At 36.3% G+C, this 72,089-nt stretch overlaps 1 protein-coding gene and 1 long non-coding RNA gene across 3 annotated transcripts; both read left to right on the forward strand.

Moving 5' to 3' along the window:
• Positions 1 to 13,795: 13,795 nt before the first annotated feature.
• LOC133520576 (aldehyde dehydrogenase 1A1-like) lies at positions 13,796 to 53,155 on the forward strand. Of its 2 annotated transcripts, none has more exons than XM_061855082.1 (11): positions 13,796 to 14,026; positions 23,948 to 24,052; positions 34,485 to 34,752; positions 35,417 to 35,533; positions 37,041 to 37,228; positions 39,150 to 39,252; positions 43,033 to 43,217; positions 43,907 to 44,071; positions 44,239 to 44,396; positions 47,109 to 47,183; positions 51,043 to 53,155. In XM_061855082.1, exons 1-11 carry the CDS (start codon positions 14,000 to 14,002, stop codon positions 51,110 to 51,112), a joined length of 1,461 nt encoding a protein of 486 aa, XP_061711066.1. In that variant the 5' UTR covers positions 13,796 to 13,999; the 3' UTR covers positions 51,113 to 53,155. The 2 variants fall into 2 exon arrangements, with proteins under 2 accessions (XP_061711066.1, XP_061711065.1); XM_061855081.1 differs by having other exon boundaries at positions 13,983 to 14,026; positions 23,948 to 24,167.
• On the forward strand, positions 26,537 to 27,750 carry LOC133520582 (uncharacterized). Its single transcript, XR_009799775.1, has 2 exons — positions 26,537 to 27,241; positions 27,377 to 27,750. It is a non-coding gene; the product is annotated as an uncharacterized LOC133520582 (long non-coding RNA).
• Positions 53,156 to 72,089: the final 18,934 nt, after the last annotated feature.

Genomic DNA, 72,089 nt, shown 5'->3' on the forward strand with positions numbered 1-72,089 from the left:
CAGTGAAGGTCTTAAGTTATCCTCGTTGAGAGATCGGGACAGTGGCTTCGTCACCCTTGTTAGTTTTCCAGCCGGGGGCGGGGTGGCGACGACCTCGTTGTACGCGTCCGGTGGAACGTTGAAACCATTCACTGACTTGGGTCCCTGCCGGACAACAGCATCATCAGCAGACATAAATCGCTCAAAGAGACTTTCAGGAACTAAAATAATAAATGATGCATAGTTTTCATGGCGTATCTTTAGTTTATCAACCTTGAAGTTGGCAACATGGCTTATCTCCTTCATATGATTTAAAATCTGTTCAGATGTAGTTTCGGGCTTGAAGAAACACGCGTGTATTCGCCTGTTGGGTTCTATGGTCTGGAGATTATGATTTTGGCCGATACCTTTAACCACAGGCCGCAATGGCAACGATTGACGTCTGTCAAATTCCCGCCTAGCACTATTGCCGTTAGGGTTATCAGCAGAATCTCCGCACTGCCCTTTCTGTAGTAAAGTTTTATGTAATAAGTTTTATGAGCTAGAGGCTTAGCCGAGGCCACAGGGGGAGAAACTACTACCAACTGTGATGACTTGAACGCACTGGTTCGCTGCTTCTTGTAGGAGACTTGTTTCCATGTGTCCTTGTTTTCTGTCGCTTCACAGCACTCGACAGGCGTCGACGTCGGTACCGGCGGCACATCAGGTACCACGTCATTAACGGTTCTCCTGTCGTCCCTGCTATTGCTCGCCTGTGCCCCCCTGTTCGTCGTTCCTGAGTCAACCCGCATCCTGAGAGCTCCCGTGCCAGACGTCGCCCCCTTAGGCGTGCTGGTAATCGCCGAAGAAGCACTGTCCAGAACAGGAGTCAAGAGGTGGATCTCATGTAGGAAAGGATTACGCTGCAGATTTCACAACTGGTGCCTATCACAAGCCTCCAGTTAACTTTCGAGAAGAGCCACCTTCAACTTCAATTCAGTAATTTCCCTCTTAAAAGGCTGCAACAGACGGTCCTGCTGTGTAAGCGCGATTCCATTGTGCGCGATCCGCGATGAGCTTGTTAACAATCCTGTTTATAGCGTCATCTATTTGGACATGCAACTCCTCCTGTATTACTGTACGAATAGAATTAATTGACAGGTCATCATGCCTCTCGCTCATCGGCATTATCCCAACATACCTCACCCAGATTGTTATTGCGATACGTTTTTCAATAAGGCGGCCCAAGTTTAGCCCCATCGTACGACTATTTAGATTGTAGGTTACTTACAAAATTTCACGATCACGACACACCATGATCACACCCAACTTACTGCCACGGATAGGTACGACGACGACCGAAGCAAGGACATCATTCTTTTTTGCAGTCTTTATCTAAATGGTAATTAATAGATACATATATGTTATACACATAAAAATGAAAAACAATATTATGTGATAATACCAAAAACAACTTGCGTCGTCGGGCAGCGCAGGATAAATTCCGTCCGGCTCGCGGGCGATGTCAACGGAACGGCGCGCAATGAGCGAGCGCTCGCGTCTCGTGTCTGTGTGTGCGCACTCACACTTAGATAGCCCCCACTCCCGCCCACCGCAGCACGACAGAAACATAGCTTCAAAAATTTGAGATTTGAAAAGTTGCTCAGCTAGGAATTGCTCTTAACAAAATCACGAATACTTTCTATTCCCGTACATCCTAGATCTATAAGTTTAGTTACCAAGCCTCTCCTATATTATTTGACCTTTCCATTATTGTTCATTCCTTTACTTAACCTGCGGATACATTATTAGTTATCTCTATATTACTAAATAAAGGCAGGAAAGCGAATCTTCCCCGACAGGTTTCCCGAAATCGTATTAATAGACGGAGAGCTAGCCTCGGTAAAACGCTGGTGGCCTAGCGGTAAGAGCGTGCGACTTGCAATCCGGAGCTCGAGGGTTCAAACCTCGGCTTGTACCAATAAGTTTTTCGGAACTTATTTACGAAATATCATTTGATATTTACCAGTCGCTTTTCGGCGAAGAAAAACATCCTGAAGACACCGGACTTATCCCAACAAGGCCTAGTTTTACCCTCTGGGTTGGAAGGTCAGATGGCAGTCGCTTTCGTAAAAACTAGTGCCTACGCCAAATCTTGCGATTAGTTGTCAAGCAGACCCTGGGGTCCCATGAGCCGTGGCAATATGCCGGGATAACGCTAGGAAGAAGAGCTAGCCTCGGAAAAAGGAAACAATTTGTAAAGCAATACAACCCTTCTAGATGATCGGCTGCCAGGTGTCTCAGCAGTAGTCAGCCAGCAAGACGGAATTATAACTAAACGAACGCTACAAATCTATTGACAACTCATACTTATTTATGGTTTGTGTAAATTCCGGTGAAACACAATAAGAACTTACCTATTCAATCCCTCTTAAGCAAAGCCCGGATGACGGGAGCAAAAATGCACTTTTCCTAGTGCTTAGTTAAATATCGATTATTCTATCGACATCTATACGATTAATTTATGAATCAGAAATTTATTGATCAAACTCATTATCTTACATGCCTGGTTGTTTTGTTACACAATGTCACATCAGGCTTATTATATATTATTTCAGTCCACTACATACATACAATATTATCATACTCACGGGAATAATCGTAATAGTAAAATAAGAGTGACAGTTCTAAATAAATACTTTTCTCATAACTTACAAACCTCTTTGATATCCTATTTGCTTATCGCAATTATAAACAACCGCTATCTGACATTGACGCACGTAGTGGCGCACTAGCTAATAGAGGAGTTTCATTGTTTTATAAACTGTTTAACTTTTAACCACTCACATGCTTCATATTTTTCAGTGACTTCTATTATTATAATAAAATAAGGGTGACAGCTGGTAACTACAGTTACCAAAAGCAAATGTGTGGCACACGAACTGCAAAACTAGTCACGATCCACAGTAATGAGGAACAGACAAAGAAGAGAGGCATTTTTCAGGGGTTAGCTCTTAGACCATAAGAACAAATAAGGTGAATAAGATGCCATACTGCTGATACTCATAACAAGGGATAATTAAGTTAAGGCTCATCTGCTGGTCACGGTGGCTCAGATTACAGGATGCTTTAGTGGGTTACATTTACATGGCGATTGCAACAGCAGCAAGCGAACGACATTTTTGTTTTAATTAATTACATCAGTGTGGTAACCGCCTGTTTGCGCCATGTAGAAGAATAATAATAAATAATTAGGAACCGTTTACTGACACACAAAAAATATCGTACGAGTTACAAATAGGTTTTTGTCAAAAAAAAATTTTTGGTAGAAGCTTTTATCGCTGACTGTACTTTTCTTTCCACACGCAACTAATACTCATCGAGACAATTCTAAAAACCCCAAACACACTTATGTTGCGTTTTTAGGGTTCCGTAGTCAACTAGGAACATTACATACTAACATGGCAAGTTAAATAAAAGCTTGTAATAGTACATAAAAATATTCCCCATTCACTGAACCACTTTTATAGGTAATGCAGGTTATACTCGTAGATTATTTCGTAAATAGAAGTATTAATAAAATAATACGTGCAAGATTTTATTATACTAGAAGAACACTAAAAAGTAATAGTTTCTAGTTTTAACTAATCTTTTACAGTTTTCCAATTTTCATATATTAAATAATTCAGAAATCCGCAATAAAAGAAAAGAAAACACACCTAAGACGTAATAGATTATAGTATTAATATCTGTACTTGCACCATCCCACTAAACCGGGGTTAGCCGGTTAAACCGTTAACCGTGCGTCAAATTGTACTGGTAACCATGTTAACTTAAGGTTTAACCGGTTAACCCCGGGTTAGTGGGATGGTGCAAGTGGCGCTAAACGACACGGCTATTAGTTACAACTGGTAAAATAAAGTAACTATTTACTGTATTGTTTTCTTTTATTGAAATGTGCAGTAAAAAGTAGTTTTGTATGAGATAATACTTTAAATTACTATATAATATTGTTAAAACAATCAATTTATATATTTTTTTTAAATGCTCTAAATACATCACAAGCCTATTCTAGATAATTATAATGATTATATTCGGTCTCAATACTCCCAATTTGGTATTTTAATAATAGTACTTAGGCTCAAAGGTTAGAAGGGACATTTTATATCGCAATGGCGGAGGCAGGTCCTTCCAAATCTTAGACGCCGAAAATCTTAGCTGCAAAAATGGTGTTTTGTGTTGCGGGGCAGTAATATTGTTACAAAAACTTTCTACGTCTTTCTACGAGGGTGCGGACTGTTTAGGGTCGGCAACGCGCAAGTAACACCTCTGGAGTTGCAGGCGTCTATATGCTACGGTGATCATCAGGCGGGCCGTATAGTTGTTTGCCACTGACGTAATATAAAAAATGGGTGTAAAGAGATTCTGGTTTTTGACTAGAAACCACATTTTTAACCATAATAGCTATATGCAAGGTTCCACGTGCAGATATTTTAACAATTTTCCTCTCGTTGAGAAGTAGTGTGATGTGGGCTCGCTTTGACACCGAGAAACAGAATCTAGTACAAGCATTCTGGACTCTTCGGATTGTTTGCACGGTTTTAGCTAGCAGACTTGGACCATACACGGTATCGCAGTAATTAAATTGTGATAACAGTTTTCGGCTCCGCTTACGCGGTTAACGCGATGGCTTCTAGGCGATACCCGTCCCAAAATCTCGAGTGTATAAGCAATCTTTTGAAAGGCTAGGCGCCTTTGACCAACTCTTAAGCGCTCTTAAGTATACTACATGATCATCCATATAAAAGGACAAAACGTTTTTCCACTTCTCTAAATATTTTCCATTCTCCATGATTTTTTAGTATGTTATTGACACAATGAAAAATTAGGTGTATAGGTTTTCCTTTTTAGTAGGTGCTTGCACCTACTATACGATTCCCTTGCTGTGTAGGGCAGGTGTAGAGTTTTTCCTTTATGTTATGACATATTTTTCAGTGTATAATTTATCCATATATATTAGTCTGACTTCTTGAAAAACACAAATTAAACTATAAATGATAAAGGTATTTATTATACTACGTCGGTGGCAAACAAGCATATGGCCCGCCTGATGGTAAGCAGTATCCGTAGCCTATGTACGCCTGCAACTAATTTGCATTTAATTTGATTTGTTCCCTAGTTGTGCAATGGGCAGTATCTTAGTTGCGATGTGAGCCTAACTTCTCACTATTATTTGTCATGCGTGAGCATTTACCTTAGATAACTTAGCTACAGTCTTCTTCTTCAACCTAGCGTTTTCCCGGCCTAGCGCCAGGGTCCGCTCTCCTACTTAATCTTCTCCACTTTGCCCGATCTTCGGCATCCTCAGATGTGAGATTGCTCTCCACCATGTCCGCTCTCACGACCTCCAGCCAGCGCTTCTTAGGCCTACCGCGGCCGCGTGAACTAGGGCCTTGGACAGTGAGGTTGAGGCATCTATTTCCGACGTAGTCTACTGGTCTGCGGCTTATATGGCCATACCATCGGAGGCGACTTTCCTGCAGCTTATCCGCTACGTCACGAATTCCAAGGCTGCCACGCTCAGATCATAGAAAGTACTAGATGGCTGACGGAGGCGTGGCGCGTGTCGCCGCGACATGGCCACATCGTGGCCATACCGTCCCGCCGTAAGACAGTAGCAACTTAGCTGTCATTGAACAATGTGCGCGTCAATTTTATTGAAATGCCGAATTATAGCGCTATTTTGTGTCGAAATAGGAGTGCATCCAAAAACTATAAGGATCATGGAGTTACATAGTACATTTTTTTTCACGTATTAGTCAATAAAACCACACATTTTAACAAATAAATCCAGTGACATATGATTTTTCTGAGTCAGACCATGTTGTCATACAAACGCGTGGCAATTTGTCTATGCATTCTACATTGACGCTTTGGCATGGAAAACTATTTGTAGTGTCCTTAGCAACGGCGCAATGCATTAAACCGCTAACGATATTCACAGGGACATTATTGTTTCTTGGTACGACCGCCAACCGCTCCCTTCATTGACGCCGCGAAGTAGAGTGGTACTCGTGCATATAATTGATCTTTGAGCGTTATCGATAAAAATGTTTGGATATAGTGTATACACACATTAAAAATAATTACTTTCATACGAAAGTAATTATTTTTCAAGTAAAATTTTACAATTATTTTATATGCACCTAATGTTTAGTTTAATACTTATTACTTTGGATTAAAAATCGAAAAGGTAAGCCAAAAAATAAACTAATTTAATTAAGTACAATTGTACAAATGTACAAATGTTTTATTTCAGAAATAAAATAATAACAGTATTACATTTATGCTGGCCCCCACACTAGGCATAGCCTGTCCTGTGATGGATAATACGGTTTACAAGTTAAAAAAAACAATACTACAATTGAAAATAATAATATACAATTATTTAGAGTAAACAATTGAAAAAAAAAACGGTGGTGAATGGAATTTACAGAGGTACAGTTTACAGTGAGTCAAAAAAGAAATATGTTCATGATTGCAATTTTTTTCAGTTTCCCTAAAAATCCCAGTATTAAAGAAAAATGGATAGATGCTACAGGAAGAGGGCCCTAACTAGTTTATGAGCGAGAAGAGTGTTATTTGTTCGGATCATTTTCAAGAAAAATATTTCCAGTTACAGTTACAGTTACAGATAGAATATAAATATGTTTAAAATAATAGTATATTGTATACTTAGTCGATCCAAAAGTTCTATCAGAAAGATTTTTACTGATAATTATGATTACTGTTTCCTTATTATTCGTACATATGATATAAAAGCTTATTTAATGGTGCATTATACTTACTATATATCATGCTGGAATTGCTTTCAATTGGTGACGAAATATGCTATAATAAACTGAAACTTTTTTTTTAATGAAGCGCTCGCGTCTATCGACAATCCCAAAGTAAACAATTTAAACAAACATTACATCAAATAATAACTGAAATTTAAACCAATTTGATTAGTTAAGCATAAACAAGCTTTCGCATTTTTTTTTTTTAATTAAAAGCTTTGTATTACATTTTATCAGTAAAAACCTTTGTGAGAGAACTTATGGCTCAACTAATATACCTTACACGTACCTTAAAATTCTTAGCTCGTAAATAAGGTCAAAAACTTAAAGGAATATAAATTAAGTCTATGGCAATTATTACTTAAAACAAATATGTCAAAACTCTAAGGTCATTTTCAGAACATGTAAAATATCGATAGCTCTATCGAATTGTCCTCACTCTAGTGCCGCCGCTCTAGGCTCCTACACCGCGCGGTTTAGCCAATCACAGCGCGTGAGTTGGTTGTCTGGCCACGCCTTTAATGATGTGGTGGGGGACAGTTGGAGACAGCGAGACTCGTTGAAATTATGCTTCGTTATAAATCTCCTTACTTCTTATATCTATGCTGCCACGAATGTGTTCGTTACGTATGCGATCTAATCGCGTAACGCCACACATCCATCGCAACATCTTCATTTCGGTGACGTGAAGCTGCTGGACATGTCTTCCAAGGACAGGCCAGGTCTCGCTACCATATAGTAGGACTGGTCGGATGATGCTCTTGTACACAAGGCCCTTTAGCTTCACCGGTATCCTAGGGTCGCAGATGACACCGGTTACTTCTCGCCATTTTGCCCAAGCAGCACTTATTCGGACTTGGACGTCGTGATCGATTTCACCAGATTCGTGCAGCACGGAACCAAGGTATTTGAATTTATTCGTTTTCACGACAAATTCGTCTCCTACCTTTATGGGGTCGGGGTCCGTGCCGCCACATGCCATGTACTCGGTCTTCGCAACATTTAGTTTCAGACCGCCATTCTCTAGCGCACCCTTCCATTTATTCACTTTATGCTCCAGTTTCTGTTTGTCCTCATCTGTCAGTGCAATGTCATCAGCGTACATCATCAGCCACGGAGATGGTTCATGGACTTTTGCCGAAACAATGTCTAGCACTACGCTGAACAGAAAAGGACTCAGGGCTGAGCCTTGGTGAACGCCAACTGTGATAGGGAATGGGTGAGTATCGCCAACGGCGGTCCTTACTATGGATTCCGAATTGTGGTACATGTCTCGGATAATATCAATATAGGTTTGTGGCACATTCTTCTCCTTCAAAGCCCACCAGATTACCTGGCGCGGTACGCAGTCGAAGGCCTTCTGCAGATCCAGAAAAGCCATATGCAAGGGCTTTTTCTTTTCTCTGTAGGCCTCGACTAGCATTCTTAGGGCAAAGATGGGATCTATAGTGCCACAGCCAGGACGAAACCCATACTGACACTCCGAGACCGTGCACTCTTGCCGGAGCCTTGAGTCGATTACGCGCTCGAAGAGTTTCATGGTGTGACACATGACCTTAATACCTCGGTAGCTTCCACAGTCCTGTACACTACCTTTGCCTTTATAAATTGGCGTTATAATGCTCAATCTCCATGAATTGGGCATCTTGCGGCTGGTGAGTATGCGATTAAAAAGGTCAGTAAGTATGATCACACCATGAGGACCCATCGATTTCCACGCTTCAATCGGTATGTCGTCAGGACCCACGGCCTTCCGATTTTTCATGTTGCGAAGACAATTTTGCACCTCATCTGGTGTAATAGGGGCAACAAGTCCAAGATTAGGGGGCAGTTCCGGAGGAGAGACATTTGCGTGTTGCGTGTTCAGCAACTCGTTAAAGTAGCTACGCCACCTCTCCTTTACTCGGAATACGTCGCAAACCAAAGTGCCGTTGGAGTCAGTAATACACAGACATTTGGTTATGTCTTGTGTTGACTTCTCCCGGGCCTTTGCCAAGCAAAAGATGGATTTTTGGCCCTCTTTGGTCTCCAATGCGTCATACAATGGTGACAATTGGTCTTGCCGGGCTTTGGCAACGGCTCGTTTTGCGGCACATTTGGCTGCTTTGTACGATTCACGGTCTTCAGGGGATTCGGTCTCTTGCCACTTTTTAAAAAGTGTCTTCTTCTCCCGAACTGCCTCCTGCACTGAGTCATTCCACCACCACGTCTCCTTGTCGATGACTCGGCCTCCCTTGGAAGTGCCGAGCACCCGTTTACCCAGTGCGCTGACTGCTGACTGAATCTTAGAGCACTGACTATCGGCGGACTCTTCCTCGCTTGGGCGTAAATCTAAAGTTAGAGCGGCCTCGTGGAAGTCATCCCCTTTTGGTCCATTCAGCAGCCACCACTTAGTCCTGGGCCTACGTCGCTCGGGTACTTTCTTCTTCGGTATTACCAGCATGTCCATGACAAGGATGCGGTGTTGCGATGTGAGGCTTTCGCCAGGAATAACTTTGCAGTTAGACACTTTGCCGATTTGGCTCCTTCTTATGAGCAGGTAGTCTATCTGGGTGGAGTGTGACCCACTCTTGTAGGTTATGAGGTGCTCAGGTTTCTTTTGAAAGAAAGTGTTCACTACTGCTAGATCTGATACAAGACAGGTCCTAAGAATTGAATCTCCCTCTGCGTTTGCACGATCATAGCCGTAGCCCCCGTGGACACGTTCAAACCCCCGTGAGTCCTCACCCACATGCCCGTTCAAGTCTCCACCCACGATTATGCTCTCTGAGGTTGGATAACTTAGCTACAGTATATTTGATAATTAATTTCATAGATCTATTTCAGGTGAAACCACAAAACAATGCTAATTAAACCTATTATTACCAGCACCGGTCGTTCAAAGGGTTTATGACTGACGATTATCAACATGGACGCAAGTAATTAGAGCTATTGTGCACCGCCAGCCGTAATGTAGCGACAGTACAGCTTCACTCATAAATATATACTTATTGTTAATATACTCAAACTGAAATAATTTATTTGTAAACATAACCAGGTAACAATGTTGGTTAAAAAAAGTATTAAGTAGTCGAAGGTGCAGCTCATAAAAGCGGCGTTGCCTGAACAAAAGATTTTTTTTTGGCAGGAGTACTCCATAATGTGAGTAGGACCCATGGATGGATTTAAGAAGTGGGGTACCAAGATTTTTGATGTAAACTTTTAGGGGGAGCCCCCTCTCAACTTTATCTTGGTATATCATTTAAACTACTAGACCAAGTTTGGTATCGTTTTCATATAAATCGGGGACGCCGAATTCATTTATGGTATCATATTGACACCATTCTGAAGCAAACAGTTATTAAATATATATAATACAAATATATATCATTTTTACAGCGGCTTAAGCCTGAAGAGGAATAAACAAAAAATATTAGTAAAAAAGTATTATAAATATTATTAGTTAAAATTTGGTAAGTATGGAGATAGTTTGAACCTTGGGAAAGAAGATAGGAAAGTTATTATCAAAAAAATCATTAATTTGCATCAATTACCGCTGAACCGATTTAGATGAAATTTGGTATAGAGATAGTCTGAGTCCCGGGAAAAAACATAGGATGGTTTTTATCCCAAAAATTATCCCTTAAAATTGAAAAGGGAGGTGAAAGAAGATCTTTGATTTAGTTGAAAATGATAAGAAACTTGACTTAGAACCTAAACTTAAACAATTATTAACCTCAGACGTCGCTGACGCTGAAAAAAAAACACTCTACTCCACCTTCGTCAGAAATCTGGGCGGTTCCACTTCTATAAATACATCTTAAGAACACAAAGATTAATTCTGCCAGAAGAAAAATATCTTTTGTTCACATAACACCGTATTTGACCTTTGTATGCTTTCTGCAAGCAATTCTAAAACAAATCACTATTTATTCGAAAAGCAAATAATATGTGATGCAGGAAAATGTAGAAATGTCTCTCAGTCAAACGCGATCTTACGTTACACAATCCATTGTTCAAGAAAGCAGAAAATATATACACGTAAATATGTCAACGTACAGTGAGCTACGAAATGGCATGGAGAAATTATGAATTAATTTATTGATAAAGTTGCTGTGCACAAAAGTGTAAAAGCGGCTGATGGTACATGTATTTGGCAATCACAGACCATTGGGTATAATTTATTTGGTTTTCTACTACACAATAAAAAACATAGTACTTAACTTATTACAGAAATGCCCAAACTGAATAAAGGTACCATTATGTTCCTTGCATTTATTTTATCGAATACAACATTGTGTGGCAACTATAACACCGTCAAAATAGCATTTATCTTGTTTTACCGCACTATAAGAGGGCTATAGATTTAATAGTCCCAAAGTAGTAAGGCATGTAGTATTTATCTTTTTACCAATAATTGCCAATAAGAACACTTTAAATTATAGAGATGAATACATGATTGTTCCAAGTGTATTTCCTTTATTTCTCTTTCAACTTAGCTTGTTTTGCAATATGGGTATTTTAATAAAATATAAAAATAACATACACAGTACTAATAAACATATTTCATCAAGATCATTATCTTGATAATGAGATGTAATTGAACGCCTTCAGATGAATCAAATACTAAAATATTTTGTTTCTCTTTAATAAAAACAAAAATGTAGTAACTCATACAGTTGATCTTTATTCTCGTAACTTCGTACGATTTTGTGTTTTTAAGAAACCCGTTTCACATAGGTACATTTGTATTGGGTTAACATAACGTCGATCACATCGCACAGTGAATCTAGTAGAACAAAGTAAGTGGACAAAAATCTTAATAATTATATCCCAGAACTGACAATAACAAATCATTAATTATATAAATTTAATTCATTATATCATCCCAAAACTATTATGATGATTTGGCCGTGCTTTAAATACTACAACTAAACTCAAGTCAACTCGACTCTAGACTGTAAAACTATGCATTGTAAGCTCCTTAGGTTTATATTCAGCAAGGAACAAATTTTTCACACCAGCTCATAAAGGCTTTCTTGATACTGGAAAAACGGATGTGAAAGTTGCATTTTATCCACAAGAGTGGCAAAGTAATTAGATGCATATTTTGAGTTGTAACCTCATTTTGGCTAGTGGAATTAATGTTTAATGTTAGATTTAATTTGTTTCTTCGCATTGCTATGGTAAGAAAAGTTGTTTCACTCGGTGGGAAATTTTGTTTAACCCTCGTGCCTTGAAACCCTCGCAACGTTCTAATACCATTTTTTAACGCAATTTTATAATCTTTCACTTGCTCGGATATCAATATTAGCACGAAGGAATAAACAACAACTTTACCCCGATGTAAAACAAATGACTATTTATTAAAAAAAAACTTACGTCACGCAACTGTAAACATGTTAATTTTACGTAAGCTTATTATAACTTCCATGGTCAAAAGTGAAGTTTTCTCGTGTCCCCAAATGTATGACATGCAATCTACAAACACATGACATTTCCAGATACTGCTATTAATCATAATTATAAAAATATAGTATATGCAATAGGTTAATTAATATAATGTTGCCCGTAACTTGCACATGTATACAAAATAAAATCAGTAAATACGAGTAGTAGTAGTAGTATGTAATAAAAGTAACTAATATTTATATAATTTATATATATATATATATATATTTATGTTTATGTATTAATTTTAATTTATTTTTGTATTGTTTACTAGAACAGTCGCTAATGGGTCTGCTGGACCCAGGGCCTTTATTATGAACGCTAACTTGCTCGTTGGGTACTGCACGACGATGTCGTTTTTAGTACCTTCAAGTGAAAGTTCGTCGCGTCGATTCGTCATTTCATTTGTCTGTCAGGGCGTCACACTCATGAGCAACAGACGCCTGATGTGTCTATGTGTCTGTTAGACCCGGTAGCGACCATTAACGTATGTAAAGTTTTCTTACTTCTGGGTCCACTGGACCCATGAGTGACAAATTACGTGACTAGTATTTATATGATCTAAAAGCATTATCAAAAATAAAGCTTTGTCAAAAATAAAGCAGATAACATACTTAACTAATAGAGTATTAAAACTCTTCTGAAACTGAAAATAAAGATGTTGGAGGAATTCTCCAATAGGAAAATTCGGAGTGCAGTTACGGATTTTGTTTTAATATACATTGAGATCGTTTTTAGCCATTTTTGATGTAACAATTCTAGTTGTTTAAGAAAAATTTGTTTGTAAAAACGGAAATAAAGAACTCTGAAAGTTATTTGCAATATATTTGAAAGCGCTAAAATATTAAGTTTTAATTAGCGAATATTCGCTAATTAAAACTGTTGATTATTATTTCATGAATGCTTTATAATCAAATTTGCGGAATATAATGTGTATGTCTAAGACAATTGTCTTTCAATAGTTTTCGTTTTATGGTAACTTAAATTACTAGGTCTAGTGGACCCCAAAGCGACTAAATGTGTTTCAAACTAGGGCGCGACTGTTCTAGTGTTAAGAGGCCTTATTATTTCATTCAAGATTACGACGTAACTATTAGTATTTATTAAAAAAAATTGTAACGTACTTAAATAATCATTTCCTAAACTAGGGGCTGGAACAGTTCAAATTTTCATTTTCTCTTTTAAACCTCATTTTTAATGAGTTTTCTTGGGAGTCTTTTTCAATTTTTTCAGTGAGAAGTAGCGTTTTGGTTCTCAATTTAGCAGTAAACTAATCGTTTGGTACATTTTGATTTAACATATCTTGGAGGGGCTGGAATGATTAACAATGAAAGATTCATTTGAAGAAATTGATAAAATACCTTCCGAGTTTTCTTCATTTTTTTGGCAAAAACAGAGTTATTTTTTTTTCTGCAAATTCTACGTATATTTTGCTTTAAAAATAATATTATAGCAAACTGTAACTTTATGTTAACCTATGAAAAAAAAATCATAACTTTGGGACCTACATTGCGGTAAATTTATATTTTTTTAAAAGCTGAGTCTCCACGCTTACTTTGCCATTCTAGCTTGTGAAATGTTCGACTGTGCATCGCCCGCATAGTTTAAGCGTCTCCATCACGACAATCTTATGTCCAGTAAACTACTTACGTTTGAATGACTGCTCCGCAGTTATCGCTGATATTCTTAGGCCTTGCTTCGCGTGAGTGCTGCCGGTAAACTATTTGCTGTCAAGATACCGGCGCGTGCGCGTGTGTTTTTTTGTTTTGAAGATGGCACCGGAAATTAAATATATTAAGGTCAGCCCATTTTATTTAAGTAATTTATTAAAGCCGAATACATATTAATTATAGGTAACTTAAAATTAAAACTACTTATCTATTTTTTTATATATATTTCAAATTAAAACATAGTGGTTACCACAGAGAATCTATACTTATTTATATCAGGCAACACTGCTTAATAACTTTTAAAATTATTTTTCCGTTTTATTTATATGTCCACAAGGAATTCAGTATTAAAGATATACTAATAGATTGTACTGTAAAAATAAAAACTAGTTTTCCGTAAGGCTTCGGTGAAAATTAGTTTTAACTGGGATTTTACAGTCAAACCAAGTTTTTGCATAGTCTCTTGGTAAAAACTAGTCTTGAATAATTATTCAATATTAATTTTAGTTGAAACTAGTTTTGACTAGGAACAACACGTTTTCACTAAAGCGGGTTTTACAGTAACGTATACATACACATATGGTATGTAGCAACATGATCACTTTTAGGAAAACGATGACTTTATATTGAATACAACCTACTCTATGTATTAAATATCTACTATAATTAGGTACATTCCTAAGTCTACATGTAAAATTTAAAGTTTTTTTAAATTAATATGATTGATGTCGTCTGTCTAGGTGATACAAAGTTAGTTCTGTAATTTTTCAGACCGCCTGTTGTCTGTCCCTACATTTAATAAATTGTTTATTTTTCTTGTATCTCTTTACTAAGGTGTGCCAATAAAGAGTATTCTATCTATCTATATATCTATCTATTTTTACAGTTACAGTTTTAACACATTAAAGTTTAATTAAAAATTCTATACTCTATTTATAGAGCCGGAGAGCCATGAGCGTCTGGCCGATAAAATTGAACAGCTGTTTCTATAGGACACCTGTACTATTAAAGTTGTTTTACACAATATTTCTGACAAAATTTGTACGTACCTGTAGGTAATAAAAGAGAAACATAGAGTCGGTATTCCATCCCTTAAACATATGTACATTTTATCGGCACGTCCTATCGGACCTTCGTCCTTTGAACACACTATGGAGTACGTGACCTTAATTTCTGATAAAAAAAATTGCAGGCTATAAAAATAGCGTATATCATGTGAATCAACGTGTTTTGAATCCTGAAATATGGATTTTAATAAAAAAAATCTTATACAAAAATCGGTATGATTTTCACCACTAAAAACTATAAGTACCTACCGTAAAATGGGGTGAGTATGGACAAAACTGACATTCAAACCTCGATGAAACTTTATTTTTACATATGGCAAACTGATTTTTATACATAATGATTGTTCCGGTCGTTTGAATTTTAGTTTTTTTTTAATGATTTTGTGTAGTTCCATTTCATAACTTTAAAGATAAATACGAAATAGTACGAAATCCCAGCTCACCCCGTAGTAGGGGTGAGGAGGGATTTCCTACTAAGGTGAGTTTTGAAAATTGTTGGATCGACACACACACGAGTAGCTTGATTTGTCATAAGGGGTCCATATTGGGTTGCATACAAGTTAAAGTCATAATTTTGGTACGCATAACAACTTGTGTCATAATCACCATTGCGCATACAAATGAAAAGTCATATTATATTGTGTCATACATTTTTAGCCACAATATTTGATGACATATACAGCAGTTGTCATATACTTTATGTGCATATAGGTTTTAATTATTATGAATCAAATGTCATACCAGCTAAAAGCATATTTATTGATACTTATAAAGTTTTTACGTATACAGTTTAGTAGCATAATAATTTAAGAAACTAATTTTATCCTCTCAACAACTCAACGAAAAAAACCTTTTCCCTAATCTCCGTCCAAACACTTAATTCGACGGAGCCCCGCTCGCGCGGGGTCCTATTTTTCGTAGTATGCCCTTCGGGCATCTAAAGAAACCTAACGGACCTAACATACCTACTACTCGTAATAGAATAAATCTATATCTATGATTAGTTTCATTTATAAGACCGTTTTTTTTCTACTGAAGGGGGCTCCTCTCCTTCGATCTCCTCTTTTATACGGTCTTTGTGTGGTTATGATTATGACTAAAGTAATATTTGCTTCATACGTTGCTCACAAACATATAATATATTTACTATTCATGCTTTGTAATATTTATGAAAAAAAAACATATTATGACCACTAAATATAAGACTTAATTTTTTATGTTAATATTAATACTATACACTGCAATACTTCGAACAAAAAACATTTATGGATATCAAGCATGACTTAAAATTTTATGCGAATTATAGTAATGACTATAGAACTTATGAAATAACTTTTTTATAACAAAAACCTATATGCTCAGGAATAATTCTGACTAAAGATTTTTATGACTTACAATTTTATGCATAAAGTGTTATGACAATTAAAAATATGACAAAAGTTGTTATGCGACCAGTGGGAGTCCCTTGTCATTAGAATATATAATTTACGTAGCAGTAGTCTGTAAAACCTAACTCACTTCTCTGTCATCCTTCCTCACCCCATTCATAACCCAACTGCCCTCGTAATCCCTACTCACCCCATTTTACGGTACCTTAATTAAAATTGTACGTACATATTTACTTTAACTTAATTAAAATGGTTTTAAAAGAACAAACTGTGGTTACGAGAATCATAATGAATTAAAATGTTGTGGTAGTATTAACCGCCTCTATAAAAACTACAATTACCAAAAACAGGTATTAATTATTTTCTCTTTATCTCCCAATATCTCTTGGGATTAATATTGATAGTCAAAACGAAGCTAGTATGTAGATGGAACTTTTTGGCTAGCGTTTTGTCTTTTTATTGCCTTTTAATAATCAGACTTAAACGGGTCTATATTAAAACGCATACATTTTTCTTGCGTATTTTTACTTCGCATAACAACTATTTGCATAACAACGTTTAGCAAAACTATTGATCTGAATAAATTGATTATCCTGATTTTTAACCGCAAAACTTGTCTTTTATTTTCATCCTATAGGTTAAAATTCAAAAGATACTTATGACGAATTCTTCTATACGCATAACCCGTATAGCCTTAATTCTAATGTCCTAAAATTTTATGCGCATACACTTGTCTTGTCTAAGAAATTTCCATCCTAGGTTGAATAACATAATATTCTTATGTTTTATCCTTCTATACGCATAACCCATATATGGCCTAAATTGGAATGTCTTAAAATGTATACTACTAATGCGTAACTTTCCCAATAGTAATTTCTTGACAATAGTTTAATGCATAATTGATATTATGCCTAAACTAACCTAATCTGCTTTTCTGACAGTTCGTCTTTGTGGGGATCGCAGTTCTAACTTAACCTGCTTCCTACTGATAGGCCAATAGTTCGTCTTTATGGGGGTCGCAGTTATAACCTAGTCTAACCTTTGCTTCTGGCAACAGTTCGTCTTTGTCGGTGTTTTATAGCGCCTAAAATTAAACATAAATTATAATTTTAGTTATAGTAATGTCAATGTTAGGATTTTCAACGTTAGTAGAAGCTTTCGACGTATTGAATATTACGAGTATGAAGTTTGAAGTTATAAAAAGCAGACATTAGTCATTTTTGTATACGGTCAAAGCATATACTGCGTAAAATATATTAGGAAGACAGCTTTTTAGGCGAATTCAAGCATTATTATAATAACAGTCGTCTTATGCTATGTGAAAATATGACAATCCATTTTATACGAAGAAGAGGGTACCCGACTTAAACATTTTTAAAAACACTCTTAGGGTTCCAAAAAGTTGCTTTAAATTATAACAGTTTTTATAAATAGTTTTTATTAATTAATAAATAATGATGTTAATAATAACAAAGATATACATAATTACATGACAACGATAAGATTAGATAGAAGATAAAAAATAATAATAATTAGTTTTTTTATTTGGCGTCCAATAATATTCCGAAGTGGCATAATCCAATATCATTTGAATAACGAGAACCTAATATTACTACAAAATCATAAATCATGCTATAACAAGAAAACGTAGAAAACACAGCTAATACCAAGATTAGATTTCAATTTCACGATGGAAAATCATCTCGAAGGTAAGGAATGAGAAATTGGTCTTAGCTTTGATCAAATACACGTTTATGTCGTTTATTCTGCTTTAACTACGCCAGAATTCTTAAGAATTTTGGATAGGAAGACGATACGAGCACATACAGTCTCCTGCATATCCTTAGCCTTTCATCATTGCGTATACAGACAGACAGAATACTCTTTATTGGCACACATCAGTAAAAGATACAGCTTAAAGAAAAACACTTGATTAGTAATACAGACAACAGACGGTCTTATCGCTAAAGAGTGATCTCTCTTCTCGTTTCTTCTCTTCTTTTTTCTTTTTTTGAGCGATCTTTCTCGATCGTATACTTACTCAAGTAATTTTAATGGTTTGAATCTTCGTTTTTACAAAAGCTATTGCCATCCATGACTACAAAAGCACTATCCATAAAAGATTAATAAAACATTCAACTTTTAACGCGCAAAAAATTCCTGTTTAATATCTCATGTTTGGTGCCATTATAGCATGACCTTCCAACCTAGAGAGGAAACTAGTCCTTATTGGGATTGCTTCGATTTCTTCGCAATGTGCTTTTTTTTCCGTAGGAAAGGACACCTTACCGCATAATAATATTTGAACAGAATACATATTGTATTACTTATACGATACCATCATTTTATACAGATGTTTGTGTTCATTATTAACATAAATATAATATGGGTTAAATGGGGTTCAAATGATCTGAGATGATTATTTCTAACAATATCATTGACTGTAGACTCTGGGTACTCTCTGGGCTAAGAAATTAAAATTTTAATAAAAGGTTTGGTCCTCAAACTATAGGTATGTTCATGCCAATTCTTTTTTACCGGGGTTCCGTAGCCAAAATGGCGAAAACGAAATGCCTGTTTGTCCGTATGTCACAGTCATATTATTAGAAAACTATAATTTTGTGAGCTGCTTACTTAGTTTAAAATTAAATTATAAATATATATTTTTAAGGGGGCACTGTATTTAACTAAAAGTAAAAACGTTTTTTTTTTCAGTAATAATCACGTCGTGGGAAACCATTCAATTGATCGGTCTTTTAAAGCACCTTAATGTTTCTAAAAAAAAACTTTTTTATTATTAAGGTGCAATAGGTTCAACCAGAAAAATCTTTGAAAAAGCTTAGCGCTTTTGTAGATAACAATACGGTTGCCGAAAGTTTAATTAGCAATATTGAGGGGTATAAATTCAAGCATCTTCCTGGGTGCGTAGACAAGTTGCTAATCGTTAACGCTCCGTAGCGTAGCGTAGTCATCTCTCTCTATCACTCTTCCATATTGGTGCGACAGTGACATTTGCGTTCCGTTCGCTACGGAGCGTTAACGATTGGCATCTTGTCTAATATATTGTTACAAATATAAGGCGACGACGCTAAAATAGATTGCTTAGGCGGTTGTCACATTGAAGTAGTTTCTGAAAGCGGTGCCAATGTGATAACCACCTAACTCATCGCTTAGAGTTTCTTATGTTAGTTAGTTAGTTATGCTGGGCATTTGCCGCAAATCGACAACCATTGTGCCTATTTTGCGTGAAAACGAGGTAGCACTCTCTATCCACCCCAGCTCTTCCACGAAACCTAGGAGTGCCTTCAGGTTGCTAACTGCCTCCTTTAGTGTGTACGGAGTCCCTAGGTATTTGTTCCTGTATACTTCTACCTGTTTACAGTCTAGGAGAATATGTTTCGCTGTTTCCTCTGTTTCCATGCATGCTCTGCACATGGGGCTGTCCGTTTTACCCATATTGTGTAAGTGTTTGTTTAGTGTGTTATGTCCTGTAATTAATCCTACTATTTTCCGTAGTTTGTGTCTGGGTGTTTTCAGTAGTGTTTTGGTGAGCTTGTAGTTTGGTTCCGATAGAATATCTTTGGTCTGCCTGCATATGTCCATTTCCCCCAGTACTTATTGTGCAGTTGTTTGTGATGTTGGTCTAGCTGGTTTTGTATGTAGGATACTGGTAGGGGTATAATGGGTTCGGGTCCATGTGCCGGTGTTTTTGAACCTTTTCTGACCAGTTCATCCACTGCATCATTTCGTCTTGATCCGCTATGCCCCTTTATCCATTGTATTGTTACTTTGTTGCCATCTTTGCTCACTTCAGTGAGACTTCGATGACATTCCAGTATGAGTTCTGATGTAAGATTGTCGCTATCTAGTGCTTGTAGTACCGATTTACTGTCTGACAGTATAAGTATATTTTCATGTTTTACTTGTCGTCTTTTTATCGCATTGCAAGCTTCAATTATTCCTACACATTCAGCTTGGAATACCGTATTGTGTTCACCCAGGGGTTTTGAGATGTGTTGTGAGTTTCTTATGTTATCCAAATACTAAAATCTAACCGTTTCCATGTTAGTAACAGGTAAGTAAATCACATAACACCATAACATGTTTAGTTTTCGACTCAGCATTAGCAAAGCTTTACTTTCCCAAACTGTTACCGAGAACTTATAAATTCAATTCAAAGGTGTTACTGAAAGTTACATAAATACCTAAAGTTTACATTAAAGCTGTAAGTATACTCGTTACTATCACTATGAAATACCAAAAAAATCAAACCTAATCAAATCTAAATGAACGTGATAAAAGATATATCATTCATAATCATCATTTAAAAGTCAATTCTACCAGCTAACATATGGAAACAACTGAAAGTTTGCATCTGATTACCTATACTTTGCCTCACATGTGGATAAAATGCTACTTTCTCATTCGTTTTTGTATAATCGAGAGGGCCTTTACCAGTTGGTGTGGTGAAAAATCCTTAGTTAATCACAACTTATATGCTTTGTGACACAAACAATAACAATAGACACAGAGAAAAAGAAAAGGTAACACACAATTTGACACCAATAGCAATAATAACGAAGTACATGCCATATTTTTAAATTAGTAGTAAAGTAGAGGGTCATGTGTTTTGGTAAAGAATAAAGGATTTGCCACACAGGATGCGTTCTGTGGGCTGCGGTCAGGTCAAATTGAACGCAGCCCGCATTATGTATGAACAACATTGCCGGTCTCTATATATTTTGTATAGCTATGTGATCTGTGCGAGCACGCGGAAGGAACGGAAGGACGCGTACGGGCAGGTAGGCGGGCAGCGGGCACGCGGGCGGTGGGCAGCGGTCACTATCAGTTTGACGTTCCCATATAAATAATAAATAAATAAATATTATTGGACATTATTACACAAATTGACTAAGTCCCACAGTAAGCTCAATAAGGCTTGTGTTGAGGGTACTTAGACAACGATATATATAATATATAAATATTTACTAAATACTTAAATACATAGAAAACACCCATGACTCAGGAACAAATATCCATGCTCCATTTATTCGTGTGATGAGCATGGATATTTGTTCCTGAGTCATGGGTGTTTTCTATGTATTTAAGTATTTAGTTACCAGGATTTGAACCCGGGACCATCGGCTTCATAGGCAGGGTCACTAGGCCAGACCGGTCGTCAAACTTACAACTTACATCTTCTTCTAACTGAAAACAGCATGGATTGACACAACACAGCAATTTCCAAAAAAAGTCAACCGAACCGTTATAATGAGTAGGGCTTATTCCGCCTAATTTACATAATGCCTACTTCACTAATTTCACTAAATATTAAAATGCCATGGGCTCATAGTCATAACATTGATATATATAACAGGACAGGATGAGCTAACCTAGGACAAATTTTATCCGCCGTTTTCGGCGTTTGACGTCTCTCACTGAGCTAAAGAATAAGCGTAGCTATCCGGAGGCGAAACTGTTATAACAACCGCTCATATTCTGCCTACACACACGATTGTTTTTTTAATTCAATTTATTCAATACTGTATTGTCATGTACATAATAGGTGTTACATTATATAAAGTTAGATCATGACACCCTGTAAGGGCACACAATATTATTATTCTACATATTCTATTCTAGAGTATTAGGTAACATAATAATACCATTTTACTTAATAACAATTAAATAAAACGAAAATAAAGGACAGAAAATCTTATCAGTAAATCTAAGAACATAAAACGTCAATGTCAACAATATATTGATAAATGATTAATTGAATTGATTTGATTAATTGATTAATAATAATAAGTAGGTATGCGTAGGGCCGGAGGGGCATTACAGTGCATGAATATAGGCAGACCGACGATATTTGTGTAAGTATATATGTTATATTTCTTCGGTATCGTCAATAAATTCTTGAAGGCTATAGTAGCTCTTATTTACAAGAAATTGTTTAAGTTCATGTATAAATTTGTTTTCTGATGTTTCGTTCTTTAATTTATCTGAGAGCTTATTGTATATCTTAACAGCCATCATGTTTGGGCTTGCTTGGTACAGTTTTAAATTGGTATTTGTTGTGATTGCCAGATTATTTTTGTACCTCGCAGCATATCGTCGTGGTTGTTCATCTACTTTTGCATATTTCGAGTATGTAAATCGATGTCAAGGTCAGTAGGTCGTGTTTTACAAAGAGCGGCTTACAACTCTCTGGAATTTTTATGTTGGCAAGAATACGAATGCATTTTTTTTTTGAAGGATAAATAAATCTTCAATGTCTGTAGCATTACCCCAATGTATAACAACGTATTTTAACCACGAGTAGGCATATGCGTAATAGGCATTTAGAGCTGTTCTTAGGTCGGTGCATTTTTTTAATTCTCCTAAGTCGTATATGAATTTTGACAGTTTGTTTTTAATTTTTGTTACATGTGCCTTCCAATTCAGGTGCGTGTCGATGTCTAGTCCGAGGAGCGTGAAAGTATCGACACACTCGATTTTAGTTCCTGTAAATGTATATTCTATTTGTAAGGGAACTTTTTGTCGGGGCCTAAATTGCATTATCTTGGTTTTTGTGAAATTTATCTCTAGGTTGTGCTCTTTTAGCCACTGTGTGAGTTTTGTGAATATGTTATTTAGGTCATCGCATAGGTTTTCATTGTCATTACAAGAAGTTATAATAGAGATGTCATCTGCAAACATTACGCAAGTTTCATTTAGGATCTTGGGTAAGTCATTAATTTATATAAGAAATAATAGGCACGAGAGGGCGCCACCTTGTGGTATTGAGCTTAATATTGGCAGTGAATTGGAATTAATTTTATAAATATTTCCGGATCTTTTGTCAATATGCTGTATTTCCACGTATTGTTCGCGGTTTTGCAGATATGATGTGAACCATTTATGTGCATCGCCTCTGACACCTATTCCATATAATTTGTCTAAAAGTATGTGGTGTTGTACCCTATCGTAGGCTTTGGACATATCGAGAAGAATACCTATTGCGTATTTTTTATCATTTAATATGTTTGATATTTCTTGCATGTATTTGTAATTAAATTTAAAATTCTTTATTGCACACTACATAAAAAACAGATACAGAAATTGATAAAATATACACATTGGTAGGTAACAACAGGCGGACTTATCGCTAAACAGCGATCTCTTCCAGACAACCTTCAGATAGTGATATGACGAACGAAGGGAAGTTAACGGGTGGTGCAAAAAAAATAAAAATAAAGAAAAAAGTAGTAAAAATACAATATAATACATATACTACACATATAAAGTTAAGATAGACTACATTTATTACTATATACAAAAAAATATATACATAAATATATATAAGTATGTAGGTGTTATAAATTTTTGTATAAATAGAATTCACATAATATAATCCGAGTAACTGTGTCTGTGTGTGTGTACAAAGTATGTATATTGTTATACTTTGCATTTTTTATCAAAGCTCAAAGAATATAAAGGCACACACCAAACAAGTTTTGGTGAATTAAATATTGAAGAGTTCTCGACAAGAGCAAAGCGCTCGGTCCAAACAGTTTACCGTTAACAATAAAGGTCTTAATATTTTCTTCCAGTTATTTATCAACAACGAGTGGGTCAACTCTCAAAGCGGCAAGACGTTTGATACGTTCAATCCTCACGATGGCTCCGTCATCGCGAATGTGGCTGAGGGTGACAAGGTGTTTATCTATTAGCTCCACTTTTCCACTGCTGAATATAGGAATGACCCATCGATCGCCACAAAGTTCGGTCCGGCGTAGCAAGCATCCGCTGGCTCTCAGCCACTCTTACAAGGTAAGTAAGTACTTTATTTACTTAAAATCTCGGGAACCAAGCATCCGGCAATATGCATAGCAAACGGAGGCGGAAAATTACTGTTCCGACTTAATTAAAAACTTAGCTTGGTAATTGAAAGTAAACAGTAGTTAATAACAAGCACCGTCTTTCGTTGTAATTTAGATAAGGATTTAGGGACTCAGAAAAAGAATTATATTTATAAGCTTATTTGAGAAACTCCCCTAATATTTCATAAAAATTTCTTGGTACCAGTACCTAATTCATTATTCTAATTGTAATCTAAAACAGGCTAGTAAATTGATCCAGAAATAACGAATAATAAGGTAATTACCTAAAGGTAGCGGGTACCCGGGTATGGACAATATTTTACTTTCAATATTCTGAAGATTTTGTCGTGCCCTGGTGCCTGAAAAGACTTTCGTTATTAGATACAAAGATTTAAATGGAAATCCATCTAGGAACTTTCTGAATAATTTGTAGCTATAAATAACGCCAAAGAAGTATAAGTAATGATAATATAGACCTTTTATAATACTATAAGCCTATTATATTAGCTTGTGTTTGGTTTGCTGGAATTACTAGCCGCCGTCAGATATTGGTATGATACTAGCAACTGTGACAATGATGACTCGGTTGACAGCGAACTCGCGAAAATAGAAAAATCAAGTGAAAACCTGTTATAACCATTTTTAGGGTTCCGTAGCCAAATGGCAAAAAACGGAACCCTTATAGATTCGTCATGTCATGTCCGTCTGTCTGTCCGATTATGTCACAGCCACTTTTTTCCGAAACTATAAGAGCTATACTGTTCAAACTTAGTAAGTGGATGTATTCTATGAACCGCATTAAGATGTTCACACAAAAATAGAAAAAAAAAACAATAAATTTTGGGGGTTCCCCATACTTAGAACTGAAACTCAAAAAATCTTTTTTCATCAAACCCATACGTGTGGGGTATCTACGAATAGGTCTTCAAAAATGATATTGAGGTTTCTAATATCATTTTTTTCTAAAATGAATAGTTTGCGCGAGAGACACTTCCAAAGTGGTAAAATGTGTGTCCAAAGTGGTAAAATGTTGAACAAGATCTAGTAAGTATTTTTTTTTAATTCGTCATAAATGGTACGGAACCCTTAATGCGCGAGTCCGACTCGCACTTGGCCGCTTTTTGATACAAGCTTTTATCGCTAACTGTAATTTTCTTTCCACAGACAACTAATACCCAAACACAATTGGGTTGCGTAGTTTTATCACAGTTCCAATGGCCAACTCCTGCCTCCATCATCAGATCAGCTCGATAGTACCTTAATATTGCATTGTCACCCAACTTACATTATGCAAATTTTCAGCTTCATTGGAAACCGGGAAGTGGCTCAAATTTAACTTGCAAGATTTGACCCGTATAAACATAGGTACATACTTACATACATTGAAAATTAAATAAAAGCTTGTAATAATAATATAGGTATAAGAAATAACTATTACCAGAAGGTGCGAGGATTCCGGTCGAAAACTAACTTATTCCACAGTATCTTGTTATCATGTTCTAGCTATATTATCGCCACGTTCCTTACTAGTTTGGTGATGGATACGAAACTATTTAACATGAGTATTAAAGTTTTGGGGTAGATTGATCAGGCGACGCAGGTTTGGGTGGCTATTCATAATTCTTATAGTAATCGGCGCGTAGTAAGTAAAACTAACGTGTGTATATTACTATTTCGCTATATTTTAACTCGGTTTTAATAGAAAACAGATACTTCATACATTTATATTTATTATCATGATACTTCAAAAAAGTACGAAAGCATGTTTCTGAACGAACCTTTAGAATTGACACTTGTCATTGTTGTCATTTTTTTTTAATACGCATAGTGGCAGAATGTCATGATGCCTGTGCCATTAATTTATGTGGAATGGAAATTTAAAAAAGAGGACTTTGCCGGCCTAGGCCTGCAAGATTTGTATGGAATTCCATTAATGACCTCCTGTCCTAGCCGCACCTGAAACGTCATACTAACTCAAACGTCAAACGTTATAAGGAACATAACATCAATATTTCATTGCATGTTTGAGAAAAGATAATTTATTTGTGCAAAAGCGAAACCATTACATATTTGAATATTTCCTGAGTAAGAAAGAGACAGACTAGTTTGTAACGATAAAACGTAACCACTTTTGAGCTTCTTAGCTTGAGTGAATTACAAAAGCAAATAATTTACGCCATCATAGAGTAATTCTAAATTAAATAAGTTCTTGCGATGCCACTTGACATCATTCTGATTTTTTGACAAGCAATTTTCTAAAATCTAGACCAGCCGGCCTATGATGGTTTTGTCATCATATCATTAATCATTTAATGCTTGGATTGGCGATTATCTGATAAGTGACTTAATTCGGTATAAAGTCGCGAAGGTAACCTATAATTGACTAATGATAGCGCGACATATTTTGAGGTTTTGAAAAATGAATTTTAAACTCTATGCCTTAAGGCGTATTTTAAAGAATAGATGATTAAATCACATTCTACCACTTATCTTCATATGACATTAACAGTTAAAAATTATCCATGGTTTGTGCTTTTGAAAAATAAATTGTAAACAAGTATACTTAAAGCGTATTTTAATGAATAGTTGGTTAAATGACATATTACCACTTATCCACATTTGACATTGATAGTTAAAAGTTATCCATGATTTAAGAGTTTGCAAAATAGATTCTTATTGTGTTTAATTAAGACGTCTTTTAATAAATAGTTGGCTTAATAATAAGTTGTGTCTACAATTCATACATAGCAAATGGGGAATCATTGCTCGCTTAGATTTGAAGGCACGTTTTAAGGTTTGAAAGACAGGCAAATGTAGTGAAGCGTGTAAGGTGTTCAAAATTAAGCGTGTAGATCATTTCCAACATTTCACACGATGAGTTACTTTTGGTACGGACTGTGCCTATTGAGTGAAATTAACGTAAGGCGGTCTTCACACTGGCGTTGCACCGCATTCCATTGCGATGTGGATGATTTAGTATACGGCAGAGTTCGCTATAGTTTTCCTTCAATAGTTTTTCGCCCGGTACTGAGAACTCGCGGTTTGCCAAAAATTATGTATAGCGATTGCATTTGTTGCACCTACTTACTCGGAAAATGATAAACTCTGGTACAGCAACTTGGTCAGTAGAAAAAAGGCGGTAAATTTTTAAAAATATAGGCGCAAAGGGTCTCCCATATAAAATTTAAACTTTGTGCCTTTTTCTACTGCCAAACTGGGTGTGTTTGAGTATAGTTTCAAGTCACCATAGAGATTTAAAAAGACCGTATCTGTGGTAAACGGTTACGTTTCTTGTCAAATGACTATATTATGTAATTTTGAATTCGTTTATCTTGCTAATTATGTAAAATGGGACATTTAAAAACAATATCAAAAACGTGTAAGCCGGGCTTTTTCATTTGATACCGCCGACCACACTTTCTTGCAAACAAGTTGACTAGAATAGCAATAAGACCCCTCACAAATAGCTTTTGGGTTTCTAGGCTCTTATATAGCTCCAGAACCCCTTGATTGAGCCTGCTCATAATTTAATTTAAATTAGTACAAAACTAAAGTTATTGCATAACAAGCTATCCTGTGAGAGCTCTTAAAAAAAAAAAATGTCGAGACCTGCCAATAGCCAGTCGTGTGTTCCAAGTTGAATGTATGATTTTTTGTTATATTATTTGGACCCAACATGGTTCGAAAGTTAGAGGGAGGGACTCTTCTTTTTTCTTTCAGAGCGATTATTTACAAAAATATTATCTTTATCTAAAAATGGTCATGAAAGACCCATATTTGTTTTAAAAGACCTATCTAATGACAGCCCACACCGTAAGTTAAGCACTACGGTTTAACTAACTCACGTTATTTTTGACACTTGTGTTATTAGGTCTTCATTTTCAATCATGTCTAGTTCATGTGAGCATTCACGCTAGTCATATTTCTTTTTTGCTAAAGTTAGACTCACAACCGTTTAAATTCGATCCCATGCCGTGCTTATTGTTAGCTTGGCTCAGTTAACTATGAACTGTAACATCCTATGTATACCTTATATTTCGTAATGAATGACTTATGACTTACGACTTATGACGTCACAAAGTTTATGACTTCCCCTCCCTCTAGTCACAACATGGCACATTTTCTTGACCCCCTCTCTCCCCCTTAACGTGTGATCTAATTAATGGATGACCTCTTGGGGCTAGTCCGGTTTCCTCAGAATGTTTTCAGGAAGGCAGTGTTAATGAACATAACAAAATAAAATAATACTAGGCGAAATATTTATTTATTAATAGGGCACGCTTCTCTGCATGTAATGCATCCCTCGAGCAGCGCCCCCTTCCATTTCCGCTTCAGGTTCGCCTTTTATTGGAAGATTTCTGGAAAAAAGAAAAACCTATTATACCTATAAAGTAAAATAATCAAAAAAACTTTTTACAAAAAAAGTAAACCGACTTCAAAAAGGATAAAATAAAATATTATACTTTTTTAAGTATATGCATTACCAACTAATATGTTTGAAGTCGGTGCCTTATCGTCAGTTTATATTAAAATTTCTGATCACAATATCATATTGTTGCATTAAAACTACTTTGATTAAGCTAATCGCAAGATATAAGGTAATTGCAGCAAAAACAATTAGAAGTCTCACAAGTTATTTTCTCAACACATTATGACGTTAAGATTTTATAATTAAGTGAATAGTTAAAAAAATATTCATATTGTCCATTTCTGTCTGAAACACAAGGAATCCTAGTTAAGGTATTTGTAAACCACTTTTCTCTAATAACAATTCTTAGTCTTTAAGAGCAACCAACGTAGGTACAATACTTTTTCAATGGATATGGTAGGCAGCTGCCCCCAGTCTCCCATTTAAAAAAATCCATGTACATGGGTATGTGTTCGGTCACCGCAGAGAAAATTTGAGGAGTGGAGCCCTAAACATGGTAGGTAAACCTAAATTTAATTTATTCATAAAGTGTCGAATGTCCATGCAATTTTGCAGATACATCACGTACAACTAACAGGTGACTTGCATGGAACGACTCTGGGTATCTATGTACCTAATCGCGGAAAACGTCAAACATTTCACAAATATTTATACTTAAAATATTATAACAACGGTTATATGTATATGTAATCTCTTAATATTTTAGAAATTACAAAATAGTATTTGACTACCTATTTGTATCCGATTTAGCAGAATGAATGATAGATGAGTTGTAACAAAAAGTACTAATCCCGATTCAAAGTAATCCCCATTGGTGTTGTCAGGGATTACTTTGGCGATCTTACGGTTTACAAGAAAATATCGATTCTGTCCATCCATTCGATTTATTCTAAAATTTCTAATTATGATTTTGCAGTTGCAACTGAACGTTTAGCGAATGAATTCCTTTTCTGTTTAGAAACTGTACGCCATGCGGTAAAGGTTATGGAAATATTTTTACTTGGGTGCAGTCTACTGTGCCTAAAATGTTAGCAACCCCATATGCCTCCTGAACACCTCTCATTTTCTGGGAAGACTATCCAAGTGTCCTTGAGTCTGTAAACAATCCAATACTTTCATGATTTGGTACTTTAGCTACACGTAGCATTGAATAATACTTACATAAATACATATGTAAGAGTTGTAAAGAAGTTGCATATAATAACAAAAATAAGGTATGATTCTGCATTGAAATATTTAGGTAGAAACACTTCAAATACAAATACCACAAAAATCCACATTCAAGCCTCATTTGTACTTCATGGTCCCTAAAAATCTACGTAAGAAAATAAATATAAATATTTTGTTACTGACTGCGTCTTTTTGCCTTCATATGTCACACTGCACATCCATACTCGTATTTTTTTACCTTCTTATCTCCGGTGTCAGTGGTATTCTGTACCAAAATGGACATACCTTCTATTCACCACAATTACAAATTGATCCAAGTACCGGCTGACGGTAGACTGAGCAATGGACAAGCCATGGTCTTGTCCAGTTCCCCGTTAGTAACTACCGTCAGCCAATAGGTGCAGTGATGTTAAAACCTAAAACAAAGACTTGTAAGTAGGTATATCATTATGAAATAATGATTATGATCAAGGTGGTAAAGGTAACGGGAAAGATTTGAGGAATAGTGCAACATTATATCTTTACTTTAAGATCTGCCGGCAATCCATCGCCATGTTGAGGCTTGAGGTCGGCGTCAAGTTCAGCACACATAGAGTGCTAATTCTTTCCGCACCCTATATATGCGCCATAACTCCTCGTCGGGCTTATCAAACGGGTTGCATGCATCCCTTATGGCCCGGCGTTGAAGTTTTCTGTCTTGTTTTTCTGCGATAGCAGCAGCTGCCAAGAAGAAATGATATCTTGCCATCCCTGAAAAATGTATTGATAATGTTATATGTAAATAAATGAGTTTGATTGTATATATAATGAAAAACACAGATACTTACTGATATTTAACTCCAAAAATTTGTATTTTGCACCATTTATATAGCACAAGAGCACTTATCGTGACCCAGTGAGCACTAGGATAAAATAATCAAAGTCTAGCCGTCAAAACTCGACTATATATTTAATTATTCAACAAACGTTGCCATTTACCGTCTATCGCTGTCAAAAGTAGACAAAACGGTATAAATGCTATAAAACGATATAAATCTAGACAAGTGTCATTTATATCATTTAACTTATCCACTTATCAACTAAGTTTAAGTCAGAAATTTAGACAAATGACAAATTATCCACCGACCATGTTATGCAGTAAATCATTTAACATCTATCGCTGTCAAAAGTGGAAAAGACGTCAAATCAATAAAAACTGGATAAAATGTTAGTTATATTATCATTTATACAGCCATATCATTTATAAAATCGACCATAATAGCCCTGCAGTGGGAATTCATTATGTCAATGGGTGTAGCAGGATAGCCTAGGAAAAATTGCCCCCAGCGATTTTGGGCCGAAACTGTAATCAAACAATGCCTTTTGGGGAGGTTATACTCTGCACAAAGTTTCATCCTTCTTTTACCCCCTGAGGGTGAAAAACACCCGATTAACCCCAAAACTGTTTTAATTATTTTTTCCTAAACTATGAAAGTGACGAATTTCAAATTTTGTACAAATATTAATAAGACTAAAAGCTATGTCCTAAAAAAATATTAACCCCCTAACCATTTAAATTCTTGTAAAAAAAACATAAATAAAACAAGAATCACCCTGTATATCAAGTTTCGCTCATGGTACACACACCATTTTTTTTTTAATGAACCAATTTATATTCTACATTATACAAAAGTTTCATGGACCTACTCCAGAAGGAACATTGCGAAATTAATATGTATTGGCTCTTTGGTGCGTACTATTCATTGAACTCCCACTAAGAGCCTTGCATTATTAATAAACAATGGCTTGCGATCGGACCGCTGCTGGTGCCCAAGTTGACAATAAAATCTTACCTAACATCGGTACATTATGCAGAATTGCTTGTTTCTTAAATAATAAATATGGAAAGAGATTGATAAGTGATACAAGTAATACTGATGCAATAGTAACACGTTTAAAGACTAATTCTGAAATAACAGTCAATAACATGGCACAGTTAGTTAATGCAAATGGATGGATAAGAAAGAAAACCATCATTAAACATATATCAAGTAATGACTTATTGGACTTTCCTGAGCTGACAGAGAATGATTTACAAATATTCTTTGGAGGTTCGTATCAATTAAAGCAGTCAATATGCTACTTAGCAGAGTTGCAAATTGCAGATGGGTCAATTAATAATGAATTTTCAAAAGAACACGATATTCTAAGAATACACATAAAGTCGCGACATATAAATAAAAAAAACATATCATATTTTCATACGTTATGTGCCCAATAAAAACGACTGTGAAGGTATAAGCGATCACTTCTGTACTTGCCCCAACGGAAACCGAACTGCAGGTTGCTGCTCGCATATAGCTTCAATAATATATTACTTATCCAATGCGAGATATAAATCAAAAATTATAAAACCAGCCGAAATTCTGACCAACATATTTGATAATTACTTAGACAATTTGACAATTATTAACGAAGACAGTGATGACGATTAATTAATAATTGTTTTCTACTTAAAAACTTGTAACGTATAAATAGGTACACAAAGTTATGTTAATATGTTAATAATAGGAAAGAAAAAAATGTTTTTATAAATATAAATGAGTTTGATTCATACTTCTTTACCCCCACCTTTTTCAAATCGGGCACGAGCAGCGGTCCGATCGCAAGCCATTGTTTATTTTATTAATAATGCAAGGCTCTTAGTGGAGTTCAATGAATAGTACGCACCAAAGAGCCAATACATATTAATTTCGCAATGTTCCTTCTGGAGTAGGTCCATGAAACTTTTGTATAATGTAAAATATGACAAAAAGTAAAACGAAAAACCAAAAATGAAAATTAGTTCATGCAAATATATATATATATTTGTTTAAATAAAATCTACACATAGGTAATAGAATGTGTTCAGATATAATATATATAGGTAGTCTTTGTTACACAAACTAAGCTCGGTCCTGCGCCTTGAATGCATTTGCAGATTCAATTTGTTTGTAAATTGAATAAATAGGTTCCTTAGAACTCCTATTACGTCTATTACTACGTGGGAAACAACACTAACCTATCCTAGTTAGTGTTGTTTCTCACGTCTGTCACTACACTACCAATGAAATATACAGTAGAACCTAGCACGAATTTTAAGGAAAAAGCAAAAAAGTTTGTGTTATTGAGGTTTCGCCTTATACTGGTATTAACTTAAGAAAGGTTGTTATAGGTTTTGTTTAAACTTAAAGAAGTTTCGAGTTACAGAAGTAAAACAAATTTAAAATTCGAATTCGGTATTTGTACAAAAGTGTAAAGTACAGTTTTGTTGTTTTGTTTTCTTGGAGTTGAAGGTTTGTTAGTAAATAACTTCGAAATATTTATTTTTCGAGTTATAAGTATAGGTAAATTTTCATTTATATAGTTTATTCGAGTTATGGAGGTAAAAAATGTACTGGAAAGCCGCGAAGGGGGATCATTCGTCTAGTCAAGACGTAGTAGTCTTAATGAGGTTAAATATTTCAAGAAGAGAGCGTTTTATTTCGTGTTAACGAGGATTTCGCCGCATAAATGCTAAAGGTAAAGGTAAGCTAAAGCAAAGCCCTTATTTTAAGTATTTAGGATAAATACTGCAAATTGACTTAATGATTACGATTGGATAAGACCCCGTATTCTGAACTAGTATAATACCTACCAGGTAAATATGGGTTCCATTATTAGACCTTTTATTCATGTTGGACCTTACATAAAGGTCATCTTTTCATTACCTACTTAAACTCAGTTTCGCCTTTAATAAATAAACGGTCCGATTCGAAAAATTATTAAGACACGCTTAAGATCTTGGAAAGATCTTTAAAAGATCGATAACTAAACGACATGTCAAAATTGACGTTTATTTCGATTCTGCTGTGATCCCAATAATATCTATCTATGATATTTCTAACGTCAAAGTGACATTGGTTGCCCGAATCGAGCTGCTTCTGTCAATTATACGACATACAAACGATATCTAAATGAGAACTTATCTAAACCAGAACTTATTGTTATCGTATCTCATTCTTCGAATCGGGTCGTTAGTAGGTAAAAATTGCCCATGAGCAACAATATAACGCAAATATCAGATAAAGAATTATGACTTTAACAGAATCACTGTGAAAGATTTAATATAGAGTAAATAAGAATAATGCGTTCCAAGTATACAGTTACCCTTACAACCATGTGTTGCACTTAGTTGGTACACTATACACTAGCTTTCCTGCTTAAATAGATTTATAATACTATATATAAATAAAAATATAACAGGGTAGATGTCTCTTTTTAAGTATTCAGAGATACTTGTGATATAATATATATAAATACTTAATAAACTTCAATTACTTAAAAAACAGAAATTCAAAATTTTTGTCTAAAAGTAGAACTGAGTTTGAAAAACGAAATCTTTTTGAAGCTTATTTCAATACTCCAAAGTTTTGTTCTGAACCTTTACTTCTATATAAAAGACTGAAATTATAACCGAAATATCTTGCTTTTAACCTAACCAAGTTTTAAGCCGGAACCCCACTGCTGCGCACGTTATGCAAGCACGCGTCAGCACGTCACCCACGTGGGTCCATTCAATTGGTCTGCGTGTGTTAACATTTCCACAGCAACCAACGCACAATTTTTATATGTACACGGTTTGACATATAGGCAACTTTTTCATTACAGGCTGACATAGACTTAGCCGTGAGCGCCGCGAAGGCTGCCTTCCACCGCAATTCAGAATGGCGGCTCCTGGACGCCTCAGCTCGCGGTCAAATACTCTGCAGGTTCGCGGACCTAGTCGAGCGCGATGCACTTTTCCTTGCTGAGTTAGAGTCATACAACAATGGCATGCTGATCACCTTCGCCCTGTGGGCGATCAAGGGAAGCGGAAAATTCATCCGCTATATCGCTAGTTTGGCTGATAAAATTCAGGGAGACACCATCCCCGCTGGTACGTTATACCGTTATACAGATTAGTAAAATCCTCCTAGCAAAAACCGAAACATACATATATATAAATCATATTACATATATATAAAAACCTTCTAGGTACTGTACGTTTATGTACCTATTGCTTCTTATCTTTGTTCGTGACTGTTAAATTAACGTCAGCTTCGGTTTAGTGCGTTTTTTGTGCCATAAAAACAGATACCCACAGATTATGTCATCTGACACGTTTTCTAGAGGGCATTTTTCTTGCTTTTACTTAGTTTTAGATCTTAGTGCAGTCTAAATCAGATCCAGTCTTAATTAAATATTGATTCAATTTAAAGAGTTGTTGATTGTGTAAGAGACGTAAAGTATTGTAAGAAATTTTGTCTTCTTTAAAAACGCCTTGAGAATGTACTATCGAACTATCGTACTATCAAAAACTAGTAGTAGGGTTATAATCGTCGAAATCTAAAAAAAACGAAAATTTCGCGGTTTTCTCAATATTTGACAAAGTTACGTTCGGCGCTTGAGGTCTCAAACTTGAATTATTAATTGAGCCAACATCATAACAAGTCTTCAAAAAATCACTTCCGGATTTGACACAAACGCTAATGTATAAAGTTACTGAATTAAATAGGGTTAGTTTTTTCTAATACTTCTATTAAAATCGTTACATTTTGCAGATGGTGACGTATTTGCGTATACATTGAAGCAACCAGTGGGCGTTTGCGGACTGATTCTACCTTGGAACGTGCCTGTGCTTATGTTCATAAACAAAGTCGTGACTGCCTTAGCTGCAGGTAGGTATCTCATCTGAAATTTCTAGTATAAAAACCTAAACAGAGCGATGCGATTATATAGAGTTTCAGCTAAAGGAAATTATAATATATGTACCTATCAATGACACGACTAAAGACTCGCATTCAAATTTTGCAGCAGCGGGAATCGGACGATGTCACTCTTAATCACCTTCATTAGTGACAGGTCAAAAACGTTCTAATCACTAGAGCAATGTGGCAACGACAGCAACGCAATATATTAAGGAAATTGACAGTATAGTCACAGTGTAAAAATAACAGTGGGCCGACGCCTTTGATGTTTGCGTAAAAGCCGACACCGCTCAAGGTCACCGTACCTACCTAGGGCTGTCACAGACTTACACAATTGCCCAAAAGAGTAGGGAAATGTTTTTAGGTTTCATATACTAATTTTACAAATGGCATCCATTTTGGGAATAAAGATGGCGGACGTCACTTTTTTGAAAAAGTTGTCATGGGTGTTGTTTTCTGGGTTTTTGGGGGTGTAGATTTCAAACATGGCATTTATTTTGAAAATAAACATGGCGGACGTCACTTTTTGAAATGAGTGTCGATGTGTGTCGCAGTGATGTCAACCATCTTTAATTCTAAAATGGACTCTAATTTTGAAATCTGCACCTCCATAACCCCCCAAAATGGACATCATTTTCGTAATCGGAACCCGGACGGAGGAACCTCGGAGATGACACCCATATCGATTTTTAAGAAAAAATAATGTCCGCCATCTTGGATTTCAAAATGGATGTCATTTTTGCAATCAACACCCCGAGGACTCTCAAAAATAATTAAAACATCAAATACTACATGATACCTATACAAACAGAAGCAAGAAACAATTTCTTGCATTTTAAATAAAGTCTTAAACTACTCGTAATTTCTTAAAATAAGCTATAAATCATGTCCGCCATTTCGAATTTAAAAATTTGATATCATATAATATATTTTTGTTTACACTGAAACAAACAATCACATGCACATGTCGTATGCAATAATTTAATTGTGCACAAAATGATTGATAATTCCAAGACATGCGTCAGCCCTCAAAATCGTATCCCGGAATACGAACAATGGTCCGTATGAAACTCAGGGACCGCCCCTCCCGCCCGCCGCCCCTTGCACCCCGCACGGTTGCCCCGTTTAGACGCCTTCGTCGACCGACTGTATTATTTCTTAGACTGTGGTATAGTTGCCCATTTCTTGCTGCTGCAACACGCCATCAGCAAGCAGTAAAGGATGACTCACGTTAAATCGCACCGGGTCCGGGCCGGAGATTTTCGGCGCTTCGTTTTCTATCGAAAGCATCATGTGATCACCGGTCATCCGTCATAGAAAAGTAAGCCTGTCGATAAAGTCGCCTGCCTATAAAGTCGGTCTGGACGAACGTGAGTCATCCTTAAAACTGTAACTAACTAATTTATGAGTTTACAATGAAACAGTACAAACACATGTATTTAGTGTAACGTAACACTTACCTTATTTTGCATTGAAGGTTGTACGGTAGTCGTGAAGCCGGCTGAGCAGACGCCTTTAACGGCCCTGGCGTTGGCTGCTCTGCTGAAAGAAGCTGGCGTGCCCGCAGGCGTCGTCAATGTAGTCAACGGATATGGCCCCAGTGCCGGAGCCGCACTCACACAACATCCAGACGTCGCTAAGATCTCTTTCACTGGATCAGTTGAGGTAACAACCCTCCAAGATTGAGCATAGTGCTGGAGTAGGCTCAGCATATGCCTCTGATGTCTTGGCGTTGGCTGGTTGCTATTCGAATTTTGGTAGGTTGTTCGGTGAAGAATGATTAATGTTGAAAAATATTTTAGTATGTTCCAGGCCTATCTCTATTTCTTCTTATTTCTGTTTTCCTAATACAAATTAGTACAGTAAGACTCGGTTCGTTCTATAACCGCCCAAGGTACTTGATCAAGCACTTGACCAATCACTGTTTGTGGAGACCGGTCTGTTTAAGCTTACTCGGGGTACAGATTATGTTAAAGTATGTAACTTTACTTTTGAGTGGCATTAACGTGAGACACTTCATTCGGTTCTTATCTGTTTTAATTATTTATATAAGAATTCAAGCCTTGGCGACCCTCTACATCTCTAAGGATAATTTAATATCTTTTTAGGGTTCCGTAGCCAAATGGCAAAAAACGGAACCCTTGTATATTCGTCATGTCCGTCTGTCTGTCCCATTCTGTCACAGCCACTTTTTTCCGAAACTATAAAAGCTATACCGTTCAAACTTGGTAAGTAGATGTATTCTATGAACCGCATTATGATGTTTACACAAAAATAAAAAAAAAAACAATAAATTTTGGGGGTTCCCCACACTTAGAACTGAAACTCAAAAAATCTTTTTTCATCAAACCGATACGTGTGGGGTATCTATGGCTAGGTCTTTAAAAATGATATTGAGGTTTCTAATATCATTTTTTTCTAAACTGAATAGTTTGCGCGAGAGACACTTCGAAAGTGGTAAAAAGTGTGTGTCCCCCCCCCCCCGTAACTTCTAAAATAACAGAATGAAAAATCTAAAAAAAATATATGATATACATTACTATGCAAACTTCCACCGAAAATTGGTTTGAACCAGATCTAGTAAGTTGTTTTTTTTTAATACGTCATAAATGTACGGAACCCTTCATGGGCGAGTCCGACTCGCACTTGGCCGCTTTTTTATATTTTATCTCCGACACTTAGAGACTTATACATCTCTAAACAATTTTAGTATTTTATGGTTTTATTTTATTTATCATAGTTTTTTTGTGTAATTTGACATTTAGAGACAGTATACATCTCTAATAAAGTATTTATTATTTTATCGATTCGATATTTGTAATTGTTTTTTTTTTTTAATTTTTATTGTTTGTAAAAATGGACATGTAAAAGTGCCCCTGTGGCCTATTTGCTGAATAAATGTTTGATATTTGATATTTGATTTATGTCGAATTAAAAAAAATTACTTACAAGATCTTGTTCAACATTTTACCACTTTGGACACACATTTTACCACTTTGGAAGTGTCTCTCGCGCAAACTATTCATTTTAGAAAAAAATGATATTAGAAACCTAAATATCATTTTTGAAGACCTATCCATAGATACCCCACACGTATGGGTTTGATGAAAAAAATATTGTTTTTTTTTTAATTTTATGACTTATTAAAAAAAACTACTTACTAGATCTCGTTCAAACCAATTTTCGGTGGAAGTTTGCATGACAATGTATATCATATATTTTTTTTAGTTTTTTCATTCTGTTATTTTAGAAGTTACGGGGGGGGGGGGACACATTTTACCACTTTGGAAGTGTCTCTCGCGCAAACTATTCATTTTAGAAAAAAATGATATTAGAAACCTCAATATCATTTTTGAAGACCTATCCATAGATACCCTACATATATTAAGGATGACTCACGCTAGACCGGGCCCGGGCCGGGCCGGAGCTTCCGACGCTTCGTTTTCTATGGAAGCACCACGTGATCATCGATCAGCCGTCATAGAAAATTACGTGTCGGACGCCTTGACCCGGGCCCGCCCCGGTCTAGCGTGAGTCATCCTTTATATATATATATATTTGACTGAGCCTTTAACTTGTTACGCAGGTTGGCAAGCTGATTCAAACGGCGGCCGGAGCTAACAATCTAAAGCGGGTTACTCTGGAGCTCGGTGGAAAGAGCCCCCTCGTCATAATGGCCGATGCGGATTGTGCGTATCTCTTTTTTACTATTTTTACAAGCTTTTATTCAACATGCCCTGTTTGTATGTATGTTGGTGTGGGTCAAATCTTTGAAGCTAAATTTGACGCACTTTCCAATTTCCGATTGAGCTGACATTTTGCATACTTATGTAAATCGGATGACAATGCAATGCAAAATTATTATGACATGGAGCTGATCTGATGATGGAGACAGGAGGTGGCATCTATGATAAAACAACGCAAACTAATTGTGTTTGGAGTTGTTAGAATTGTCTCGATGAGTAGGTATTAGTGGTCTGTGGAAAGAAAAGTACATTCAGCGACGTAAGCTTGTACCATAATTACTAAACCGCCTTCGCCATAGCCCAAACAGTATTCTAAGCGTGCTGGCGCAGCGCTGGGAAACGCCTTTGTTCGCGCGCTGGTTACGGCAGAACGCGCCGGCGCTCGCCGCACCACGCCGCTTTTAATTAGTGTTTATTTTTGTTTGTTGTTATAGGTGTCACTAACATAGATTTATAAGTTTTGCTGTGCTATGTACTAACACTAATATGGATTGTATTATTCGAATTAAACATATTGAATTGAATTGAAATAAATGAAATATTTGCCAAATAACTAATTTTTACCTCTCTACGGGAGGGGTCAGGATTTTAACATTCTATGTATACCTATAATATTGAGAATGTTACCTACACACGGGTAGGTAACATTCTCAATATTCTAAAATCTATGGGCATCACTTGCGCGTAACCTACGCTTTAAAAAGCTTAAACACTCCTTTTGTAAAACCATACAAATACACTTCCTTAATATAGTATCTCGGAAAAAAATATTCCACAACCACAGCTTCAGAAATTTCGTAATCTAGAAAAATAGTCTCAGATTTCACCGACATCAACATCGGCATTTCTTGATTGTGAAACTTGATACACCGAAATTGATTTGATTTTCGGAAAAATATATATAAACACGCCTATTTAGTATTTAACCAGATTCAGAACACAGATTTGAAATTTCTTTATTTAATCACTTACTTGTATGTATATAAATAGCCAACCTATACTTACTTGGGGGCCGATTTTTTAAATTTCAACCACTCGATTTCGTGTATTTTGTTCAATAATATCTCCACTACTAGGCATTTAAATTCTCGTAATGGAATTGAAAACGAGTGGTCAATACCACTCGATTCCCAATTTCTATCGCTCGTATTTAAAAAATAGCATTTCGCCGTTTTTCACAGATTTTCGAGTGACGAAATCGAGCGCTCGAAATTCAAAAATCGGTCCCCAGAGCATTTATTATTAGGACAAATATACCTAATAATAAATACTGTACAGGGATACGATCTATCTGCGGTGGGGAATAAACGCTTGAGGTAGATTTGTGATATTATATAATATATTTTTTCTTTAAGCAGTGATAACACAAATATCGACCACTATAAATGATTGCCGCTTTCGGAATCAATCGCCTGCAGATCTTTATTCCTTCAGCAGGGCGAGAGTTCTGAATTCAAATAATCGTTGCCAGTTATCTACCACGATACTGTGAAGGTTTACAACCTTCACAATACTCAGAATTTTAAAACCCTCAGCATTTATACCTACTACATTAATTTAGTTAACCTAAAGGACTGCAAAAAATACTTAATAGAGACCGCACTTAATTTTCACACTAATAATTTCTAATTAAAGAAAGTATTAAAATGTCGTTGAAAGTTATTTATTTCTTGGCCTTTTTTATATGTCGGCATTAATTCCAAATTAATTTTCTCAGTTTATTTTTATATCTCTACAGTAATACCCCGCTTTACGCGAGAGATGCGTTCCAGGGAAAATCGTGTAAAGCGAATTTCGCGTATATCGGGGTCTTTTAATAAAGTACCAAATTTAGAATCAAACCGCTTTTATTAGAAAATTGTTTACATTTCACTCAGGAAATTACATTAAAACCGCTTTTTAAAAGAAATTTTTACATTTTACATTTTAAAAAATACATAATAAGTGCTATTTAAGTCTACCTATTGTTTTCTGAGTGGCTTTTCACTTCCGATCCGGGCTGCAAGAGTGATGTAGTATTTGGTGGCAGGTACATCAATTGAACTTCTAAAATAATCCAAAGTTGGTTGGACATCCACCAGCGTGGAGCGTTATCCAGGAGCAACAGCACTTTCCGTGGAATTCCATTTCTGACGCAGTAATCTTTGACTTCTGGTCAGAAACATGTTTTCAACCAGTCTGTGAAAACTTCTCTGGTCATCCACGCCTTTCGATTTGATCGCCAAAATACTGGTAGAGTGCTCTTATTCGTGCAGCTCGTTGCACGCGGTGTTACTGATTGATAAACCAGCAACGGTTTTAGCTTGAAATCCCCAGTACCATTACCTCCTAGAAGAAGAGTAAGCCGAACACCCAATAACGTAATAATATTTATAGTTAGAAGATAGATTACCATCCGAGGTGGCCCGATGTGCCGCGGCCAAGTAAATAACCAATCAGATACTATCAATCCAGTGACCAATAGTGCACTCGCGTAAAGCGGGGCAATTTAGCGCGAAAATCGAAAAACCGTGTTATAGCGAATCCGCGTAAACCGGGGTCGCGTAAAGCGGGGTATTACTGTATGTATTTAAAATGAAGTTCACAATCAACTATTTGTTTATTCATGAATAATTTTATATTCATGGATCATAATTAAAAACTAGGTACGGTTTCTTGGGTTTTTCATCGTCTTCAAATCAGGAACTAGTGGTACTTACATTTTTGTTCCATATAATATGGAAACTGTTTCAAAATCTTCTCTTCTTCAGTCGGTCCCTCAATCCTGAGGATCTTGACATCATATCTTTCTGTTGAAGACAAGATTCTTCCATAGGCTTCCATTCCTCGCCAAGCGCAGGGCCTCGTGCAGTTTTAATTGCATTAGTGCAGTTATTTGAGCACACCATCTAGTAGGAGGAGGGCCCCGAGGTCTGGTGGTCAACTTTGCCCGTCATAATAACTCAAATGTTTCAAATTAGTACAACACAAATAGTGATATTATTTCTTACGTTATAAATTTAATGGTCTATGAAATATAGACAATCATAAATAAGCAAAGAACCTAACAAGTTTAACCAGTGTGCAGTCTTGTTCTCTAGTATAAAGACCGATTAGATTTTCCGTGGTAAAAGTATTTTAACAAGTCGTAAGCAACAAAATTGTGTTCCTGGTGATAATATTTTTAACATAGTTTGGGTACGGTGAAAGCCGTCATCTCTATATAATTTATAACCTTAAAAGGAAAATTGTATGGATGACAGGTGTCACCGTCCCCAAGCTATGTGGAAAATATAATAGAGTCAGACCAAGCTAGGTTGGCAACGATTTTGATAGCCCAGCCTAGGCAAGTGTTAAGTAAAAGTTTGACGTTTAAAATAACACTTGCACTGTCTGGGATGTCAAAACTGCTGCCAACTTATCTTGGTCTGACCTATTAAATATTTATTTATTTATTTAAACTTTATTGCACACATTTTCAAAAAGAGTACTTACAAATGGCGGACTTAACGCCTTGAGACATTCTCTACCAGTCAACCATTGGGCTACACAGAAATAGTTTGGTGCAGGATATCGCAAAGAGTTTCTAAAATTTCGTTAATTTGCACGTATTTAAGAGATTTGTGTAGAACCTCGACCCCGTTTGCTTGTACTAATCCAGTTCATATAGTATTTCCGAGAAGTCTAAAATATCACCTACACTAAAAATGTGATTTTACTTAACAAAAAAATCTTAAATTATAGTGGATATAGCGGTGCGCACTGCAGCGTTTGGTGTTTTCGGCAATCAGGGCCAGATGTGTATCGCCGCCTCGCGTCTATACGTCCAGTCTTCCATCTACGATAAGTTCGTCGAAAAGGCAGTCGAGTTCGCGAAGAACATTAAGATCGGACCTCCTACTGAACAAACCACACAGCATGGACCACAGGTGATACACCGGGTGTGCTGGCCTGTAACACGAGCAATAAATTTAACTGTAGGCTGTACTCCTCACACTTACCAACGTTTGTTCAGCGATTTTTGAAAATTATGAATTCTTTAGACTTCCTATTTTTCATACAAATTAAATATTACCTTCAATGTACGCTGTCATAAGTGTAATTGACGTTGATTGTCACGCGTTAAACATAACAAAATTCGCAATACATTGCGTCTTAGAATAAACTTTAAAGTGTTCTAAAAATCAAAATAAAAGTTGCTGAACAAATGTTGGTCAGTTTGAGGAGTACAGCTTACAGTTTAATTTTTGCTCCTGTTACAGGCCACACCTAGTATTAGCTTATTAAAGCGCCACTTGCGGCGTTTTCAGAAACTAAATGGGTCAAACACTTTCGTCTTTCCGGTAATAAATATATTAGTTAGCGAAGTGGGTAAAGTTGAAAGTCTAAACATGCCTATAAGTAACAGTTGATGTTCACAGGAAATACGCATAAGTCTATCTAATACAAAAAAAAGTAATAGACCTAAATTAATTTGATTTTATTACAACACTTCAAGTGTTTGAAATTTTTTGTAAGCATATTTTTACAATTTTGTAACACCAAACGTTTTGATTTATTTGGGAGTTATTTTAATTAATTTTGACGACATAATGCTTTTGTATTGTTATACCAACAGATTGACGAGGAGATGATGAATAAAGTTCTTCGCTACATTGAAAAGGGCCAACAAGAGGGAGCAAAACTTTTGATCGGTGGTCAACGGATTGGAAACCGAGGTTTCTACATTCAGCCAGCCGTATTCAGTAACGTCACTGATGACATGACGATAGCAAAAGAAGAGGTATTTTTCAAATTTATAACTTCAAGTTAATTTATCCCAATGCACCTTCTATATTATAATTGGTAGCAAATCTCGTTATAATGGTAACATGATACTTATTTATAATGTAGTACCTAAATTACGTTACATTTCTCTGTTACCATCACTAAAATACTTCTTACTTGTAGATATTCGGCCCTGTGCAGAGCATCCTAAAGTTCGAAACGCTGGAAGAGGTGATCGAACGCGCCAACAACACCAGTTACGGGCTTGCTGCCGGCATCTTCACCACCGACATTACCAAAGCTCTGCAGTTCACTAAACATGTCGAAGCCGGTGTCGTTTGGTAATATTTTTTTTTCTTTTTATTTATTGAAACTTTTTGCATAGTTAAAATATATTTTTATGTCCTATTTCTCACCGCAAGAAGAAGAAAAGGCGTTTACACTAGTCAAAACTAGTTTTACGAGAGCCCTCAGGGACAACTAGATTTTTCAGTCAAAAATAGGTTTCGCAAAGTGCCTTCATGAAAATTAATTGCATGCATTTTCACTAGTTAAAATTAGTTTTTACGGTATTCTGCTAGAGTTAAAACATAGGTGCGACGACGAGCGAAGCGAGGAGGACCGTGTTAGGTTGACGATGACCAAACAGCGCAAGAACCCTTTTTACATATTTTATAAAATGTTAATTTTATAAAAAAAAGCTTTTTCGTGTTATGCGTATCATTTAGTCTTTTTTTTTTTTTTATACTACGTCGGTGGCAAACAAGCATACGGCCTGCCCGATGGTAAGCAGTCTCCGTAGCCTATGTACACCTGCAACTCCAGAGGAGTTACATGCGCGTTGCCGACCCTAACCCCACCCCCCTCGTTGAGCTCTGGCAACCTTACTCACCGGCAGGAACACAACACTATGAGTAGGGTCAAGTGTTATTTGGCTGCGATTTTCTGTAAGGTGGAGGTACTTCCCCAGTTGGGCTCTGCTCTAGATCTGGAATGACACCTGCTGTGCTGTGCCCTACCACACAAGGCGAGATGACATTCACATTGCCCATACCTCTCTTTTGGACGTAGTTTAAGGACATACCCGGGTCCAAAAGTCTAGAGCTAGAGCTACTTATACCATGGGTATCCTCTTTTTTATGAATGACGAAAGTGTACCATAAATATAAGTGGCTCTTGCTCTAGACTCCTTGTATTATTAGAGTAGCTGCATTTGCTCCATAGCTGCAATTGTCTTGTCTGATCTTACGTAATTTACATTAGATAATTATATTCAACTAAATGACCAAGCACCGAATATTAATCCGGAGGTCGCGGGTTAAAATCCTGGGTCTGAGTTTTTCGAAACTTATATGTACGAAATATCATTCGATATTTTACCACTAGCTTTTCGGTAAAGGAAAACATCGCGAGGAAACCTGTATACATCCGGATTTTTTTAAGGCGTATGTGAAGTCCGCAACGGCCAGCATTGGGCCAGCGTGAGGACTGTAGCCCTCTCGTATATGACAGCAGGCCTGTGCCCAAGAGTGGGACCTAAATAGGCTGCCCCCTTAACCAACGTGCCAATCGTTAAAGCTCTATAGCGTAGCGTAGTCATCTCTCTCTATCTCTTTTAAATTCGTGCGACAGTGACAATTGCGTTTCGTTCGCTACAGAGGTTTAACGATTGGCACGTTGGCTACGCACCCAGAACTATTATTTATTACTATTATTATATATACCTATTATTAAATGAGCTTTTGCTTGGTGCTACATCAAACGAGATACATAAAACGATATTTTGTTTACACAATGTCCATTGTTCTCTATTTAAGCCAGGCAAACACCCAAGAGGCACATGAAATGAAGCCTGCCGGCGCCTTTTGTTGTGTAACTTTAACTATTTAATAGCTCTGGGACTTTTATGGCCTTTTATTCTTACGAATCTCCGTAGCTCCTCCATATTGAAAAGTCTGAATCGACAAAAAAAAATCATTAGCTAATTTTATGGTTTAAAGGATGACTCACGTTAGACCGAGCCGGGTCCGGGTCGGAGCTTCCGGCACTTCGTTTTCTATGGAACGGATTACCAGTCATCTGTCATAGAAAAGTAAGCACTGGAAGCTCAGGCCCGGACCCAGCCCGGTCTAAAGTGAGTCATCCTTAAATTTACGTGTTATTTGTTACCTGCTAATGCTTGTAAATGGAGCCGTCTCTGCGAAACATGTCGCGTGAGTGACTAAGAAATACATGAGTTAAACTGAAAAAACAGGATGACTCACGACATTTTAAACTCGAAAAGATAGTCATATAAGTATTGAACGAAACTCCACGAGAATCGGTTGAAATGATACCTGCCCGCTTCGTAAGGTAGCGTAGCGTAGTCATCTCTTTCTATTACTTTTCCATAATAGTGCGACAGTGACAGTTGAGTTTCGTTCGCTCCGGAGCGTTAACGATTGACATGTTGGCTAAGCGGGCTGTAAAGCAGAACATCCGGACACACATACGCACAAGCTGAAACGGAGTCCTTCACTTTGTTCAATGTCAAAATGCACTAAGGGTGAATTTAAACAATTTCCTATATAGTATCACAGAGAAATAAGTAAGCATAGAGTGCTCACTCCATACATCAGTTTCTTAGCAAAACCCTTATTATTGTCGTAGTCAACATCTAGCGTCAAGGAGCGGTTTCTTCAGTACTATTACTTGGCAATAGATGTCGCGACGAACAAAAAGTGTAATACTCAACAATTTTCAGCTTATATTATAACCGCATTAACTGGAACTCTATTTTCAACTCCTGCTTGTAATATTAGTTGTAAATTGTCAAGTATACTACTACTACTACGTATAATACAATTTTCGTCATTCGCGCCACTTGTGTCATCTACTGTTGAGAAGCGGTACTGATAAATCCGCTATTTGACGCTATTAGATGTCGACTACGAAAATAATAAGCGTTTGCTAAGAAAACGGATGTATGGAGTGAGCACTATATGCTTTAAGAGAACATTTCTTTATGACATATACCTATCTGAAAAGATAATTATTTACTTTTCATTATACAGGGTTAACCACTATTTGTCATACAACCCACAATGTCCGTTTGGCGGCTTCAAAGATTCTGGAATTGGGCGCGAAAAGTAAGTCGTGAACTTTATTTATTTCAAACATTTTCATACTGAAATAGTTAGTATCAAAACTCGTAACTAACCATGCATGGTGACGGTAATTGTCTTGATTTGTGCTCTAGTACAGGTGGTCTGTGCTTTATACATATTATTTTCATGGATTCATCAAAGTGACTGAGGATCTACTTATGTATGTCTGCCAACAGGCGTATTTAGATAAATAATAATAATAAGCCCCCAGGGCAACTTGTGGCGAGCCGAATGGGAAGTGACGTCCCTTGGGTCCCATACCCCCGAGAGTCAGTCCGTTTTCGGGGACCCATATTGTGAGTTGGCGAGTCACCACCTGTCCATTTTATTCGTATTTTTTAACATATGATCAGGGCAGGTGCCATAGTCTCGGTTACCAGTCCACTAGCTACTCAACCAGTCAGTCAGGTCAGTTTCTCTTTGTACCTTTTTCTTACAATAGTCCTACACTAATCGGGGCTTGTCCTTGGGTGCGCTACTATAGTACTGATAAACAGGGATACACATGGTGTCACATTACTTTTAGAGTAAATTGGTTTTACGTGTTGGCTTCGGCCCCACGCACGCCTTCCAAATACCCGGGACCCCATGGTTCCGATAATTTGTAAGAGACGTACAAATATTAATAATATCAATATCAGTGGGCCTACCTATTCATATCTATATTATATTAGTATCATAATTTTAAAATTTGAATACGGTCGTCGGCTTCCTTTATCTAATTAAATAGGGCAGTGACACTTCGGAATCAAATAAACGAACGACGAATGAAGCAGCCGTGAAGACCTTGGCTAAACTAATTTTCTTTAAGGTAATATTTTTTCCGGCCTCCCTTTTTTAACGATAAACATTTTTGTATTCGGAACAACGTTAGCGACTAGATTGGTCTATTTAAGGTTGTCCCCAATTGAAAACATTTTGTAATTTTGAGTACTACTTTTTAATATAAAGCATAACTTGCTGTGATATTAGAATATAAACACTTGTCGGGGCAGTTGGACAGGTATAGGAGACCATCCCACCTCCGAACCTTAACCAATGAACCATACTTTAAAATACCTAAAAGCACCAATGAATATGGGAAAGGGCTCTGGCCAACATACCTGCCTAATATCCTGAACACCTAACCCAAAACCACACAGTAAAGAGTACACTTAAGAAAACATTGATTAATATTAATTAATTAATGCTACAACGAATATTAAAATAACATGTAACCACTAACTAACTAAAACAAAACAATACTAATATAATTAAGGCTAAACTTACGAGTAGTTAAAATAATTTCCAAATGTAGAGATTGTAACTGAGTTCTGACTGTACAGACACATTTTCTTCAATGTCTGGGTCAAAAGAACGCGAAGGTTCAAGATACCCGTATTTTTTATATTCACGAATTTCTTAATTTTCATTTAAGAAACCCATTTAGATAGTTACTTTGAACCAAAGAGCGTATGTAACAAACGACTATATAGTGACGTAGCAGTGTGACGTCATAATGCTGTTTGAAACATTGTAAAAAACGAAAAAATAATTCAAAAAGCGTTTTTAATGCGTAAAGCCATTCGGGTCAAGAGCACGCACTTTACATTCTGATGACCGAAAAATGAATTAAACTTTCGTACTGATGAAACATAAAACTCACAGGGAAGCACTTAAAGTAGTTTAATTACTTTTAGCAGCTTTACGTTCAATATCAACGGGTTTAAGTTTAAAGTAGAAATTACCGTAGGCGTACTCGTGCCAGCCAGGCATGTAAAATCGTTATTACGCGTGCGTTGGGTAAAAGTGCGTAAATGGGGTAATTTATCCTAGCAAAATATTTGAATTGTATTCAATAAAATTCAGAATATTAGTAAAACGAGTAGTTATTAAATTGTCTGATCAATATCCGCTTACTAATTTAATTTAAGAATTTAGTCTAAGTACCTACTCATATATGTAGTTACAAATATTTAATAGTATTTTATGCAACAGTTGTATAAGAAGGGTCAAAAAAGGCGAGTGGCGTGAGTTACAATGTGAGCCGGAGCCGAAGGCGTAGGCGAACATTGTAAAGGAATACGCCACGAGAATTTTTTGACCTACTTATACAACGTTGCATACAATATTTTTCCTACGAGTCAACAAAAATAAATCTTAATTTAGGTAAACAAATTACAGCAAAAGTATATAGCCAAGACGCGCGAGCATACCTTGTTACGCGCCCAGCCCGCCCCGGGCCGTGGCCGGCCGGTCAGCGACACCTCCTCGTAACTCATGAGGCCCTGGTACTTGCTACTTGCTAAATTAATTTTTTGGACAGTTTTTTCTCAATTTTGGCCACCGTAGCCTACGGAGACTAATAAGCAACGCTAAGCGGTCTTCGTAGTCTATGGGTGTTGCTATATTACGGGTGTCACATGCGTGTTTCTGACTTATGAAGTAATTATTTTTACTATGCAACCAAATGAATATTTTGTAAGTTGGCAGCAATGCACTTAGTTTAAAACTGTATTCGTTTTGGTTTTGTTAGGTTGGTAGCCATTAATCGCAGTAACGTTATAGCTTATAAAAGCACAAGAGCTTTTATGAGGAATAGACAATATAGACTTTTCTTGAAATCTTTTATGTATGTTCTTATATTCGTGTTAATGAATGCATAAATGACAGATAACAGTAGAGGAGTAGGAAAAAACCATAATAGTACTTTGGTATTTAATAGTGCTTGAAGGTGTATTTACTAGCTTTTCGGTGAAGGAAAACATCGTGAGGGAACCTGCATACATCTGCGAAGAAATTCAAAGGTGTATGTGAAGTCTCCAATCCGCATTTGGCTAGCGTGGGGACTATAGCCCGAGCCCTCTCACGCATGAGAGGAGACCTGTGCCCAGCAGTGGGACGTATATAAGCTGTATTATTATTATTTTTGAAGGTGTATTCTCATAATTAATAAGCTCTGCGTATAAATCATTCCCGTTTGTTCCCGTCTCAGGTATGGCGGCGGTCAAGTAGGGCGTGGACAGGACAAATATTAATACACCGTGATTGAATACCTATTGCATCAAAACTTGGCTGCATTAGGTGTTTTGCCAGAATTCAGCAGAAAAAGATTTCAACTTTTTTTAATTCTTCCCTTAATGGGGTTCAAAGACAGGTTAAATTACGTACACAAGAGAGTGTGTCTACTTGAGTTAGATGCATAATGTGATTTTGTATAGGTTCTTCTTATTTCCTGGACACGTGCCCATTCTGAAATTTGGTTCCTTATTGTTTTGGACTTAGTTTTATTTGCTAGTTATTCAAACCTATACCTACATATAGAGATTTAGAATTTTCTAACTTATGTACCTATGACAAAATTGTATCTTTATGCCCGACTCATAACTTTCATCCACGTGTCAGTTGTGACATACCTACTTCACATTCTTATTTTACGTAAACGAAGTCCGCGACTAAAGCTAGTCTCTTTCATAAAATGAGCAATTGATCATCCGCATCCAACTTCAGCACCAGTGTGAAGAACTTTTAACTGTTCCGTGGGATTGTCCCGTGAGATTACCAATCACAAAAAATAATTTTCAAAATCGGTTCAGAAATGACGGAGTTATGGAGTAACAAACATTAAAAAAAAAATACAACGGAATTGATAACCTCCTCTTTTGAAATTTTGAAGTCGGTTAAAAATGGGACAATGTCATCGTTAATTTCAAATTCTATGAAATATGAAAATACTTATGACGTTATTGACGTTTCTTATGACACCCTTACTTTGTTCTATTTAAATCGGTGCAAATATAGCTTAAACGGAGTTTAATAAATGTTGACCAGAAATCAAATGGAACTTTTTTTCTCATTTCAGTGGAATGGACTGCGTCAACGCTTACCTGGAGGTTAAGACGGTGAATATGGCTCTGCCGAAAAAGTTTTAGAATACGACTAAATCTTTGCCCGCATGGATGGGGCTTCATCAAATAATCAAAATCAAGTGATATTTTTATTACACTATATAGTTCATTGTTCATTATTTGAAACCATTAGTTTGTGTTTGTATTCCTAATAAGCAATATTATCGTTTACAATAAATCTTAAAGCCCTAAAAACGCTTACTCATTTTTAAACTGAAAAGAAATCAGTGAAACTAATACAATATGGTTCTGGTTCTGTAGCGTTCGACTCGCCGGCACTCAGTATCCGTAAAGGGACCACACAAGAAATCGCAAATTATTTTTCCATTTCTTCATTTTGAATCTTATTGCAATTTCCATAGGAGTTGTAATTCAATAGCCGGTTAAAGTCGCCGGACCATTTTTAGGGTTCCGTAGCCAAATGGCAAAAAACGGAACCCTTATAGTTTATGCAGGTAGGTAGTCGCGTGCGGTTTTACTTAACAATAGACAAAGGATAAGCCGCTCGGGGCCAGCTACAAACCTAACGACTATACAAGCTTTTATCGCTGACTGTACTTTTTTTCCACAGGCAACTAATACTCATCGAGACAATTCTAAAACCCCCAAACACAATTCGGTTGCGTTGTTTTATCACAGAGTTCCTATGGCTACATCCTGTCTCCATCATCAGATCAGCTTGATGGTACCATAATTATTGCATTGTCACCCGATTTACATATGTATGCAAACTTTCAGCTTCATCGGAAACCGGGAAGTGATTTAAAACACTCCCTTCGGTCGTGTTTTAATTTATCGCCACTCGTTACGAATTTCCTATTTTTCGCACTTGTATCGTAAATAACTATTATTACACTCCCGCAGACGGTTAAGTATCTAATGTTTTCCAAGTGTATGTAAGTACTTTCGTTTCCTAAGCAATTTTGTGCAAATGATGGCCTTTGCTTTAGTGGAGCAAAGCTCCATTTCATTCTGTTTCGTGAAGTCAGCCCCAATAATTTGCATGGCATCTCCATTGAATGGGCATACTTCATGCATAGAAATGGGATCGTCCCCCACTCGGTCCTCATTTCCTCATTTGGTTTACGATAACGTACTGCACGCACGGATCTATCATTTGTTTCGAATAGTGGTTGTGCGCGAAGACGAAAATATAACATCTATAACAGTTATTATGTCCGCAACTAAGCATAAAGGTTTGAAAAATAATAATTTAAACTACCCGAGACTAGTAATGATGTAAAATATTGACAATGCGTGAAGAGAGGTTCTGGAATGATATTATAAAACGTATGGGAATGACATGAATAAAATGTAATTCCAAAAGATATACACATCTCACTGATATGATTCCAAAATCATTCGAATATCGGTCTGATGTCACTTCAATAGGTAACAAATATTTCCATTAACGTTCATGCCTTTTTAGGGTTCCGTAGCCAAATGGCAAAAAACGGAACCCTTACTCGTATAGATTCGTCATGTCCGTCTGTCTGTCCGTTTATGTCACAGCCACTTTTTCCCGAAACTATAAGAGCTATACTGTTCAAACTTGGTAAGTAGATATATTCTATAAACCGCATTAAGATTTTTACACAAAAATAGAAAAAAAACTATAAATTTTGGGGGTTCCCCATACTTAGAATTGAAACTCAAAAAATATTTTTTCATCAAACCCATACGTGTATCTATGGATAGGTCTTTAAAAATGATATTGAGGTTTCTAATATCATTTTTTTCTAAACTGAATAGTTTGCGCGACAGACACTTCCAAAGTGGTAAAAAGTGTCCCCTCCCTTCGTAACTTCTAAAATAACAGAATGAAAAATCTAAAAAAAAATATATGATATACATTGCCATGCAAACTTCCACCGAAAATTGGTTCGAACGAGATCTAGTAAGTAGTTTTTTTTTAATACGTCATAAAAATTAAAAAAAAAATTTTTCATGAAACCCATACCCATACGTGTGGGGTATCTAGGGATAGGTCTTCAAAAATGATATTGAGGTTTCTAATATCATTTTTTTCTAAACTGAATAGTTTGCGCGAGAGACACTTCCAAAGTGGTAATGTGACCCCCCCCCCCCTGTAACTTCTAAAATAACAGAATGATTAAACTAAAAAAAATATTTGATATACATTACCATGCAAACTTCCACCGAAAATTGATTTGAATGAGATCTAGAGTAAGTAGTTTTTTTTAATACGTCATAAATGGTACGGAACCCTTCATGGGCGAGTCCGACTCGCACTTGGCCGCTTTTTTAAACAAGTGTGATCGGGGTTTTAGTTACCACTCGGGGTGAATGACCTCAATAACTGCTTATTTTAATGTGCAGCCCTTCCGCCCTCGCGTGACTAAGCACGGTCACTACACTCGGCTCCGCCGCTTCGGTTTGCTGGTCACCTTCGGCAACCGACCTCAGCCGCTCGCCTCACTCGTACCCTCACAGCGGGCATGGGCTGCCCCCTGGAGGGAGGGCAGCCCCAATAGACAAAACCACGTGGATAGTGGGGGGCTCTGATTCGGTTTTAGTTGACCTTGACATTTGGGTAACCTTGCGATTTTGGTGACGTGGTATCGTGTCACGTAGGCTGATTTCACTGCACCTGCAACTTTGTCGATTTTTCAAATCAAACGCTAGCCACCTTATTATATCATATTACCATTCTTTTAATCAATTTAACTGCTTAGAGACATGTTTTGAAAGGTTGACTGGTAGAGAATGCCTCATGGCATTATGTCCGCCTTTTGTACTATAAGGTTTTCTTTTGTGCAATAAAGATTAAATAAATAAATGTTTTTATCTACCAACCAACTTTTTAATCTTGCTGACCAAATAATTATTCGCAGCTCGACTCTTTATTAAGCAGATAAATTATAACAGAAGCAGATCGATATTGTTTATTATGTTGACCGTTTGTTTTCACAAAATTATTTGCTGACCAAGAGTTGTAGCTCGATTTTTATTTATTGCCAGCAAAGTGTTTGTATGCTGTCCAAATTATTTAATGGGTTTTTTTTTTTCACCTCAGTTTTATAAACGGCTGATCATTTAATCACTTCCCGTTTCGAATCCCGGTAAGGGCATTTATTTGTGTTATGAGCACAGATATTTATTTCTAAGTCATGGATGTTTTCTATGTATTTAAGCATTTGTATATTATACAGGGTGGTTCATGATACGTGAGCAGGACCAAGCCTACACAATCAGTAAATGATAATGAATCGTTCACCGTCATATTTAAGTAAAACACGCTTGTTTCTGTTATCTAACTTTGTTTTAAAAACAAATTTGATTATCTACAATCATGGACACCCTGCAATACTTAATTAACAAAGATAAAACTTCTTTAACCGCTATGACAGCACTTTGATTATGAAGAAAATAAAATGTCACACTTGAGCGAGATACGATTTTTCAAAAGTAACCAGACTCCGATGACATTCATTTTGTGACTTGTTATGAATAAAACAAAGAGGGTGACCATAAATGTCGTAAATAAAATAAAATAAAATATTGAAAGAAAAAAATAATTTAACGTTAATCTCACAAATACTGGTACGAAACAGTTACTGATAAATTACTAAATACGCAGGCTTAATACTGCTCACGTCTCCTGAATCATCCTGTCTAATCATCGTTGTCTGAGTACTTAGTCAATTTGTGTCAGAATGTCCCTATAATATTAATTTATTTTATTTGTTTACCTATATAAATTACTTTAGCTTTTTGCCATTTGTTTCAAGCCACATAACCAGTGGAAAACTTATACGTAGTTTACCTACGCCTGCTGTAAATAAATAGATAAGTAATACACAAGCACGTTAACAGTACTCATTTGACTCATTACACAGCTAAAAGTTATGTAACGTTGGTGTAAAAGTTGTACCTACAAAAAACCTAATTCGGTTTTGTATAGCCTAAGCCTTAGTAATAAAAAAGAAATCCGCTATTAAACAGACGTTAATAGACTTCAAGCATTTTAGGCAGCTTCAACTTTAGTAAAGGTAATTGCCTTCATTCTCGATAGATCCAGTCCATAGATCCAAAATGGATCTAGTGAGAAATGTTTTTCTTGTTAGATCCAAATATTTATGTTGACAGTTAAAACTGGATCTATAGGGAAAATTCTATATATCATTAGATCCATTAAATTATACTATTATCAAAATGGATCTAAAGAGAATTTTTTATTCTCAATAGATCCAACATGCAATACACACAATATGTTTTTTGATTTACTTAATAGATATGTTTCTAGTATTTTATGTATGTAGTTGGTATTTATGTATATTATTTACTCGTGGACAATGTTGGTTTATTTTTAAACTGTTAGGTATTGTAGGTACATTCTTTTAGCTTGTGCGTAAGAGAATATTTATTACAATAAATAAATTCAAATATATACAGGGTGATTCATGAGACGTGAGCTGGACTAAGCCTACACAATCAGTAAATGTTAATGAATCGTTCACCATCATATTTAAGTAAAACAATCACGCTTTTTATCTGTTATTTAACTTTTTCTTAAGGACAAATTTGATTATCTACAATCATGGACACCCTACAACACTTAATTAACAAAGATAAAACCTCTTTAACCGTTATGACAGCACTTTGATTATGAAGAAAATAAAATGTCACACTTGAGTGAGATACGATTTTATAAAAGTAACCAGACTCCGATGACATTCAATTTGTCACTTATTAATGATAAAACAAAGAGGGTGACCATAAATATCGTAAATAAAATAAAACTCTTTTTTTTGAACAGTAAAAATTAAATTAACGTTAATCTCACAAATACTGGTACGAAACAGTTGCTGATAATTTACCGAATATGCAGGCTTGATCCTGCTCACGTCTCCTGAATCATCCTGTATATTTGAATTTTTATTTATTGTAAAAGTAACAGATATGCGGTCTGTCAGAGTGCTTAAGGATTTACGTAACCTTTATTTTAACTGTTAGTATTGTTAGCAGATCTATAACTTAGATAAGCTTTGAGTTGTATAATTTTTTTTTGTATTTTTTAAATTGTATAAGTCGTGATAGCATTGTGTGAACTTGCGCGCAAAGTTTGTTATATTGTTATTCCATTTCTATCTGTGAGTACCTGTAATTGGCTTGTATTGTTACCTAAATCTGCATAATGTTTTTATAGCTGTTGGTCCTCCTATAAATAAATAAATAATAAATAAATAAATAACGCAAATACGGTTGGACCGATAATGTTGGATATAGTTTTCATGGAAAGTATTGATTAAGCTTTTGATTCACGGTTATTTTTATTTATGGACCCATGGTTCAAAAGTTGGAGGGTGGAGGCCCATGTTTTTTTCTTTCAGAGCGATTATTTCCGAAAATATTAACTGTATCAAAAATGGTTATTGGAGACCCTTATTCGTTTCGAAAGACCTGTCCAACGATACCACACACCATTGGGTTAAAGCGAAAAATTACGGAGAAAAGCCGAGGACGGACGGACAGAAGGACATGGCGAAACTATAAGGGTTTCTAGGTAACTACGAAACCCTAAAATAAAATTGAAGGTTTGCCAATGATGCGATATGCTTTAAAGAATGAATCTGATCTCGGTGCTGGGGACCTTATCACCTTGCGGTAGAGAAATTAAGTTTCTAGCAAACGAAAACCTATGGTACTTTATGGTACTGGCTTTACAAGTTTCCTTTATAAGTTATAAATTATAACAATATCCGAAAAAATAGCTTATTCATGCTTGCTTACTGGTAACGCATATACATGAAGACCATGAATGTTTATGATAAACTATCTCAAGTAAGTATCAATAAGCGACATCTCGTAGGCAATAGGATACATTTTTGAAGTGGGCAGTAGCGGAACTAACCATCCCCACGTCACACAAATATGTCAATAATGCCGGCACCACATAGTCGCTCTTACACGCTTGAATGATGATTTTGAAAAGTTATAGGTAATTATAATAAGTAGGTTAGTTATTGAAGGTCGAATGTTCAAGAGCGACAGAGAGGCAAATAACTTTTTTTTGTGGCGTTAATAATCGAGAGCTTCCTCGGTTATTCGAGATTATGAAAATCCCACAGGATCTTCAAGCACTGTATTATAGATAGGCGTACCGGACCACGAACTTAGTGCTGTTCTAGGCCTGTTTGATCGAGTGGAAGGTAATTCGCCGTTATTCCGTTAAGAACACAGCAAGATAGATGTTACGCAGACCTTGGTGTGGCCCTTTCAATACGCTCGTCTATTGGTGTTATAATATAGGGATTAAATTATCATAACCCTGTGAGTTTATTCTGTTATCATGTGTATTCCGATGCTTATAAATACCTACTATATAGGTGTACGTAGGTTCAATATGTGTACTAAGCATTAGAGTCAGTCTAACCTATTAACTTGGCACCAAATTGAACAGAACAAAGTGAGGAGTGTCATTATAAACGTCAGTTTTACAGAAATTTGACATTAATGATGTTATTGTTACATTTGTTATTGCAAATAATAAAACAAAAACAAACTTTTTAAACTTGCTTTATTACTTAAAAACTATTTCAGTGTGATGAAAAATGTAAATGGTTTAAAGCCTTATACACACGAGCGCTTTTACAAAACGTTTGAATTACAAAAATGGATACCCGTGTATTTATCATGCGCGTTTTTTCCATCGTTTTTCATTGTTTATCATGATCTGTTGGATTTTCGACTTTGAGCGTTGGCTATTTAATCGAATATAGCGTATGGAACTTGTAACGTCAGTTAAGGCAACGCTTTTTAAGCTCTCGTGCGAATGGGGCCTAACCTATTTAGACTACGTAACAAGACCACAGAATAAAGAATAGTACAGTCAGCGTCAAATACTTCGTAGCAGTCAAAGTAGCCAAATAGTTCGGTACACCATATATTTAGTATGGTGTACCGAACTATTTGGCCACTTTGACTGCTACGAAGTATTTGACGCTGACTGTACTATCATAAAGAAATGACATTTCCATAAAATGAATAATGCTGTCCCTTTCTAATGTATGGCACTATCCCTTTCGGCCATTTAGGGTTGTCAAAATTCAAGTCATATCTTATCTGTGGTCGTGCACGTGTAAGGACGTCAAGTTGTGGCAACCCTAATAATCGCTCGGAACAATGCTGAGCCGAACGGAGCCGGGAATAGCCGAAAGGAGGAGTGTCGCCCCATTGACAAGACCTAGATTCAGATCAAGCTAAAGAGCTTTTTGCACTGCACATCTTTCTGAATTTAGTAAGCGACTGGTAAGCGATGACTGCGACGCAGCAACAAGTAGAAGTAAGACAGAGATATCTTAATAGTGTCTCACGTATTGAGGCGTCTCCGTCATCAATTACCACCAAGTTCTCGAACAGAACTAGAATAGAAGTCGATGAGCAAGAAGATGCAGTTCAACACTGTATTTCATTTTGGTTACGGATGTTACGGTTATTTTACCATGTTAATTTGACAGTATTACCCCTGGTCCTACCAACATGTCACCCTGGTAGCTCCACGGGTATTTTTTACCCGTTATCCTGCCGTTCCAAACAGTGTTTGCCAGTGGGTCTACGGGCAATTTATTTTTACCATAATACCACCGCACTAAGTATCAAATTACCAAACATTGGCGTATTTTCATAGTACAGTCAGCATCAATAGTATTGGATGAAATAACAGGCCAAAAGTATCTGACATCCCAGATAACTTTTCCAAATACAGATAAATTTCTGAAATTCACGTTCAAAAGTATATCTCTTACAGTATATCTTATAATAAGTAGGTAGATAGATAGATAGAATACTCTTTATTAGCACACCTCAGTAAAAAGATACAAGAAAAATAAACATTTGATTAAATGTAGAGGCAGACAACAGGCGGTCTTATCGCTAAAAAGCGATCTCTTCCAGACAACCACACACACACACACACACACAGGTAGGTTAGGTTCGTTAGGTAGCTTCAGATCCCCGAAGAGCAAACTGCCCAGAAATAGTCCCGCCTGGGCTCTGTCGAGTTAAGTTATTATCTCCTTAATATTTTTTTTTTAATTGGAAAAGAAACGATTGGGATAAAAATCTATTACCTAGCTATAGTTTTTAATGAATGTTTACCACTTAGTGCGGTGGGATCATGGTAATTTTGTTTTACCCGTAGTAGATCCACTGGCGAACACTGTTAAGAACGGCAGGACAACGGGGTAACAAGTAACATACCCGTGGACACCCTGCGGGTCAAAGCAGTGGGACCACGGTTAAAACGCGGTAATACCAACGTAACTTTACTCTTCCGGACAGTTTCTTATGATCAACTGTCCTACTTGGTGATAAAGATCAATTTATGGTTCAAGAAATAGCTTTTCTATAGTTGTTTAGAGTTCGTTTAACCCTTTGAACGCTTTATATCATAAAAACAAACATCACTCAAACGCCAACTTTCCAGGCGCATGGGAGTTCATATAAATAAATAAGTTGTCCTTGGCGCTGTGGCCATGACTAGTAACGACGCCTTTAGGTGTTCTTGGCGTTCAATAGGTTAAACTGGTGTTCCAAGGATTTGAATAGAACATAGGGAGGGAGTCATTATAAACGTCATATATTATATTCATAGTAAATTGAGATAAACATTTGAGACATACAGAAGTCGTCGTAACTAGTCGGACTCAAATCGCCACGGATACGCGTACAAGTGTTATGGCATACGCTCTTCAAATAATCTTCACCTTTCAAGGAAGGTTTAAATTGGCTGCGCCCGTGATCTTGGCCTATGACGTGTTTATGACGTAAAGCGTTTAAAGGGTTAACCTTTTGAATGCTTTAAAATCATAATCAAAAACGTCACTTATACGCCAAGGTAAAACGCCCTAGCGAGCTAAAGTAAACCGTACTTGAAAGTGTAAAGGTGACTATCACAGCGTCCACCATAACACCTACTGTTGTCCGTGGTGCTGTGGGCACAACTAGTAAGAACTTCAGGTGATCCTGGCGTTTAAAAGGTCAACTTTGACAACGGATGCCATAGCACTTATAAGCGTTCTTGGCGCTACGGGCACTGCTGCTTACGACGCTTTTTAAGGGTCTTGGTGTTCAAAAGGTTAATAATTCCGGACTTTGTCATTGCAAATGCCATTCAGAGTAGCTTGCTCCAATACAACACTAATACTAAAGTACTTGGGAACATTTCCTCTCTTACAAATACCTACATTTCTTTCGCATTTGGTTTGTTCAAACTTACCTACTCTCCGGACTATCCGCATATTGATATGCGGGGTTTTTCAAGCTGGCACCACAGATTTGTTTAAGATGCATAAGGCCACCGCAGACTCATTTGAATAGCTACCGCGAAAATCAAAGCCGTGCTTTCAATGATAGCTAAACAAGATGGCACTGTATGCTATGCAGTAACTTTCGTTGTTAAGAAAATTAACGTTTGAAAAGTCAGTGAACACAAAACTTATAAGGCATATTTTATTGTTATCCGCTTATACATAAAACTAACACATTCACTGCAAACGCGAGTCACGTGCCACGGGCGTAGCTGATAACACGTGAAAAACCATTTGTAGTTAAAAACACCTACAAACAGACAACCCCCCTAGCGGGTCGCTAGCAGTGACTGCATTAAAAGCCTAACTTCCTAAATGTATGTTTTTCCCTTTCTTACAAATACATAAGTTAAAAGACAGCGTGTATCTCTACAATAATGTTTTATGCTCATGTAGAATAAACAGTATATATATCTGAACGTAAAGCAATTACGTATAACCACCAACATACAAATCCACGCGTACGAAGTCGCGGGCAACAGCTAGTAATCAATAACTCTCTGAGTGGAGTGACATGAACGCTCTAGTAAACTATTTTTGAATACTGGAGTTCGCGGTAGCCCCTTGAAATTGTTCCGTGCATCAATAGTTATAAATAATCGAAATGACTAAACACATCACAAAAGTACAAAGCTTGGCGTAAATTAAACAGTGCTGCAATCATTCACATTCCAGCTTCCGTTTGTACGAGTTCCAAGTTTATTAAAAACAAATTGAAGACTACTTATATCCTTACATAGTTCTATACATATCTACCATTAAAAACCATTATTACTACGTACAGAGTCGGCACCGAGAACCAGTATTTTGTGCCATGAGTTGTTGTTTGTTTTGGCAACAAACCATAGAAGCAGAGTGTGAAACTCGCGATCTAAACGAGTAAGCGCCATGAATTGCCTCCACGCATTCCAGAGATAAAGGGCCATGACAGACAGACGGACGGGCAATAAAGTGATCCTATAAGGGTCCGTTTTTTCCTTTTGGAGTACGGGACCCTAAAAACCGACGGCAAACTTTATATATTGGTTATAGATACCTATTAAATAAAATAAAAATTACCAAAATAACTTACCTACCAAAGATGTTCAAATCCCTAACTAATAGCTCACTTGCACTAGATGCAATTGTACTTTTAACACAAGTACTTACGTTTATTTTATTTTTATACTATTTTTTAATAAGTATGGTTTTTGATTGTCGCTATCGCTAATATTTGTAGGTAATCTCTATCGTGAGACTGCGACAATTAAAACAAATCGGTTACATAAGAATCATTAAAATCGGTCCACAAAGAAACAAACGTACTTACAATAAAATCCTAACGTAATGTATATGCCTAGACTGAGACGACAGTAATTATACCCGATAAAAGTGACATCGGGGCGTCTAGAGTCGGGCTAAGCTTATTATGTTCAGCCTTTGCAATGACAAAGTGTGTACATATCATCAAAAATATAAAATTACTATGTATATATGATGTTTGTAATGCCAATTCACATTTTGTCACGTCAAAATCAACGCAGAGTATGCATATGCATAGATGCGCTCTACCGTGGTGGAACTAAGTGCCACAACAGACACTATTATTATTTTTATATTATTTTATAATTATATTTATTTATGATTATAACCGCACTTTTCTTATACCAAATATGAGGTCATGAGTCATGTCTAAAGAACGTGTCTAAATTCAAAGCCTATGGTTATAAAGATTTGTTTTTTTAAGTATACTGGGATCACATATACGTGCGAGCGGCGAGGAAAATGACATGGATCTGGCGATATATTTATCTAATTATAAATAATGTGAATATTAAAATATTTGTACCTATCCAGCAGCAATATAAAAAGTCGGGCCAAGTGCGAGTCGGACTCGCGCACGAAGGGTTCCGTACCATTATTTATAAAAAAACCGGACAAGTGCGAGTCGGACTCGCCCACCGAGGGTTCCGTACTTTTTAGTATTTGTTATTAAAGCGGCAATAGAAATACATCATCTGTGAAAATTTCAACTGTCTAACTATCACGGTTCATGAGATACAGCCTGGTGACGGACGGACGGACGGACAGCGGAGTCTTAGTAATAGGGTCCCGTTTGAACTTTTGGGTACGGAACCCTAAAAATATCTTATAGACTAATGACGTAAAGACTAAACTTAAAACTATGTTTAAGCGACAAAATACCGTGGCTTCGTTGAGGGGTCTGCTCTTGTGTGAGATTCGGCAGTTTGCCACGACACCTCCGAAATACGACACCGTAAGTCTGAAGTTCGATTCGCATCCGCATTCGATATTAGACCAAAGTCGACCTATCCAAGGGACATAGTTGAGCAACCAGTATTGCTTCTCGGTCTGCAGATTCTTAATATCTGATTCTGGTTCTCCCGGACAAAAACTTAAACTGTGTCACTATCAAAGTTTCATATTAGGGTACCTATATCAAACTATGAGCCTACAGAACCAATAACATCTTGAAAAACAAATATTTTCGGTACTAGTCTAAAATATGTGTAATTACACGCGTCACTGTCAAACTCAAAATTGCTAGAAATATAATAAATTTATTTAAATAAAGTTATCGCATTCGTATCAAAACCAAACCAACTTACAGTGCAGTATAGGTAGAAAACAAACCACAATATGCTTGTTACTGATATACTAGTTCCTTGTCGAAACGCTATGCGTGGCTAGGGGCCACATATAATATATGTTTTCCTATATCCAGTCCTGACTAACAAAAACACTTAATTATTTGTTTAAGTAGACAGTTAGCAGTATTTTATGAAAAAAAGAAGGTAAATAATTTCTGGGTCTTGTGGCTCGTTGCCATTTGTAGGTACCACAAAATAGTTTTAAACATAGAGCGCCTGACTGCCCTAGTATCTTACTCGTACTTTGCAACTTTATCCACTCGCACATTGATGCATAACATATGTACAATACATACAAATATGACGTGCGCACATAGATGCTAAAAGGGTTCCCGTACTGTACATACATATAGGTATAGTGTGTTCGCATCATGTCAGTACATACATCGTTCACACTGTATACTGAGAATTTGTAAAACTTAATGCTAGTACATACCTAAGTACAGTATAACCGATGGCTCGTCATTGGTAAATAATACTGCGGCTTATCATAACCTTAACACTACATATTTACTTCTATAGGTAGATACAAACACCTGATCAAGATACAATGATGTTCTGTTTCACTACAAACCCTTTTTCGAAATCGATAAATTATTTTCTCATACATCTACACCAAATTGATAATTCATGATTACATGCGCGTATAATAATTGAGAAGAGTCTCACCATCAGTTCAGAATCAGGAACCTATTCCTCTACTACCACTTTGGTGGTTTATAATTATTCTACTTAATCGTACAATGGTTCTTAAAATCATCGGTGAACATACATAAAAAAATACGAGTAAACTGTACCTAACCTATTCCTCATTACAAGTCAGATAACATATAAGAATATCACACTAGATATGTACATGGCGTAGTAGGGATCACAGTAGTACTAGACAACGATCACAAAATAATAGATAAATCTCGGAAATTTGTAGGTAAATTAGCCAACAACTTCGTTCGCCGGTTTGCCAGTGTTAATCCAGAAAGTGATGCAGTGCAATAATCTAATCATAGGAAAAAACTGACATCTCCGTATCGCCTCGTCATTCGCACGCATAATGCACTCCGTGTTAAGTTAAGACTGATCTAAGTATACAACAAACCTATAACGTACCTACTGATATGATATTATTGGGGGTCTATATTAAAATGCATAACTTTGTACTGCCTATTTTCACTTCGCATAACAAAGTTTGGTGTAACTAGTGATCCAAATAAATTGACTAATATCCTAATATTTTTACGCATAAGCTTATCCATCTCATGGATTAATTTTTTTTTAATGTCGAATCTCTATACGCATAATCGGTACATCCTAAATTTTAATAGGTATAAAAATCAAACTTCAGTCGACTTATATACGGCTAAAGAATATATGCGAAAAATATATTAGGAAAACTGGTTGTAGGCGAATTGAAATATTAAAATAATGACTTTTATGCGAAGTATATGACAATCAACTTTATGCGAAAAAGAGGGCACACATGATAGTGGACATAGAAACTTTTTACTAAATCTGATGGCGTAGTTCATCGTTTCGGATGCCTAATGCCTCTTAGACTGCCCCCTGTTTCAAACCGTTAGCCCGACACATACATACCTCCCCTTTATTACATATGTGTCCGTAACATGCTTACTTAGGTCTAAATCACTTACTTGTTCAGTTGCATTTATCCGCCCTTACTGGCACGTCGGTGAATTGCGATCATTGTGGGCGTACCGGTATGATCCGCAAACTTGACAACCCTAGATGTCGAAACAGATCGAGTCGTGACCTTCATTTATCTTATACTACATATTAGATATTATCAGATTTGAATCAACATCTTAAATCAAACCTACTTATCCTGCCTCCTAATAAATAATTATATTAAAAGTTATTTTATAAACATCTTATGCAATTTACAACTATTACTTCACTAACTTAACCACTTTGACATGTCCATCTGTAGATTTATGGCCAATAACCACACAAAAATAATTCATGTACATTAGAATACACAATACAGAACATGCTTAGAATACACATAAGATAAGCTTAATATTATCAGTCACAAGTTTAGGAAAGAGTATACATACCAAAACTAGCTCTGTTCTGTATTTTATTTTCTTATGTACAGTTTATAGTTTATTAAACGATATTTTATCTTCATTCAGCAGTGCGAACTTCTACGAAGGACGTTCTTTGCAGTAGTCACGCATGAAAATGCTTGTATTTTACGTGTATCTCTGAAATTAAAATAGGGATAAGCTTAGACTTTTGACTACTTAGTCGCGATTTCAAGCGAAGATACTCATTTCCGTTATTAAGACTAGACACCTATCGAACAGTCGAACAGATTATTTGTTTCGTCCAATATTATGTTTTTTGTTTTGGATTTCGCTTGTAGGCAAGCACCTATCTGCTGTTGTAACCACAGAACAAACATAAGTAAGACATGTATAGGTGTTTTATTTTTATAGGCATTCCTGTAAAATTTGCTCTTGGCCAAAATAAATGACTGTAATATGCACAAAAGTAAAATTAAAACATAATAAACGCACCTAATAATATTTTTATACATGAAGGTTACGGTGGCAGGTGTCATCTTCATACAATTTATAACCTTAAAATTCGTCTTTGGTAACAGTATAGGCGTAAACATGCTTGCATATTTCAGGGCACCTTCTAGTTTTAAGATTATTGAACCTTTTCTAAGGGATCAAAATGCTTTCTTTATGTTTGAATCTACCTACCTAATTTAGAGACTATAACAGCGGTCAGTCACGTCCAATTTTAATGTTTAGAAATTATAAATAGCAGCGGGGTAGCAGTTGACACATGCAAATAACTAAAATTTAAAAATAAACCTTAATCTAATCTACAACATTGACAATCTCGCGGCGTTGTATGGGGGCTGTCAGTCTTCTAACTATATTTACTAGTCTTGTCAATACTAACACCGTATGTGTTGGCGTGAGCGTGGCATGGTTCGTGTTCGTTCTTGCGCTAGGCATTTCTCGATTCGGTAACGACGCCGGTGACGCCGCCGCCGCTTCAATGATATTTGGCTAGCAACGGAGCTGGAGGTAGTAAACTTCGTCTCGTCAATGAAAAGAAAAACATTTAAACACATTAAGGGAAAGTTTTAAGTTATTGTGAATAATAAATTGATTTTACTTTAGAACTGTCCATAACTTGGTTATCTCTATTTATTTTGAAATGGAAAAAATATTTCTAAGTTATTTGTTAAAAACAATCAAATGCGTTTTCTTAGCAGGGTTCTAACCTGGAGCCGCTTACTTTATTCGTATTAAGTACAATCAAAAACATATATTTTTCAATAAACTGTGTTACCCAAGAGTCAAAAAAGACACATGTTTACATGGAAATACGAGTAGAAGTACCTTGTAAGGAAAAATCACAAAAATATCAGAATTTCAAAGAATTTTTAGAAATCATAATTAATATAAAACTAAACAAAATCTAATAAATATTGCAGTGCACTTGGGGAGCCATTAGGTAGTACTAATCAAATAAGTTCCAGGATTCGAACCCGTTACTTCTTATACAAATACAATATCAACAAACTGAACCCATCGGCCTAGTCCAAATTTACGCAATGCATGTCTGTAATAGGCAACGCGGGTAAACCGGCAACGCCGGTAAACCAAGTAAATGCAACAACCACTTAAGTTTCTTCACTGGGCCTCGAACCCAGGACAAATTTTCTCAGTCGAAGTCACCACCAATAGGCTAATATTATATATATAATATTAGTATCGATTGTTATAATTTATGATCCAATAAGTTGGTCGAAACAAAAATAATTCAATTTAATTTAATTGAATACCGAACCTTAGTCTTAATTTTGTTACTCTTTTTTATATAGTACAAGGCAGCGCAGGCTCTGTTGATGCAACAATGGATCGAGCACCTTTTCTTACCAGGATTCGAACCTGGAGCCGCTTGATAAGTTCACATCACAATAATAATCATAGGTAAAAAATCAAGCTAATAAGCTAATAAGTTCCTTTACCCTATTTTATTGCATTGCACCAAAAACTATTCGGTAGCACTAATCAGACAATTACCAGGATTCGAACCCGGATCCCACTGAAGTACAACAAGTAAATCAATCAATCAATCAATCAATACCAATAAGCCAACCAATCAATAAAGTGCTCTCACCGGGGCTCGAACCCAGGTCCACTAACTTCTCAAACCGAATCACAACCAATAGGCTAGGACTGTCGTCCTAGTCTCAGTTTTAATCTAAAGTATTCGTGATGCAGTGAGGACTGTGTGGAATCAATACTGATTATAGTCAACAAATCCGTGATCACGTTAAGCCTCCATGTACTTGAAAGTTAGTATTCTTCCAAATTGTGAGGCTCTGTCCACGCTACATGATATTTAACTAATCAGAATAGTATGGTAGAAATCGTGAGGTTAAAATAAAACTTGTCATGGTCATTGTATCAGCTATATATATGTTCTTACATTTTATATAAAATATTCTAATACTATAAATAGATAAGTAAAGTGGCAGGTACCTATATACAGGTATAATCGAACCTTCAGGGACAAGTTCGATGATACAAAAAATTACTTAGTCCTTGCCTGGGACTCAAAGCATTTCCGCAACATGTTTTAGCTAAATCGGTTCAATGTATTAAGCTTGAAAAACTAACGGACAAACGGACGGATGGACGGACGGGCAGATAGACAGACGGACTAACATACAGACACATGGACGGACGGATGGATGGACAGACGGACAGACGAACTGACGAACGGACTGACGGACGGACGGATGGACAGACGGACGGGCAGACAGACAGACAGACACATAGACATACCATTTAAAATATTAGTAGGGAAATAGGTATAAGTGTTTTAAATAAAGCAACCTATCTCTATGCAGGTAACAGCAATATAAAATTACACACAGACACACACACACACACACATAAACCATTAAAATTTACGCATATAACGCCAAAAGAATAGGTTTCCATTTTTGCCACTTTGACTACGGATCCCAAATCACCAAACCAACATTCTGAGTATCTTAATCTACTTGTAATGTAGAGCTACGTTCCTAGGGCAAAGCGGAGACATACAGCGATTACAGGTTACTGACCTTAAAACGCAACCCTCTGGATACACTATTGGTGGTGAAGCACATCGATCTCCTGCTTAGAGCAGCCCGCCGCTGTTGTCTGTAGTCGCTTACATATAACTTCTGGAGTAACAGTACAAACGTCGCATTCATATATATCTTGTGTATGGATTCGAAGCCGCAACACTACCTAGATTTATATAACGGGAAACTTAGCTCTACTTATATGTTTTTTAAATATAATTTACAGTTATTGTAAATAGATTCTAGATATTTAATTTGAATAAAATTGCTTTTTGTAAATGACATCGAATCGAATATGACAAATGTCAATTTTTTTCTTATACCCAAGTCATAGACAATCATTATACCTTAAGGCCAGTCTAGACGGGAAGATCGAATCGAAACTTACCTAAATAACTATATGTAAAATTACTATACGTATTCCTATAATATTTGATGTGCTCCGGTGTTCCCTCGATTCCTCATAGTATCCATCATCAGAACTGGACCTTGACATAAATGTTTCTTAAGAACTTACTTGCTACAAACTTAACAAAGAAGAATCGCGTGCGTAGAAAAGTTCCAATCTAGTCAAAGTATTATATGCCTATAAGATTTGAGGAATTCTTTCGATTTCTCATGGAACTCATCCACCTCATGGAACTCTACCTTATGACACAAATGTCTCTTAAGAACTTTACTTGCTACAAAATTAATAAATAAACCAAAACGGGCGCGAGTTGGCAAATCTCATTCTGATCAACATCAGCAGTTGCACTTCGTCAAATGTCACTTTATTTTATTAAAAATGTTTGTGAGTTGATGAAAATCCAAAAATGACTCAGCTATATCTATAAGAATTTAGGAATTCCTTCGATTCTTCATGAAATCAGTCATCAGAACAGGACTTTGACACAAATGTACCCTAAGAACTTACACAACATCAGCAGTTCCACTTCATCAAATGTACTTACTTACACCCAGTTCTTTGAAACAGTACGTACTCCATTTTGATGCCGCCAGTCCAAGTTGGAGTGTTTTCTTGAAGGTCCAAACCTTCAATAGCCTCAGTGTCCTAAGAACAACTTAAAAACTGCTGAAAAATTGCTTTGGAAACGTTAACCGTCACTTGAAAACACTTGGATACCTGGTTCACAGCATATATTTGGTGCTGGTGCAACTGCAACATTACCCGAGTACATTAAAATATAAATAAATTGTAATAATTTAGAAAAATGGTTAGGTAGGACAGTTCCGCCACTTCAAGGTCGCGTAGATCAGAAGTAGATATGAATTTGTTCGACAATACGATATATGTACCTAAGCATTTACATTGGCGCATTTTTTTCTGGAATACTATCTAAATTGCACTTTGTATATATGCTACATTTTTAATTTAATTTGGAGCCTTTATTTTCCATGGAGTCGAACGCTATAGCAGCTATACGAGAATAAATAATAGATTTTTCTGACCTACCCAATGAATAGTGAAGGTCATCAAGAGCATACTCGCTGAGATCAATGGAATGGAGTCTTTCGATTGGACACAATTCTAACGCATTACAAATACGCTATTTTGTAATTACCATGTTGAATATTTTAAATTGCGTGTTTTGACAATTAATGTTGACAAACAGTTGACAATGTTACATTAAGAGTCATCTTGACATTACTTTAGAAATCCATAAACAATGGTCATCTGTCTATACTTTTTAAAATGATGGAGTAATACTGACGAGATTAGCGCAATTTATAAATGTTTTACGTCAAGTAGAATTTTGCTCTACAGCGACATCTAGCGTTGAGTAGAAAAGTTAAAGCGTAATTAACTACAATTAATTAACTCATTTAATGTTTTTATTTCGATTCCTGCAACCGTTTGATATCAGCTATATTATACGAAAAATAGCTTATACAAATACTTTTCACGTGATATACATGATATTTTTTTTTTAACTGTAAATTGTGTCTCTTTAAATACTTTACCATTGGTGTTGATACAAGAAGAATAAAGTATATTTTATATTCTTTCTAATAAAATACGTTACAACTTATTATATCTCGCGTTTAAGGAAATATAACTGCTTATATGCGCGAATTCTTTTTTTTTGTATAGCTCTGTCCCTGCAAGTTGTCTAAGGTTAGTGCCATACATTAAAATAAAACTAAGATTAATAGCTTTTAATCGACATATGTTTCAACAGTATACATCCATGGGACACTGCCCATTGTCCATGTCCCATATGTATGTAAGTCTATAAGGTATTTATAATATGGGCCTTTAGCCTTAATCAAATTTTAAAATAAATAAATAAAAATATTGTCCAAGTAAAGAACTGCATATACGCATCTTTTTATAAATAGCTAATTTAGCTAAAAGAACTAGAAATGCGTTACAACAAGCAATCTAGTAAAATGTATCTTTGCAGCTGGAATTCAGCTCGGCTAAAATAATTTTACAACTAGTGGTTCTGTGAGCTGCTGTAGACAGCCTTTGTGACAAGCTTAAAACTTCACGAGAACCAGTTCAGAATTACGACCTGTAAAGGAGACAGACATTTTTCATACAAAAGTGCATGTTCTCTTTTATGTAGATACAATCAACAAACTTTCAGATTTTGGACCGGGTATGGAGGAAAGAAAAGAGAGGTAAGGGCACTGTGAATGTCATCTCGCTTTGTGTGGTAGGGTAGGGATGTCATTCCAGATCTAGAACAGAGCCCAACTGGGAAAGTGCCTCCAACTTACAGAAAACCGCACACAAATAACTAGAACCTACTCATAGTGTTGTGTTCCTGCCGGTGAGTAAGGTTGCCAGAGCTCAACGAGAGTATTAAGTTAACGGGACATATGCTTGATTGCACCAACGTAGTATAAAAACATAAACTATTATTTATTCGTAATTAAAAATAATAATTTATTTTTTATTTACAATTAGTATATACATATTGCTATATACAGATGATTACTATAACTAGCTTATATCTAAAATAGGCCCTTGAGGCATTGTACCAAGGATGCTGGCGGCATTTCCTCGTTGTATCGCAATACTGATACGTTGTGCGAGGAAGCTGCCAGCTCTTCGGTCACCAGTTACGTCAACCAGACGTTTCGCAATTTCTCCAAAAAAAACTTGTGCGCGCTGGGACCCCATGGACCTAGAGTTTCAACGCCAAATGATACAAAATTGTACTCTCTACCGAGGCTCTTATATTTATTACGTTTCAAAATTTCGGCGTTTTCAAAATAATTATGCATCTACTCCTCATCTTAGCGATTGGCGGTTTCATTTTAAGTTGGCGGTTGCTTCCCAAAAAATACCGAATTAAAGGAACCCGAGGGTTGCATCCCGAAGGAACCTCCAGTTTCGTCACCGGACGCGAAAATGCTAAGCCACGAGCGCTCACAATGATATTGGATCTATCGTTTAATTCAAGTAGAATTAACAAGGTACAGATTTTTTGATTGATACAAGATTGGATCTTGCAATAAAAATAATTCCCACTAGATCCATTTGTCATTTAAACTGGATCTATTACTAAAAGAAGTTCTCGTTAGATCCATTGGCCGGAAGTTGGATCTAACGAACAAAAAAATTCTCACTAGATCCATCTTGGATCTACTGGTTGGATCTATCGAGAATGAAGGGGTAATTGCCTTTGGCAGCAATCTTCTGTATAACAGCAGAACTATCACTAGCTGCCGATGACGTATGTATCACTACTCTTTGGTACCAAAAGTAGTACAGAATACAGAATGTAACGAACGTCTACAACAAATTATGCAAACAGTTACCGAATGGGTATCAGAGCATAACCTATTAATAAATCTTAAAAAGACCAAAGAATAAATACGGACTTTGAATCTTCAATAACGGCCTATTACGCGTACGCCTACGCATGGCTCCGCTATGGTTT

The sequence above is a fragment of the Cydia pomonella genome, chromosome 8, assembly GCF_033807575.1.
Source record: "Cydia pomonella isolate Wapato2018A chromosome 8, ilCydPomo1, whole genome shotgun sequence".
Taxonomy (NCBI): domain Eukaryota; kingdom Metazoa; phylum Arthropoda; class Insecta; order Lepidoptera; family Tortricidae; genus Cydia; species Cydia pomonella.

Bases quoted from the DNA above. Each gene is read 5' to 3' on its own strand.
- LOC133520576 (XM_061855081.1), top strand. From the start codon at position 24,015: ATGGCTCCGTCATCGCGAATGTGGCTGAGGGTGACAAGGTGTTTATCT. The intron at 37,229-39,149 runs GTAACAACCCTC...CTTGTTACGCAG, and splicing joins CTTTCACTGGATCAGTTGAG to GTTGGCAAGCTGATTCAAAC. The intron at 39,253-43,032 runs GTGCGTATCTCT...CTTAAATTATAG, and splicing joins CATAATGGCCGATGCGGATT to TGGATATAGCGGTGCGCACT.